The sequence below is a fragment of the Hyperoodon ampullatus genome, assembly GCF_949752795.1.
Source record: "Hyperoodon ampullatus genome assembly, chromosome: 4".
In the NCBI taxonomy this organism is placed as follows: Eukaryota; Metazoa; Chordata; class Mammalia; order Artiodactyla; family Ziphiidae; genus Hyperoodon; species Hyperoodon ampullatus.
The window spans coordinates 30,835,354-30,896,508 of record NC_136917.1 but is presented as its reverse complement, the minus strand read 5'-3'; the positions used below and the strand labels follow the sequence as shown (position 1 = coordinate 30,896,508).

The 61,155-nt window shown below is 56.6% G+C and overlaps 5 protein-coding genes across 15 annotated transcripts; 2 read left to right on the top strand and 3 right to left on the bottom strand.

Moving 5' to 3' along the window:
• Positions 1–12,287: 12,287 nt before the first annotated feature.
• STXBP2 (syntaxin binding protein 2) lies at positions 12,288–20,563 on the bottom strand (the record flags this gene model as incomplete). 3 transcript variants are annotated; one of them, XM_079702884.1, is made up of 19 exons in its annotated part: positions 12,288–12,439; positions 12,761–12,918; positions 13,035–13,120; positions 13,865–13,960; positions 14,776–14,885; positions 15,373–15,511; positions 15,955–16,035; positions 16,132–16,197; positions 16,295–16,352; positions 16,640–16,747; positions 16,839–16,969; positions 17,057–17,141; positions 17,313–17,461; positions 17,869–17,972; positions 18,059–18,176; positions 18,264–18,340; positions 18,841–18,922; positions 19,201–19,250; positions 20,527–20,563. In XM_079702884.1, the coding sequence occupies 19 exons, from the start codon at positions 20,561–20,563 to the stop codon at positions 12,354–12,356; spliced, it is 1,821 nt and encodes a 606-aa protein (XP_079559010.1). In that variant the 3' UTR covers positions 12,288–12,353. The 3 variants fall into 3 exon arrangements, with proteins under 3 accessions (XP_079559010.1, XP_079559011.1, XP_079559012.1); XM_079702885.1 differs by having other exon boundaries at positions 18,059–18,137; XM_079702886.1 differs by having other exon boundaries at positions 18,059–18,128.
• A 5,340-nt stretch (positions 20,564–25,903) lies between these two features.
• Positions 25,904–27,097, top strand: PCP2 (Purkinje cell protein 2; the record flags this gene model as incomplete). 2 transcript variants are annotated; one of them, XM_079703988.1, is made up of 3 exons in its annotated part: positions 25,904–26,012; positions 26,257–26,381; positions 26,978–27,097. In XM_079703988.1, exons 1-3 carry the CDS (start codon positions 25,958–25,960, stop codon positions 27,095–27,097), a joined length of 300 nt encoding a protein of 99 aa, XP_079560114.1. In that variant the 5' UTR covers positions 25,904–25,957. The 2 variants fall into 2 exon arrangements, with proteins under 2 accessions (XP_079560114.1, XP_079560113.1); XM_079703987.1 differs by having other exon boundaries at positions 25,904–26,018.
• A 63-nt stretch (positions 27,098–27,160) lies between these two features.
• Positions 27,161–28,700, bottom strand: PET100 (PET100 cytochrome c oxidase chaperone). The gene is made up of 4 exons (XM_079702615.1): positions 28,616–28,700; positions 27,801–27,887; positions 27,617–27,649; positions 27,161–27,311 (listed from the first exon to the last, which is right to left on the bottom strand). The coding sequence occupies exons 1-4, from the start codon at positions 28,640–28,642 to the stop codon at positions 27,228–27,230; spliced, it is 231 nt and encodes a 76-aa protein (XP_079558741.1). The 5' UTR covers positions 28,643–28,700; the 3' UTR covers positions 27,161–27,227.
• Positions 28,701–28,948: 248 nt separating this feature from the next.
• Positions 28,949–38,445, top strand: XAB2 (XPA binding protein 2; the record flags this gene model as incomplete). The annotated part of the gene is made up of 19 exons (XM_079703186.1): positions 28,949–28,999; positions 30,107–30,255; positions 30,557–30,680; positions 30,914–31,111; positions 31,993–32,127; positions 32,207–32,371; positions 33,673–33,817; positions 34,291–34,442; positions 34,529–34,648; positions 34,774–34,905; positions 35,011–35,142; positions 35,246–35,359; positions 36,606–36,768; positions 36,871–37,061; positions 37,282–37,404; positions 37,489–37,660; positions 37,873–38,002; positions 38,135–38,238; positions 38,333–38,445. 19 exons carry the CDS (start codon positions 28,949–28,951, stop codon positions 38,392–38,394), a joined length of 2,562 nt encoding a protein of 853 aa, XP_079559312.1. The 3' UTR covers positions 38,395–38,445.
• A 1,204-nt stretch (positions 38,446–39,649) lies between these two features.
• CAMSAP3 (calmodulin regulated spectrin associated protein family member 3) lies at positions 39,650–54,481 on the bottom strand (the record flags this gene model as incomplete). Of its 8 annotated transcripts, none has more annotated exons than XM_079703026.1 (19): positions 39,650–40,208; positions 40,297–40,415; positions 40,494–40,606; positions 40,966–41,065; positions 41,422–41,729; positions 41,824–41,963; positions 43,127–44,558; positions 44,644–44,713; positions 44,999–45,072; positions 45,223–45,277; positions 45,358–45,451; positions 45,537–45,676; positions 46,273–46,411; positions 46,675–46,722; positions 47,585–47,617; positions 47,794–47,889; positions 47,973–48,095; positions 48,395–48,648; positions 54,334–54,481. In XM_079703026.1, the coding sequence occupies 19 exons, from the start codon at positions 54,479–54,481 to the stop codon at positions 39,903–39,905; spliced, it is 3,792 nt and encodes a 1,263-aa protein (XP_079559152.1). In that variant the 3' UTR covers positions 39,650–39,902. The 8 variants fall into 8 exon arrangements, with proteins under 8 accessions (XP_079559152.1, XP_079559156.1, XP_079559154.1 ...); XM_079703030.1 differs by having other exon boundaries at positions 43,127–43,349; XM_079703028.1 differs by lacking the exon at positions 46,675–46,722.
• Between the last annotated feature and the right edge of the window lie 6,674 nt (positions 54,482–61,155).

The following is a 61,155-nucleotide window of genomic DNA, read 5'->3' as shown; positions in this document are numbered from 1 at the left end:
CTCTCTCTTTAAGGCCTCCGAGTGTGGGGCTTCCTGTCTTGGCTAAGACCCCTGGCATCCTGGGCCTCCCTTCCCACATCCGGGGCTAAAAGGAAGCCCCCAGGGTAGAGTCCAGGGACCTAGTGGTGCCACAGCCTCTCCTTCAAGAGCCTTCCCTTCCCACATCCAGGCTGGGACTGGTCCAGAGGGTAGAACCTGGGGGATAATTCCAGGAACCATAGTCAACGGGGCAGGGAGAGATACAGGAGCTTGCACGGAGGGGAGGGGGCACACAAACGTGACCAAAATAATGTCCTTGTTTGAGAACTGCATGCCATGTTCATTCCCAAAAAGCTATCACCATAGAAGAGATAGATAAAATCATGGTTTATTCCTTCGATAGAATAATCGACAACTGAAGTGTGCAAACTACGGCCCATGGGCCAGATCTAGCCCGCCATCTTTTTTTTTTTTTTTTTTTGTGGCCACACTGAGCATCATGCAGGATCTTAGTTCCCCAACCAGGGATCGAACACCCATGCCCCCTGCAGTGGAAGCACGGAGTCTTAACCACTGGACCGCCAGGGAAGTCCTGCCTACCATCTATTTTTGTATGACTCATGAGCTAAGAATGTTTTTCACATTGTTTGGGTTTGTTTTGTTTCCAATATGGATGGATTTTTTTTTTAATTGTGGTAAAACACATGTAAAATAAAATGTACCATTTTAACCATTTTCAAGTGTAAATTCAGCAGCATTAAGGCAGTGTGACCACCGAGGCAGACACTGGAATGCTGTGGCCACAAGCCAAGGAATGCCAGAAGCCACCAGAAGCTGGAAGAAGCAAAGAACCGACTTTTCCCTAGTCTTTAGAGGGAGTATGGCTTGATTTCAGCCATACAGTGTTGTGTAATCATCACCCCTGTCCATTTCCAGAACTTTCTTTTTATCATCCTAAACTGAAACCTTACCTATTAAACACTAAGTCCCACTTCCTCTTTTTGAAGCCCCTGGTAATCTCTAATCTAGTTTCTATTTCTATGAATTTGCCTATTCATATAGCAAATAAGTGGAATCATACAATATTTATCAGTTTGTGCCTGCCTTATTTCACCGAGCATAACATTTTAAGATTCATCCATGTTGTAGCATGGATCAGAACCTCATTCCTTTTTAAGGCTAATATTCAATTTTATGTCCATACCGCATTTCGTGTATCATCTGTTGATGGACAGTTGGGTTGTTCCCACCTTTTGGCTATTGTGAAGGATGCTGCTATGAACCTAGGGGTGGCACAGGATAAAGACACAGACGTAGAGATGGAGTTGAGGACACAGGGAGGGGGAAGAGTAAGCTGGGGCGAAGTGAGAGAGTAACATTGACATATATATTCACTACCAACTGTAAAATAGATAGCTAGTGGGAAGCAGCTGCAGAGCACAGGGAGATCAGCTCACTGCTTTGCGACCACCTAGAGGGGTGGGATAAGGAGGGTGGGAGGGAGACGCAAGAGGGAGGGGATATGGGGATATACGTATGCATATAGCTGATTCACTTTGTTATACAGCAGAAACTAACACAACACTGTAAAGCAATTATACTCCAATAAATATGTTAAAACTTTTTTAAAAAATAGCTTTTGAAGGATGCAAAAGAAGTGGGCAGCTCTAACTACAGGCAGGGTGAAAAGCAGAGAGAATGTGTGGAACCCCCTGGGGCTCCCCAGGGACTCAGTTTGAAAACCCTTAGTTCAGTAGCAGGAAAGAGTTATATATGGCCTGATAAAGAAATGTTCACATATTGAGGTCTGGGGAAGTCATTCTGGCTTATACATGAGTTAACGTGAATTTTGTGCTAGCTAAAACAGCCTGCTTGTGGCCTATGAAAACTACATTGTGCATCTGCTTTAATTATTAAAGAAAAGGGCACACTGACGAGAAGTCAAGAATGTCCGTGTTCAAAATAAAGATTAAAGCCCCTCTTCCTGGGATGCCAGGGCTGGTCCTCCTTTGATGATAAGACTCCCTTCCAGGTGCCAAGGTCATACTGACTTGCTGTGTACATGTTGGTCTGTTTTTCTGAAACCTTGAAGGAGTGTGTCCCTGACTTGTTTGATGTTCTTTGTTCTTAGAAGATATAAAACTGTGCTGAAGACCCTGCTTCTCTGGAGCAGTTTCTCAGAGTTTTCCTCTGAGAAGCTGTCTTCTGGGCTATAGTCCTCAGTTTGGCTAAAATAAAACTCTTTCTATTGCTATTATTGATTGTTTATTGATTATTGTCATCGATAGCCCCTTAATTCTCTTTAAAAAATCCCTTTATTCTCCCTGATTTCTACCAGCAAAACTGAGCTCTAGTGACCTTTTACATCTAATACTACTTAATACAATTCTAGAACCAGGTCTTTAAAAAGTACAATAGGGCAATCACATACCTACAATTTTTAAAAATCAATCTTATTGAGGTATAATTTCCATATAATAAAATGCATCTATCTTAAGTGTTCAGTTGGATACATTTTGACAAGTCTATATACCTGCATACTGCATGAATGTTCTGTTTTTCCCAAGTATTGCTTTTAAAAAAATCAGGTATAATTTACATACGGCAAAATTCGCCCTTTTTACTGAGTTCTATGAGTTTTGACAAATGCATACAGTTGTGTAACCACTGCCACCAAATACTTATAATTTAAATTATAATTGAAAAAAAAAAGAAGTTTCCCAAAGATCTGAAGGAAAACTGTCCTGAAGTCACAGAGAAGGAGATTTTTCTACCCATACAACTGGTTTTCCTGTGCACTGCAGATCTTGTGAATATTCATAAGTGTTACCAGCTTGTTCTCACCTCTGTTAATATACATCTGTCCTTGAACTAATTTTGAACAAAGAGGCCTGTATCACTCAGAGGACTGGAAACTGTTACCACTTCTTGTGAAACTGACTTCTAGAGGCAACCTATGCTTCTGATTGGTTGCCTTGCTACATAACTTGGCCTAGTGATGATGTCGTAATGACAGGTAGCTCTGCCAATCATTGACACCTGCTTCCTGTCCCACAAGAATGACAGAAAATAAAAGTAAAAGCCTTGACAATTATTAGAGAAATGCTATCAAAACCACAATGAGGTGCCACCTCACACTGCTCAGAATGGCCATCATTAAAAAGTACAAACAATAAATACCATATATATATATCTGAACACTGTATCACTGTGTTGTACACCTGAAGCTAACATGACATTGTAAATCAACTGTACTTCAATAATAAAAAACATAATAAAATTTAAAAAATTTTAAAAACTGTTGGTGGGATGTAAATTGATACAGCCACTATGGAGGAAAGTATGGAGGTTTCTTAAAAAACTACCATATGACCAAGCAATCCCACTACTGGGCATATACCCTGAGAAAACCATAATTCAAAAAGAGTCATGTACCACAATGTTCATTGCAGCTCTATTTACAATAGCCAGGACATGGAAGCAACCTAAGTGTCCATCGACAGATGAATGGATGAAGAAGATGTAGCACATATATACAGTGGAATATTACTCAGCCATAAAAAGAAACGAAATTGAGTTATTTGTAGTTAGGTGGGTGGAACTAGAGTCTGTCATACAGAGTGAAGTAAGTCAGAAACAGAAAAACAAGTACCGCATGCTAACACATATATATGGAATCTAAAAAAAAAAAGGTTCTGAAGAACCTAGGGGCAGGACAGGAATAAAGACGCAGACGTAGAGAATGGACTTGAGGACACGGGGAGTGGGAAGGGTAAGCTGGGACGAAATGAGAGAGTGGCATGGACATATATACACTACCAAATGTAAACTGGATAGCTGGTGGGAAGCAGCCACATAGCATAGGGAGATCAACTTGGTGCTTTGTGACCACCTAGAGGGGTGGGATAAGGAGGGTGCGAGGGAGACGCAAGAAGGAGGAGATATGGGGATATATGTATATGTATAGCTGATTCACTTTGCTATAAAGCAGAAACTAACACACCATTGTAAAGCAATTATACTCCAATAAAGATGTTAAAAAAAATTTAAAGAAAAGGGGAATAGTGTGGAGGTGGGAGGGAGAGTCTGACCACAGCTTCCTGACAGCCTCCACCTCGTGCCCCATGTCACAGATGGGAAAACTGATGTTGGGTGAGGTTGAGTCACTCCCGAAGGGGAGATTTCAGATCCAGATTTGTTGGATGCCGAAGTCCTTATTTATTTATTTATTTATTTATTTGGCCGCAGCTCTTGGCTTGTAGGATCTTACTTCCCGGACCAGGGATTGATCCTGGGCCCCCAGCAGTAAAAGCACTGAGTCCTAACCACTGGACCACCAGGGAAGTTCCTCAAAGTCCTTACTTTTAACCAAGGCATTTTTCCACCTGTACCATGAGGTGGGGGGTACATGGAGTAGGCAGGGTGTGGGGGGAGAACACATGGAGGGTAAAGTAAGGGGCAGGTAGGAACAGTTTCCTAGAACCCCTTCTGACCAGCCCAGCTCTTGGGGCCCTGCCCACCCAGGATGAGCTGTCTCCCCAGCCCCTTCCTGTGGTACCTGCCCACTCTCCCCTGCCCAGCATATCCAAGCAACAAGAACAGATGCCAAGGAGCTTCAGAGATGCTCTGGTGGTGATGCCATGGAGGCTGCAGCCCCCTTCCTGGGAGTCCCAGCTCAGCCACTGACTAGCTGCATGACTTTGAGCAAGTGGCTAAAGCACCTCTGGGCCTCAGTTTCCCCATCTGTAAAATGGGATTATTCTCAGTGATTACCTCACGGGGCCTGGGTGACAATTAAGTGAGTACTCCCACCCCCGCAGCTTTATTAAGACACAGCTGACATATAACACTGTGTACGTTTAAGGTGTATTACGTGACGATCTGATACATGTGTTATGTTGAAACATGATTACCACATAAGGTTAGATAACATCTCCATCACCTCATATAAGTACCTCTTTGCGTGTGTGGTGAGAACACTGAAGATCTACTCTCTTATCAACTTTCCAGTACACAATACAGTGTTACCTGTAATCACCATGCTGTCCGTTAGGTCCCCAGAATTCATTCATCATCTAACTGAAATTTTGTCTCCTTTGACAAACATCTCCCCATTTCCCCCACCTCCCAGGCCCTGGTCACCACCATTCTGTTCTCTGCTTCTATAGCTCAGCTTTTTTAGATTTCACATATAAATCTTAAAAACAAAAAACGATAAAACAAACCAAACTCACAGAAACAGAGATTGGCAGTTGCCAGGGGCTGGGAGGTCGGAGAAATGGGTGAAGGTGGTCGAAAGGTACAAACTTCCAGTTATAAGAGGAATAAATTCTGGGGGTGTAATGTACAACATAATGACGATGGTTAACAATACTGTATATTGTGTATTGAAAAGTTGCTGAGAGAGGAGAATTTAAAAGTTCTCACCACACGCACACGGCAACCATGTGAGGGGATGGATCTACTATCTAACTTCATTGTGGTTGTCATTTTGTAATGTATTGTCGACGAAAATAATAAACTATAATAGGAATAGAAAAGAGGGGATTTTTTGTTTTTGTTTTTTTTTTGGGCCGCGCCACAAGGCTTGTGGGATCTTAGTTCCCCGACCAGAGATCAAACCCGGGCCCACAGTAGTGAAAGCGCCAAGTCTTAACCACTGGACTACTAGGGAAGTCCCAGAAAAGAGTTTTATTTGAGCCAAACTGAGGACTATAGCCTGGAAGATGGCCTCTCTGATAACTCTGAGGAACTGCCCCAGAGACGCATGGTTTTCAGCGCAGTTTTATATCTTGTCAGAACAAAGAACATCAAACAAATCATGGAGACACTCCTTCAAGGTTTCAAAAAAAAAAAAAAAAAAAACAGATCAGCATGTACACAGCGAGTCGGTATGACCTCGGCGCCTGGGAAGGGAGTCTTATCATCAAAGGAGGACCAGCATTGGCATCCCAGGAAGGGAGGCATTTAATCTTGATTTTGAACATGGACATTCTTTTTTTTTTTTTGTGGTACGCGGGCCTCTCACTGTTGTGGCCTCTCCCATTGCGGAGCACAGGCTCCGGACACTCAGGCTCAGCGGCCATGGCTCACAGGCCTAGCCGCTCCACGGCATGTGGGATCTTCCTGGACCGGGGCACGAACCCGTGTCCCCTGCATCGGCAGGCAGACTCTCAACCACTGCGCCACCAGGGAAGCCTGAACATGGACATTCTTGACTTCTGGTCATTGTGCCCTTTTCTTTAATAATTAAAGCAGATGTACAATGTAGTTTTCATAGGCGACAAACAGGCTGTTAGCATAAAATTCAAGTTAACTCATGTATAAGCCAGAATGACTTTCCCTATATCTCAATGTGAACATTTCTTTGATCAGTATATATGTATTAAATCACTACGTTGTACACCTTAAGCTTATCTCAATGAAGCTGGGGGAAAACCAGATTCCACATTTAAGTATTTGTCTGTCTCCATCTGACTTATTTCATCCAGCAAGTACTTTATGTAAATCTATGTAGACGATACAGAATGAGGCACGGTATGTAGTGGATGCTTCAAACGTCGCTTTTTTTGGGGAGGGGGATCAATATTTTCCCAGAATTTCCCCAGCCACAGACAGGGATCAAGGCTCTGAGTGGTCACTCAATGTGGAGGGGCCACCAGCCAGGACTTCCTCTTCCTGTCCTGTCCCCTCAATACCTCAGCCCTGGGGACCCCATCTCAGCCCAACAGGAACAGAACTTTGACACTTTCAGGGCTATTTCCTCACCTCCAGGAGTCTTTTCACAATATTCTTGGCAGTAGCTGTTGGTTAACTTGTGTTTTCAGATTTTGAGCAACTTTACAGAAAAAAAAAAGGAGGGGAAGCTTGCCTTGCTTCCTTGACATCTGGGGTTCCCTGGGGCCACTCAGCCCCTCCCCCAGAGGCCTCAGGCAATTCTTGCTTTGCTAGGCTCCTGGGGATTTCACCATCCCACCTCCACCCCTCTCTGCCCAGCCGGCAGCTCCACCATGTCTGGGACCCTCATTTTTTCGTTCTTTTTTAAAGCAGCTTTATTGAAGTATAATTTACATACCACATTCATCCATTTCAATTGTACAACTCAATGATCTGTAGTAAGTTTCACAGGGTTGCACAGCCATTACCACAATCCAATTCTGGAAATTTTCTATCGCCCCTGAAAGGAATCTTGTGCTCCTTTGCAGTCACTCTCTATTCCCACCCCCACCCCTAGGCAACCACTTTCTGTCTGTGAATTTGCTTATTCTGGACATTTCCTATAAATGGAATCGTACACCATGTGGTCTTTTGCATCAAGCTTTTTTACTTAGCATAGTGTTTTGAGGTTCATTAATGTCATAACATGTATTTTGGTCCTTGACTGAGCTGCATTCCATCGCCTGGATGTACCACACTGATTTCCATTCACCGGTTGATGGGCATTTGGATTGTTTCCACCTTTTGGCTATTATGAATAATGCCATGAACATTCCTGGACACGTCTTTGTGTGGATGTATATTTTCCTATCTCTTGGGTGAGTTCTTTTTAATGCAGGGTCAGTTTCCATTGTCTAAATGTACCATAAAGTATTTAAACTTTTATTTTTTTAGTTTTTTTCTAAAAACTGAAGTACAGGGCTTCCTTGGTGGTGCAGTGGTTGAGAGTCCGCCTGCCGATGCAGGGGACACGGGTTCGTGCCCTGGTCCGGGAAGATCCCACATGCCGCGGAGCGGCTGGGCCCGTGAGCCATGGCCACTGAGCCTGCGCGTCCAGAGCCTGTGCTCCGCAACGGGAGAGGCCACAACAGTGAGAGGCCCATGTACCGCAAAAAAAAACAAAAAAAAAAAAACTGAAGTAGAGTTGATTTACAATGCTGTGTTAGTTTCAAGTGTACAGCAAAGTGATTCAGTTATACACACACATATATATACATATATATTCTTTTTCAGATTCTTTTCCATTATAGGTTATTACAAGATACTGAGTATAGTTCCCTGTGCTATACAGTACGTCCTTGCTGTTTACCTATTTTATATATAGTCGTGTGTCTATGTTAATTCCAAACTCCTGGGAATTCCCTGGTGGTTCAGTGGTTAGGACTCAGCACTTTCATTGCCGTGGGTCCGGGGTTCCATCCCTGGTAGGGGAACAAAGATCTGCACAGTGCAGAAAAAAAAAAAAATCAAAAAAACCCCCAGAAATCCAAACTCCTAATTTATCTCCCCCGCTCACTTTTATTTTTTAGAGCAAATTCAAGACCACAAACCTTTCCCTCCTGTTAACTTGGATGAGATATTGCTCTAGAAGAGCCCCCTGCCCTGCACAGCACGGGCTGAGAACTCTCCCTGGTATGATGTGTCCCCATGTCCCCATGTCCCCACAACCAAGAGCATCAGTGCTCACCCCAGGGGTGCCCTCCTGACCTTCCGAAGCCCTGATGCTGACCTGAGGAATCCTTTTTTCTCACTTTGTGGAGTCCTCCTTCTTGGCACATCCTGAGAACCACCGCCCAGCCGGAGCCAGACCGTCTTACAGTATTAAATAATAATGATGTATTATTATATTAATACTATACTATCGTGGTATATATTAATATATTATTATTGTGCCAGTCAGTGGTTCCTGGATGTTGCCTCTAAGCTTATACCATGACCACCGGTGACTCTGGGGTCTGTTCCCACCCCAGGCCTCCCCTATGAGCTCATGTGTCCAGCTGCTTCCCGGGGATTCAGCGATCTAATCCACACCCACAGTAACACGTAACAAAACGCGCTAGGTTGTAACTTTCCATACGAACCAACTTCAGTAGTTGCTGAGAGTCCTTTCAAGAAGGATCCCAGCTGATTCCAGTGGGAGGAATGACAAGTTTGAAAATAATCTTCAAGAGATATTGGCAATAAATAAATAGATAAAATTTTAAAGTACAGAAAAAAAAATTGGGGAATTCCCTGGCAGTCCCGTGGTTAGGACTCCGCGCTTTCACTGCGGTGGCCTGGGTTCAATCCCTCGTTGGGGGACTAAGATGCCACAAGCCTCGCAGCGTCGGGGAAAAAAATAATAACATTAAATTTAAAAAAAGGGGGGGAGAGATCGGAAGGAATCCATGGCTGCTAAAACCTTTATGTGGAGAGTTGTTGGAAACCAGGGACACCTCCCGCCCGCCCCCAACCCACCGACCAATCGTAGGGGAAATGACATCATGGAGCTCCTGACGTGAGGCTTCACAGGACGCAGAGAGAGGGTGGATTTTACCCTCACACGAGGGTTTTGAGAATTCTGTGTAATGCATGTGGAGGGTTTGGCAGGATGCCTGGGACGTGGTCAGGGCCTGACACTACCGGCTGCTGTGGCCCATTTTCGGGGGCGGGGATGGGGGTGGTCCGTGAATATTTGTAGAATCAAAATGTCCCGAGGTGGGAGACTTCACAACATCATCTACGTACAAATAAGGGCCAGAGGCCGAGGCGATTTAAGCAACAGGGTTTCGCTGGCGCTGAGACGAGTAACTTTTATTATGAGTTATTGAGTAACTCATGACCTACTCCCTCTCCCCCGCCCCCGCCTTCTCTAATTAGGGTCACCCAAGCTCGGGTTACATACGCTAAAGATCAAAGCAGCTGGCAAATTCAGCCACAGCGCCCCCTGGCGCTCGGAGCGCTGATCTACCTAAGCGGGTCCCGGAGGAAAACCGCGGCTTCCCAAGGAGGAGCGTTTAAAAGTTAAACTTTTTTAAAAATTAATTAATTGATTGATTTTTGGCTGCGTTGGGTCTTCTTTGCTGCGCGTGGGGGCGTGGCAGCTACTCTTCGTTGCGGTGCGCGGGCTTCTCATTGCGGTGGTTTCTCTTGTTGCGGAGCACCGGCTCTAGGCGTGTGGGCTCAGTAGTTGTGGCTCACGGGCTTAATTGCTCCGTGGCAGGTGGGATCTTCCCCCACCACGGATCGAACCCGTGTCCCCTGCATTGACAGGCGGATTCTTAACCACTGTGCCACCAGGGAAGTCCCTAAAAGTTAAACTTTTAAAACCATCTCCCTCCCACTCCGTCTCCCAGTCGAAAGGCTTCCCTGCCAAAGCCGTGGCGGGTGGGGGGGGGTGGCATCCAGGGCCGGCCGTCTCAGTGGTCTGAGATGACCCACTTTCTCCCCTGCACCTCATCTACTCGACAGACTTGCACGTCCATCTTTCTGCCCTATTACGCGTTTCGCATAAATCTTAGTAGAATTGCTGAATCGCAGGGGTTTTTGCTTCTCCAAGGCCCTACCTACAAAACTGTCCGTGCGATTTTTCTGGGAAGAGTGTCTTTAGATTTCTCTGAATTCTCAAAAGGATAGGTGACCTCAAAATCAGGGCCAAGTCTTCCGTGGGCAGGGAAGGAGGGCCTCAATTGTCCTGTGTCCGCCCACGCCCCCCTGGTCCCAGTCTTGGAGGGGCCACAACTCCAGAGGTGACAGGATGGAAATGAGTAGCGCTCCACTGGGGGGCGCTATACCCAATTTACCCGCCCACCAGGGTCCCCTCCCCAGGCACTCATCCCAGCTGAGCCCCATCGCCAACATTAGACTTGGGGCCCCCACCTGACCCTGCTCAGATGCTTTCTGTAGTTTCCTATCACCCCAGCAGGGGCCAAATCCTCACTCAGGCCCCAGGTGGCTCTCAGACCTTGTCGTCCCTCAAGACCTTTCCCTCTGGCTCCATTCCGCTCTCTTGCCTTTGCCTTCACTGTGCCCTCCCCTCCCTTCCCAGACTCCTCTTCACTTTCATTCTCTTAAGTGCCACCTCGTCCAGGAAGCCTTCCCAGGCTGCCCCTGACTGAGTGGATTATCGTGTTCTTGGGGCTCCCACAGCCACCTGTGCCACAGACTGCCGGCCTGGCTGTGTGTCTGTGCCCCAGAGAGAAGGGCCTTCATCTATCTTATTCAGGCTGTGAGATTCACATCTCACTTTAGCTGAGTGTTATGGGCGGAACTGTGTCCCCAGAAAATTCATATGCTGAAATCCTAACCCCCCTGCTTCAGAATGTGACTGTATTTGGAGACAAGATTTTTAAAAGATAATTAAGTCAAAATGAGGTCATTAGTGTAGACTTTAAGCCAATATGACTGGTATCCTTATAAGAAGAGAAGATTAGGGGCTTCCCTGGTGGCGCAGTGGTTGAGAATCTGCCTGCCAATGCAGGGGACACGGGTTTGAGCCCTGGTCCAGGAAGATCCCACATGCCGCCGAGCAACTAAGCCCGTGCACCACAACTACTGAAGCCCATGCGACACAACTAGTGAAGCCCGTGCACCACAACTACTGAAGCCTGCACGCCTAGAGCCCATGATCCACCACAAGAGAAGCCACCGCAATGAGAAGCCCACACACCTCAACGACGGGTAGCCCCCGCTCGCTGCAACTAGAGAAAGCACGCGTGCAGCAATGAAGACCCAATACAGCCAAAAATAAAATTAAATAAATAAATTTTCAAAAAAGAAGAAGAGATTAGGACACAGACACACACAGAGGGAAGAGCATGTGAGGACACAGGGAGAAGACGGCCATCTACAAGCCAAGGAAAGAGGCCTTAGAAGAAATGAACCCCACCAACACCTTGATCTTGGACTCCGGGTCTCCAGAACTGTGAGAGAATAATCTCTGTTGTGCAGGTCACCCGGAATGTGGCACTTTGTTATGGCAGTCTTAGCAAACTAACACACCCAGTGAAGGGTCTGATAAGTCCTGCAGTTAGGAGCCCCTGTGAACAGCCTGGAGAAAGTGGGGGCGGGGAGGAGGATAAGCAGGGAGAGTTCTAACTCTCTGGGGTGGGAACTGGGCATCGTTTGCTGTGATCCTGTCCTCACACAAATGCAGATTCTGATCCTAGGAGCCTGAGAAGACCCCTGGCCTTGTGTGGCCCCAGGCCCCACTGAGACAGTTCCTGAAGGGCTGGGGGTGCTGGGATACAGGGCCTGTTCTGCTTGTTAATACTACTACTGATGGTCCCATCGGAGCAGCCGAGATAACCCTAGTACCAGTAGAGGAGCAGCTGCTGTCATTTTCCCGTGCCATCAGCTTTCGGCGCCATTTCACCTCCTCTGCAAAGCCACTGCCGTCATTGGCCCCCCATGTTTTTGGAAGGGGGACCCAAGAAGTTGGCCAAAACCTAGAAGCTAGTAGATCTTGGAGCCAATATTCAAATTAGGGCTTGGGATGCCCTCTGGAAGGACAACAGAGTGGGGTGGGGCCTGAGGCACAGGTCAGGGAATGGGACCCAAGGGTGGCAGTCCCCGTCTAGCTCCCATGGAAGGAAAGTGAGGTGGGTGCAAGCTGGCAGAAAGATGGGAGTTTATTTCTCTGAAAAGGGCGGGGGGCAGGGCAGGCGGGGGCAGGAGGGTCAGGGCAGGGAAATGTCCTCCAGCTTCTGGTCCAGCGTCTTGAGGTCATCCAGGAAGCGGGTCGGGGTGAGGATGTGTGAGGAGCCTGGGTAGGAGGATGGGGCTGGGGGAGCGGCCTCGGCCCCTGACACCCCCCAGGTGGGGTGCTCGGGAAACCAGGCCCTGACCCTAAGGGCTCAGAAGGCTCACCCCTCGGAAAGAGAGGGGTCCACTCCTAGGTGACCCGTTCCCTGGGAAGCCAAGCCCTAGCCCCTCAGGTATCCGGTATCCTCTCACCCAGGCCCTGCGGAGGCTCTAGGCTTTGGGGACCCAAAAGGCACGCAGCTGTCAGTCCCCCAGGGACCCACACACAGGGGCAGGCTCCCGGCCTCACCCCAGCCCAGGGGCCCCAGTCCTGGCCACTCACCAATAAGTACCTCCCACTTGCCATCAGTGGCCCTGGTCACCTCATAGGCGGCCCGCATCTCTGACATCGCCACACCGCCCATGATGTAGATGATAAGCCGGGGCCCTGCCCGTGCCTCCACGCCCGTCTTGTTCTTGTGCCAGTGGCCAAAGCGGGCGCTGTCCGGGGGAGACAGGGAAAGGTCAGTCTCAACAGCAGACCACCACCCCTATACCCAAGCCTCACCTCCCACAGGCCTGGGCACAGCTGGGGCGGGGGTATCCCTGGGCCTCACCTGACGGCAGCCTGGGAGCTGGGCGTGGGCGCAGGGTCAGACACAAAGGGCCACAGCTTCCGGTCCAGCCGGTCCTCCACGGCATCCTGGGGCCAGAGGAGGAGGCTGAAGAGAGGGGCCCGGGCGACAGGGCCCAGGGTCTGGAGCCCCCTCCATAGGGTGTGTACATGGGCCAAGATCCTGGCAGACAGGAGCCACCATCTGTGTCTCCAGCCCCTTGGCGACCCAGGACCCTGGGCCCCGAGCTTCTTAAGGACCCTGCTCCTCCTCAGCCCCTCAGGGACCCAGGAGTGTGGACCCACAGACCCTTGGGAACCCAGGATTCTGAGCTCCCTGCCCCTCAGGTACCCAGGAGTCTCAGCATCGAGTCCATGGGGATACGGGGGCCAAGGTCACTGGCCTCCAAGCAGGCGGAGGTGCCAGGACTCCACACAGACGGCAGGAAGCCAGGAAGCCAGGTCCCTGGCCTGGTCCTTTGTGTTGCTGCTGCTTTTGGTTCCCAGAATGGGCAGGGACTGGCATGGGGAGGACAAAGGGGGACCCAGGGGGCTTTCTGGGGGGCAGGAGCGAATAGAGGGGGACAGAGGAGGGGACCAGCAGGTGGAGAGGAAATGAAGCTCCCCTATGAGGGACCTCTGACACCCCACTTCCTCCAGTGTGGGCTTGGGATGCCCCCATGACAGCGCAAATTGGATGCCACAGGGATGCCCATAATGAAGGATTTTCCCCTTAAGCCTGGGGGCTTAGGACAGTGAGCAGGAAGAGGGCTGAGCACTGCCTGGATAGGGGCGGGGGGTGGGGGTCAGGCCCCAACCCCCCAGCAGCGGTACCTCCATCACATCCTTGATGATCGGGGTCCAGCGGGACAGCTGATAGGTGGGCTCCGAGCGCTCCCTCCGCTCCAGCCGGCTTGCGGTCCCACAGCCCTAAAGGCGGGGCGGGCCGGGCCGGGGTCAGTGGGGGAATCAGGGAGAAGGAGGCGGGTCATAAATGGGGCTGGGGGCTTGTCGGACTTGGGAAGGTTGCAGACAAAGATGGAGAAAGGGAACAGAGAACCAGAGAGAAAGATAGAAGGAGGGAGGGAGACAGAGACAGACACAGAGAGAGCGAGGAAGGGAAAATGAGAGAGAGGGAGGAAGAAATAGAGACGCAGTGAGACAAAGATGCGACAAAGAGAAAGATCAGGGCTAAGAGAGAAAGATGGAGACAGATGTGGGAGGACGCAGAAACAAGGGAACTGAGAGGTGGCGGACAGGGCGACAGACGGGCGCCTGGGAGAGAGACGGAGGACCAACTGGCGAGGCGAGAACATGAGAGATGCGCGTGGCCAGAGGCGGAGGCAGTGTCAGGGGAAGCGGGATGTGTGGAGATCAGAGCACAGGAAGCTGCCATGTGTGTCCCGCCCAGGTTGGTGGCCCTCAGACCTCTGGGAGCCCAGGGTCAACTGTGTGCCCCATGCTGATGACCCGGCTATCCGCGCCCGGGACTCGGATAGCATGGACTGGGGCTCTGACTATGCCTCGCCCGCCCTGTTTCTCCTATGACCGCCGAGGCTGGGGACAGCCCTGGTGCCCCCCGGTCCCCAGACCCCACTCGAGCCTCCAACACATCATGCCCTGCGTATCCCTGCCCTGGTGAGGTGCCCTCCGCCCCCAGTCACTGCCCTCTGACTCAGTGCCTGCTCCCCAGGCAGCCCCACCCCCATATCCGCCTCCCCCTCCCAGTCTCTGACCCAGCATACCCCGGGGTTGGTGACAGTGCCCCCCAGCTGCTCCAGGTTCTGGATGAGGCTGCTGTGCGCCTGCACGTTGGCGTGCTGGATCAGCTTGGCTAGGTTCTCCTCGCTCACACCTGGAGGAGGCCGATGGGTGGGCTGACGTGGATGGGATGCTCACGGGGTCGGGGGGGAGGGGAGGGTGGGGGGACAGAGGTGGCCATGCACGCTTCTGGGTTGAGGGGCTTGCGGTGGGGTGAGGAGGTGCCAGAACCATGACAGGAGCAGCCTACAGTTCAGAGGCCCTCGGGACCAGGGGAGCCACCCAGGCTGGTGCGGGGGGGGCTCCTGATGTTAGAATTCTGGATGTGAATCCCAGAGGGGGTAGTAGACTGGGGGATCCTCTGGAATCAGTTGAGGGGACCAAATTTGGAGACGTCATAGATTTGCAGCCTCTCCATGCCAACGGAGGCCAATGGAGGGAGGCCCAGGGTCCAGAGTGGTATCTGTGGGGTTTGGGGGCATCCCGAGGACAGGGCAACTGTGGGGTTTAGAGAGTCCCAGGATCACTGGCGACTGCAGTGAGTGGCAGTACACCAGGGCCACCCCTTGCCCCCTACCCACCATTCCGTAGAAGAATGTAGAGCAACAGAACCCGGATCTTGTCGTAGGCTGGCACTGCAGTGTCCAGAAGCACCGGCACGATCAGCTTCATGGCGTCCTTGATCTTCTCGCCCTCTGCGTCAGAGCCCATGGCTAAGTCCTGTGGGGCATGGGGGTCAGCCACTCTGCGGGGGCACGGGGCAGGGCAGGGCCATCCCAGGGGCCTCGGCAAGACCTTTGGGCTTCATTTCATCCGACCACCAGGTCTCTGAAGGTTCTACACGTGTTCGCAGAGACCCCACCCCTCGCACAGGCCCATCCTCTTCACAGGCTCCACCCCCTCGCAGCCCCAGCCTCTTCCTCACGGGCCCCACCCCTCACACAGGCCACACCTCTCCGTAGGCCCCGCCCCTTACCCTGGTCCTACCTTTCCATGGGCCTGGCACCCCCACAAGCCATACTCTACTCCAGAAAACGCCCCTCCACAGGCCCCGCCTCCCTCGCAGGCCCCGCCCCCATAGACCCCGCCTCCTCCACAGACCCCGCCCCCACACGCCCAGCCTCCCCTCCACAGACCCCACCCCTGCCCCAAGCTCACCCCACCTGCTCCACACTGCACAGCTTCTCCACACAGCCCTTGAAGTGCTTCATGCAGTCATCGGCTAAATGCAGGTGTGTAGAATACTGAGGGGCAGGGGTGGGAATTGGGGTAACAGAGGCTGAGCCAGGGTGGAGAGGGGGTGGCAGTTGGAGGGGGGTGGGTTCCCAGCCCCCGCTCACCTTGTTCAGCTCCTTCTGGTACTGTGGCATCTTTTTCAGGATGTGGGACAGGTCTTTGATGTTGGCCTGGGGACAGGGAGGAGCGTGAGCCAGGCCCTGCCTACCAGAGGCCAGGGATCCATCTTGGGGGGGCGTGGCGTTCCTCCCAAGCTGCCCACTCTACCTTGTCTGTGGTCAGCCTCTTGCTCTCACAGAATGTCTTCAGGAGCTCCGTGACCTTCCTGGCAGTGACAGTGGGCAGGGGGGAGGGTGGGGACCGGTGCCAAGACCGTAGTTTGACAGCAGAATGGGGGGGGCATCGCATGGCCAGGGGATGGGAGACCGGAGACACAGGCCACGTGCGAGCCCACACTGGGGCCGCACCGGGGAGGCCAGCGGAGGGGTGTGGCTCGTGGAGGGGCACTCACCCAGAGCGGGAGGCCACGTACCCGGTCCACAAAGGGGTGGGAGGGGGTAGGGACCACGCGCGGAAGGGCCCACAGCCCCGGCGCCCACCACGTGCCCGTACTTGGACACATCTGCGATGTGCATGTGCCGCAGGTCCACCCACAGGTCATCGTCCTCGTCCAGCAGCACGGCCTTCTCCCGGGCCTCGCTGAGCCCCGTGGTTTCATACCTGGGGGAGCGGGAGACATGAGGGTCGGGAGCACTGGCTGAGGACCCAGGTCCGCAGTGATGGCAGATGGCGAGTCCCGGGGTCCACCCACCTGTACGTGTCCTGCTCGATGTCCAGCAGGTCATAGGCCATGGCCTGGAAGGTGAGCTCATGCAACAGTGGGGACACGGGGTCGGCCGCCCGGTCCATGATGAGTAGCTGTGAGCGACTTTTCTCAGGGCCCTGGGGTGGAGGGGGTGGGCAGGGATGAGGACATTGACCCTGACCCTGGCTGGGCCCACCCCCCACCTCCCCAGAAAGCCCCCTCACCTCGCCCAGACTGGGAGTGTCTGCCTTGAAGGCGTTCAGCTTGGCTAGGACGGCGTGGGCCAGCTGGGCCGTGTCCTCTGGGCCCCTGGGGGTGGGGTGGGCAGATGTAGTGGGGGGCTCAGGGTATGGGGTTGGGGAGGGCCAGGCGCAGACTGGGGGTCGGGGATGGGGTTAGGGACCAGGGTGAGGACTGGGGCTGGGGTTGGAAACAGGATGGGGTCAAGGTCGGAGGGTGGCATCCAGGTGGGGTCCCCACTTGTGGTAGCGGATGGCCGGGTACTCTTGCAGTGTGGCGCACAGGGTGGCGATCTGCTGGGCCAACGCTTCGAGCTGCCGTGCCCGCTCGCCGGCCCGGAAGGGGCAGTAGAGATTGTAGGTGCTGTGCGGGGCATCCAAGGAGAACACCTGGGAGGGCACAGAGCCGCCGCTGGAGGTGTACCCCTGGCCAACTCCAGCAGCCGCCATCTGCCACTCCCTGGGGCTTCCTCTGGTCTCTGGAGCCTGCTCTGCCATCTAGGAGGCAGGCCTGGGGCAGCCCCCAACTCCTGTCTAGAGGAGGAGGTGGAGAAATACCTCAGCCCCCTCCAACTTGGATGGGACGACGCTGAGGTGAGCTCTATGCTGCCCCCTGCCGTTGCCCAGTGGGACAGTACTCCGGGTGCCACAGCGCTACGAGCTCATTCCGCCCGGTGTTGGCTCCTTTGCTTTCTGATTCAGTGTCCCCTTTACTTGTCTCGGTGCCTGTTTCTGAGGGAACCTGGGACGTTTGGTGACAGACCCCCACCCCTTCCCAGGACTAGGCTGGGCTGTACCTGAGCCTCGTATGGGAGGAAGGCAAGATGGATCTCTTTCAGCGTCTTCACCACCTTCGCCAGCCGGGAGCGGCCCAGCTCACAGAACAGGGGCTCGGGGCAGGCTGGGGTGGGCAAGAGGGGGCATCAGGCCAGGGCAGCCCACACACCCCCTCGCCCTGACCCCCACCCCACTGCTGTCCTCACTCACTGTCGGTGAAGAAGACGTGTGCCGCTTTGTAGGTGAAGGTCGGGGTCCCCTGGAAGTCTGCGATCAGGGCCTGCACCGACTGAAGAATGCGGATCACTCTCCAGGCCTGGCCCCTAGACTGACCATCCCCTGCCCCAGCCTCCAGCCAGCTGCCTGTCCCCCATACACTGCAGACATGCGCGCACACACCCGCTCACATAGGCACCTTCTCCGTGGGGCTCAGCAGATAAATGGCCTCCAGACTGGGGATGGGTTCTCGCCGTTTGTTGATGTCCTCCACAACTAGCAGGAACAGAGGAAGGGGCACATGTGGATGGCAGTGGGGCCAGGGCACATGGGGAGTCTCTGACTCAGGGAGCGGGACACTTGGGAAGGAGGGTCAGATCCTGGGGTGAAGCAGGGGGACTGCACTCCCTAAGGGTCCGAAGCAGGAGATGCACACCCATGGGTCACACGGCTAAGAGCTACATGGGCAGGGTCCTGCACATTGGGGGGGTCACATAGTCATACCCCTTGGGGATCGCCTGTAGAAAGTCATCCATTCTGGACATCATGCACTGAGAGTCCTACATGGGGTTCCACACACAGGGGCTGCACAGCCAGGGAGGCTGACCCCTTAGGGATCACAGCCAGGGAGCCCTGCATGGGCAGTCTGCCTATCATGGGCGCCCAAATCAGGGCTGTCTGTGCAGTAAGCTGCATATTTGGGAGTTCTGGAGAATTTGAGGGGATCCCACCCTCAGGTCCCATCTGGGCAGCATGGGGAGGGTGTGTCCACTCACTGGTGATGCCCTCAGCCAGGATGTCTGACATCTTGCAGCAGGACGACAAGATGCGCATACTCGGGTGGTCCATGATGAGCACCTGTCCAGATGGATGGACAGATGGACCGGTGGACAGACAAGAGGGCGGGAGAGGCTGAAGCTGTCCCTGAGGAGGGGCTGGGGCAGTGGGCAGGCCTGACAGCTTCAAGAGCTGGTTGAACACGAGGACCCAGGACCCCATCCCCAACCCACCCCATCCCAGACTGGCCCACCTGACCCCGCCTCTTTGGACTAGCAACCTCCTTAAGGAGTTAGAGGGAGTCCCACATTCAGGGCCCCCCACATGGGTTTGGACAAGGCATTCGGTCTCACCCCTACCTTCCACTCCCCATCCTTCTTGACGCTCCGAATGACTCCGCTCAAAATTTCTGCAGGGAAGTGAGGGGCAGGCTCAGGATGCCAGGTCCTCTGGCCCCACCGTGCCCCCAAACCTTCTGGGTCCCGGGCTGGACCTCCATCTGAACTCACATTTACTCCTCCCCACCCCCGTCCTGTGAGGTAGCTCCTATAAATTGGGGCAATTTATAGACAGGGCCACTGAGGTTCAGAGAAGAGAAGTAAGTTGCATAAGCACCCTCAGCACTTAAGTGGCGAGTGCCTGAGGCATAAGTAGCCACTGGATAACTATGCTTTAGATAAACGAATAACTGGAAAGCCAAGACTCACATAACAGGTCTACCTGCCTCCAGAGCTGGGCTCTCAGCCTCCCTATCTGCTACTCAAGTACTCCTGGCCTGTATATTTCAGCCACACCCTCATTCCACCTCCATCAGTTTCCCCTGGACCAGAACACAGGACCCCTGGATCCCTGGTCTGAGGCATGCCTGGCTGTGGTCATCCCATTACCCAACATCCAGCCTCAGTTTCCTCATCTGTAAAATGGAATCAGCGATTCTCCTGTCTCCCCATTAACTCCTATGTAGGAGGCACCTTTTTCAGTTGGGGTTTTGGGGGTTTGAGCCACACTGGGTCCTGCCTAGTGGAGGGAGTAGATAGGCAGCCCCGCCCAGCAAGAGTGTCGTGTCCACAGTTATCATGACGGCCAGGGCGGAAGGAGCCGCTGAGGCCGGAACTACCGGAGGTGGGGGAGGGGGCGACCTCCACCCCTCCCCCAAGAACCCAGCCTGCGGGGCCTGGATGCCTGGGTCCTCACGCTGCATGGGGCTCTTAGCGACCGGGCAAGGAGGAATGCGTCCCCCATCCATGGACCTGGATAGGGGCCCGGACGCGTCCCCTGAGCACTCTCACCACCTGGGGTCGCTGACCAGCGCACCCAGGCCCGGCCCCCGTCCGCACCAGGGGCCCCAAGAGTCCAGCTCGCCGGACTTTGCCTGGCTCAGAGATCCGGGAGTCTGGATGTCCAGCTGTGCCCTCCCCTCGCTGGCACCCTAGGGGGCCCAGGAGTCCCTGCCCAGCGCCTGTCTACGCCACCCTTAGTCTGATTCCTTTGGGTCCCCGGCGTTCTGTCTCCCAACTTTGTTCCGCTCCCTCAAGGGAGAGACGGGACATCCAGCTGAGGCTAAGTCTCCGTCCTCCCCCTCGAGCGTCAGGTGCTCGACGCCCAGCCAGGCCCCCAGCTCCCCGCTGCTTGGGACCCAGAGTCCGTGCGCACCCGGCCCCCCGCCCCCAGGGGGCGGCACTCACTTTCCCCCACCACCGCCTTCAGCCCCGAGGGCGCCATCTTCCCCTAGGGGCGCCGCCGCTTCCGGGTCTGTCCCAAGGTGGGGGCGTGGCCCTGAGCGTCATCCACGTGGACTCCGCCCCGCGGGGCCTGGCTCCCGCCCCCTGCGCACCTGGCCCCGCCCCGCCGTCGGTTTTCAGAGAGGAAGATGGGTTCCGTGTGGCGCCGACCCGCGAATGAGTCCACGCAGACGCGCACCAAGTCACCGGACGACGCACTCACAGACGTGAGCTCAGACACACTTCCCTAGCTTGTGTGCAGCGAGAAAGTGGGATCACAAGGCAGTAATAACCTCTTCATCTTCCTCAGGCACAGCTCCACCCTGCCCGAAGTTTCTCTCTGAAAGATACTGTGTGCCCACCCGGAGCCGCGGGGCCACAAACCCGTGACCCACTTATCTAATGTACCCGAGTTTAGCAGCAGCAGCGGGCTTAGGCAACACTTGATAAACTGGGGAGGAGGCCTGGAGGGATGGTTGAAGCTAAGCCTGCACCTACTGTGTGCTAAGGACCCGTGCCAGGTTCTCAGTCGATCCTGCCAGAGACCCTGACGGGAGATGCGGGATAGACAATGAAACAGCGGCTCGGCCGGACCCTTGTCCAAGGCCACGTGATGAGTAGGCCTATTGCAATCTGAAACACGAGTCTGTCCCGGGAGGTATGCTGGTCATGGCCTTGCTGATACGCACGTGGATTCAGTGGCGTGCTCAACCGCTTGCATACTCTCTCTCTCTCTCACACACACACACACACACACACACCTCAATTCAAGCTCGACTAGAAATTTCAGGGCCTGCCCCTGCTGTGCACCAGCAAAGGGCTGACACCTTGTCATGCAAAGGGCCCAGTCCAGCAGCACCTCATCCTTTAAATGAGGATTTAAAATGTGACACACGTGTGTGAATGCAGAGTCCTAAGCTGGTTCAGTCCCGAACCCATGCTTTTATTTGGCCATGTTTCTTAAGAGTCGGCCAGGTGCCAGGTCCTCTGCCACTTTCATGGGACAGGCATGGGACTGACCACAGTGAATAAGACAAGAAAGCCTGCCAAGCAGCACTTAAAGTTGAATGGAGGAGGAGGGGATAGAAAATAATCGGTTCTGCCTTAAGGAAATAAACAGTGACCTGATAACAAGTGCCACGGTGGGGGGTGTTTTATTGAGGGTGGTGCCAGAGGGGTACCCTATGGGTGTGGCCTTTAGGCTTAACCCTGAATGACATCAGGGAGCAACCATGCAGAGAGAAGGGAGGGATGAGCTCAGAGGAGTGGCTGGAGTGAGGTGAGGTTGGAGGGGCCACGGAGGCCAGACCTCTGTGGGACGTGGTAGGACTAACCCGATTTGCCTTGGATTGAGCGGTTCACAGGACCCAGGACTTTCAGTGCTAAAACTGCGACAGTCCTGGGCAAACCAGGATGGCTGTTCTCTCTGTGTAGGAGTTTGGGGGTTTCTTTCCTTTTTCCTTTTCTTTCTTTCTCTTTCTCTTTCTTGCTCACCTTCTCTTTCTCTCTCCCCCTCCCTCCCATCCTCGCCTTTTCCTTTTCTTTCATAGTTTTATTGCAATATAATTCACATACCATACAATTTGATCACCGAGAGCATACAATTTAATGGCTTTTAGCATATTCACAGTTATGTATCCATCACCAGTCAATTGTTTTTTAAAATTTATTTTATTGACATATAGTTGATATACAATGTTAATTTCTGCTGTACAGCAAAGTGATTCTGAGAGTATACGTATATGTGTATATATATATTTTTTAAAAAATTATTTATTTTTGGCTGTGTTGGGTCTTCCTTACTGCACGCAGGCTTTCTCTAGTTGCGGCGAGTGGGGGGCTAATCTTCATTGCCGTGCACGGACTTCTCATTGTGGTGGCCTCTTGTTGCAGAGCAGGGCTCTGGGCGTGCTGGTTTCAGTAGTTGTGGCACATGGGCTCGGTAGTTGTGGCTCATGGGCTCAGTAGCTGTGGCTCACGGGCTTAGTTGCCCCATGGAACGTGGGATCTTCCTGGAGCAGGGCTCAAACCCGTGTCCCCTGCATTGGCAGGCAGATTCTTTTTTTTTTTTTTTGCGGTACGTGGGCCTCTCACTGTTGCGGCCTCTCCCGTTGCGGAGCACAGGCTCCGGACGCGCAGGCTCAGTGGCCATGGCTCACAGGCCCAGCTGCTCCGCAGCATGTGGGATCTTCCTGGACCGGGGCACGAACCTGCGTCCCCTGCATCGGCAGGCAGACTCTCAACCACTGCGTCACCAGGGAAGCCCTGGCAGGCGGATTCTTAACCACTGCGCCACCAGGGGAGTCCCTATGTATGTATTCTTTTCCATTATGGTTTATCACAGGATATTGAATATAGTTCCTTGTGCCGTGCAGTAGGACTTTGTCGTTTATCCATTCTATGTATAATAGTTTGCATCTGCTAATCCCAAACTCCCAATCCATCCCCCATTTCCACCCCCCACTTTGGCAACCACAAGTCTGTTCTCTATGTCTGTGAGTCCATTTTTGTTTTGTAGATAAGTTCATTTGTGTCATATTTTAGATTCCACATATAAATGATATCATATGGTATTTGTCTTTCTCTTTCTGACTTACTTCACTTAGTATGATAATCTCTAGGTCCATCCATGTTGCTGCAAACGGCATTCTTTTGTTCTTTTTCATGACTAATATTCCATTGTATATATTTATCACATCTTCTTTATCCATTCCTCTGTCAACGGATATTTAGATTGCTTCCATGTCTTGACTATTGTAAACAATGCTGCAATGAACACTGGGTATATCTTTTCATGTATCTTTTCAAATTATAGTTTTGTCTGGGTATATGCCCAGGAGTGGGATTGCTGGATCATAATGTAGTTCTATTTTTAGTTTTTTGAGGAAACTCCACACTGTTTTCCATAGTGGCTGCACCAATTTACATCCCTACCAATGGTGTAGGAGGGTTCCCCTTTCTCCACACCCTCACTAGCATTTGTTACTTGTAGATTTTTAAATGATGGCCGGCATAACCAGTCAAGTTTAGAACATTCCCATGATCCCAAGGTGCTCGGGTTTTCTCCTGAGGACAATGGGGGCCAAGAGAGAGAGTTCTGAGCAGGGGAAGGAGGGGACCCTTGCAGCTCCTGGGAGGAAGGTTGGATTGCAGGGGCAAAGGAGGGAGCTGGGAGACCCTGAGGAAGCTGGGACCACCTCTAGCTTCTCAGCCTGTCCCCTGGTGGTGAGGCTCTGTAGGGTCTGCCACCTCTCATTATACTCAGTGAGGATGACCAAGGTCTTCTGCTGTTATGGGCTCAAGGCTGCTCACGGAACAAAAAAGTGTGTTGAAGTCCTAACCCCCAGAACCTTAGAACGTGCCCTTATTTGGAAATAGGGTTTCTGCAGGTGCAATTAGTAAAGATGAGGTCGTGCTGCAGGAGGATGAATCCCTAAAGCAACGTGACTGGTGTCCATGTCTTATGACAGCCATGTGAAGGACACAAGGGGGACATCTTTGACAACAGAGGCAGAGACTGAAGTCCTGCTGCTACAAGCCAAGGGACACCAAGGACTGCCGGCAGCCACAAGAACCCAGTGAGAGGCAAGGAAAGACCCTCTCTTCCATGCTACAGTATAGCCTTGCCAACACCTCGATTCTGTACTTCCGGCCTCCAGAACCATATGACAATAAACGTCTGTTGCTCTAAGCTACCCAGTTTGGGACACTTGCTTAAGGCAGACTGGGAAACTAGTATGTCCGGGGAGGAGCAGGACATCACGTTGGCATCCAGGTCTTGGGGCCATGGAGAGGGTGTGAATGGGGGCTCCGGATGGTGGAGGGCTGCCTGGGGAGGAGGACCAAGCTTTTCATTTGAGCAGAGGTGATGAGAGCGTGGCCCACGTATTCCGAGAAGAAACTTTAACTGGTTTCCAGAAAGGCATCCTGGGGATGGGGTGGGGTGCAGATGGGATCCTCCCAGCAGCATCCTCTCCTGGGGCACTGAGGGAGAGCCATAGCTGCTCAGCGGAGGGGGCAGGGGCTTTCCTCCCCAGGAGTCTAGCCTCCAGTCCCTAGGCCGGGCTGGGGGGAAAGATCAGAGGAGACAGACCAACCTGGCATTGGCGGTGGGGAGACAGGAGCTACCAGACCTTCCTGTTTTGGGAGTAGGGGGTGGGCAACCAGACCAGGGGACAGTGAGTAGAGGAAGGGTGGCCAGGAGACAGAGGCCAGCCGGCGGTGCCTCAGGGGTCCTCGGGCCCAGCTTCCCCTCCTCCCACCACCTGCGGATGGCAACTGCCTTTCTGGCAGATATCGGTGGGCAAGCTGGGTAGCTTCAGACCTCACCTCAGCTGCCCTATGGCCCTGTCCTCTCCCTATGGGACCCAGCCAGCCCAAGCTCCCCACTGTGGGGGCGCTGCTTTGGCCAACTGCTGCACCCCACCTGAGAGTCCTTGGGGCCCAGCGAGTCCTGCTGGGCCAACAATGTCCGAACCCAGGTCACCCTGCCTCCTACCCCCCAAGGCAGCCCCAGCCTCACGCTGCAAAAACAATTATCTGGATCATCTTTATGGGGCTTAAGCTTGGGTGGGAGCAGATGGGGCGTGAGCTGGGGATTTGGGGCTGGGTATCCACTCCCCGCCACGTCCCAGTCTCTTAAAAAGCCTTCTCTGGCACGGGGCCAGGGCAGAGGCCAGTGGAGAGGTGGACAGGACCCAGGTGAGGGGAGCAGGGACAATGATGGACCAGGAAGAGAAGGATGGGGGCTTGGCCTCCTGCGACAAGGTGAGCAGGCCCCACCGCCCCCCCACACCGCCAACTCAAGGACCCGTGAATGACGAGGCTAATTAGTTTGTAGGGCACCTAATTAGCAACTGAGTCTCCTGGGACCCCCGACCCAGTTGCCGCCCAAGAAGGTGCTAGTGGGCGGGAGGGTCCGAGTGCCTAACCCAGCCCCAGGGCAGAGGTCAGGGCTCTTAGTGCTGACCCCCTGTGAGGTGAGGGATGCTGGGATTTAGGAGCTGTCAGGGGGACGTTCCCCTGGCTCGTGTCCCAGCCCCCGGGCCACCCCGCAGTCAGGCCCCAATCTAGGACGGTGGCCCTCTCCCTTGGGGCAGCACCACGTGACATGGCACTGCTGGTGGAGCCCCTGGGGCGGGGGCCGGGATTGAGAAGGAGACTCATGTCTCATTTGGAGCAGCTCTGCAGAGCAGCACATCGGCGGGCACCATGGTGAGAGCCACAGAAGGGGCAGGGCAGGCCCGGGGGTCGGGGGGAAGCTGGCCGGCCAGGAGGGGAGTTGAGGGTTCCTCCAGCTGAAGGGCCGGCCGGACTGAGTGTGTCTGTCCCCCAGGCGGGCTCCCCAGACCAGGAGGGCTTCTTCAATCTGCTGAGCCACGTGCAGGGCGGCCGGATGGAGGAGCAGCGCTGCTCACTGCAGGCGGGGCCGGGCCCAGCCTCCGAGGGCCGTGAGAGTGGGCAGGGAGGTGTGCGGAAGTGGGCGTGATGGGGGGGCGTGAATGGGGCAAGTGGCCATCTGGGGGACCAGTGGGCAAGGGTCTGAGAAAGTGAGCAGGCAAGTGGGGACAGAGATGCCTGTGGGTTGGGGGCAGATGTGAGCATGCTTCCTGGAGAATGTAAGTGGGGATGGAGGGATGGGTTGGGGGCCTCCAGCTGGGCTGAGTTCTTCCCCACGGCCTCTGCTTCATGCAGAGAGTGGCCCTGCACCCGAGATGGACAGTCTCATGGACATGCTGGCCAGTACCCAGGGCCGCCGCATGGATGACCAGCGTGTGACAGTCAGCGCCTTGCCTGGCTTCCAGCCTTTGGGCCCCAAGGTAGGTGATATTCTGCCAGGGCTGAGGAGAGACCAGCCACACTGATCCCTCTAACCCTGCCTCCCACCCCCACCCCTAGTCACCATCTGCCCCTGGGGACGAGCGCCTGGTAGGAGCGCCCACCCTGCGCACTTGCCAGTCACAAGACCCCGGCCAATCCAATACCCCAGTTCAGAGGTAGGACAAAGGCCCAGACGGGGCTGGGAAGAGATCAAGGTCATGCAGGGGGCGTGTTAAAGTCAGAGCTGTGGCCAGAACTTGTGGCTCCTGCTCCCAAGTCTGAGAACTTCAAGGAGGCGAGAGAGACCTGGGAAGACACCTTGAGGGTGGAGAGCACGCAAGATCATGCCCAGGACACATCCAGACACCCATGTGTCCATGTCACACGTACTCACCCACAGCTTGGCTTCTGATCAAGATCCCAGGGACGTCCCCAAGACCCACCAGCTCCCAAATACCACCCTAAATGTTGAGTAACTGAGGAGTGGAGAAGCTCAGGGATGGTGGGGGCAGATGGGGGGAGGTGGGACTCTGGTTGCCACCTGCACTGGCCAGCACTGCCCTTGGCCCTCTGGCTGACCCCTCTGCATCCACAGGATGGAGTACAGAAACGAGCCGGGACCCTCAGCCCCCAACCCCTCCTCACCCCTCAGGACCCAACTGCACTCAGCTTCCGTCGAAACAGCAGCCCCCAGCCCCAGACACAAGCCCCGTGAGGGCCTGAGGCGTCCTGGGCCCCACTTGGCCCCCAAAAGCAGACAATAAAACACTTCCACAAGCAACGAAGAACCGTGTATGTGTGTCATTCTGTGAGCGGAGAGGCAGGGATTCAGGCACTTGGAGGCCTCAGGACCTCTGCTGGGCAGCACGAAGGAGCTTTTCCTCCCGCTGCTTCCGTATCCTTTCTTTGAATTCTTCTAGCTCTCGGCGCTGGGTAAGGGAGTGAGATGGAAAGGAAGGAGGGGCGTACACACCTCAGGGCCTGGACCTCTTTCTCAGCACCCCTCCCCTTAATCCCCCAGACCACCACTTCACAGTTCAGTGACTACACTGGAAGCCTGTGCCAATTATAACCCAAGTCCAAGTGGGGTGAGCTTCAACCTTCAGGGAGAGGGCGGTAAGGAAATCACGTGTCCCTCCACTCTCGGTTCCCTGCCCATGACTGAGGGTCCCATCATGGCCACAGGAACCCACACTCTTCCTTCCTCTGGTGGGAGGACAAGGAGGTTGCTTACCTTGTCTTCCTTCTCAGGGGGCCACAGCTCCCTCTGTAGGGACAAAGTCACAGCTGGATACACAAGCCAGGAGCCTCCAGAGCCCTACACCCAGGGCAGGGTTGGCTCAGGGGAGGCAGACACTGGTCCCCATCAGGTTGGTGCCCCATACCCTCCCCCACCCCCGGAATGAACCTGTGCCCACCTTGCGCTGTATGACATAGTCCTCAAACCACTCGGCCTGATTGGCAATCCAGAACATAGCCACAGGGAAAGTGAGGTAGATGGTCATCTGGAAGGGCAGGGGCGAGATAAGAAGAGCCAGGAGTCACCTCCACCACCCCAAAACTGTGCAGAGTCTGCTTAGAGCCTGGAGGACCATCCCCTGACAGAGACCAGTGGTGCTTCCCCAGCGCCCCCAGAACCCCAAAACTCCCATCAAGGGTACAGAAGCCACACACCTTAAAGTCTAGCCTCCATAATCCAAGAGTCCCTTCCAAAAGCCCCCTCCGAGTCCGGGAGACTCCCTCTCAAAGAAAGACACACACACACACACACACACACACACACACACACACACAGTCGCCCCAGGAACAGAAAAGCTCGTACTACAGTAAAGGTATCTCTTTGAGACATCATTATCCCACCCCCAGTTAGATCCCGGAGCACACCCAGACCCAGGCCTCATTCTTCAGATTCTACTCCCCTAACTCTAGGAGTATGCCTACGAGAAAGACGCACACCCACTATGACCCCGAGAGCTCCCGCAGAACCTGAAGCCTTCCTTCTTAGAGCCCCCTCCACAGATCACCCTTCTCAGAAGGCTTTCCTCACACCAGCCCTCCCAGAGCCCCGAACCCTGTGCCCCCTTCTCTGGGGTTCCAAACGTAAAGGTCCCTCTCAAATCTCAGGAGCTTTCGCTCCAGGGCCACCTCTCTCAGAGGTCCCCCTTTTCAGAGCCTCCTCCTCAACCAGGAAGACCCCGCGGCCAGACCTGCAACCGCTCCGTTGCTCACTGACCCGAAACACCTCCAGCTTCACCCCCATCTCGCTCTTCTCAGGCTTCAAAGCCGCTTCCGCCCAAAGCCAACCATCCAGCAAGACAGCAGCTCACTGGGAGTCCGAGGGTTCCACTGCTGAACCTGATTGGTCCGATGAGCATCGTTAAACGTCATATTCGGGCGCTTCTTCTCTGCTTCCGGTAGCTGGACGTCTACGTGAAAGTCAACAACGCAGGGCGCGCAATCGGGAAAGGTTCAACCAATAGGAAGTGGGCCTGGTCCGAGGGGGCGGGCCTTCAGCAGGAGACATCATTATAACGCGACTCTTGCGCGTACCTGGAGTGCCAGGAAAATGGTGGTGATGGCGCGCCTCTCGAGGCCCGAGCGGCCGGATCTTGTCTTCGTGAGTCCGCGGCGGGCCCGGGGGTGGCCTGCCTGGGGGCACTGGGGCTTAGATACCTCAGGAGATTCGGACCTGGCAGCCCGGGGGGTCTAGGCCAAAGTTATGCCGGTCTGAGGGCAGGAGGACCCTTACGGGCCAGAGACCGGATCATGATGTACGGACCAGGCTGGTCAGAAGCAAAGGTCTGGTGCTAGAGCCCAGGTGACCTGAGCAAAGAGCAGGTGGTTGACGTTAAGGGCCTGGCGTCCCGGGCCTGGGGCGGAAATGGGAGTGGGCGAGAAGGGAGACTCGCGTAGCTCAATCTTGAGAGGCCTGGTGTTTGAAGTAAAGGCATGACGACCAGTCCACGTTTCTGGTTTCAGTGGTAAAATCTTGGTGTCTTGGGTAACGGTCTAGGTTTGGTCCTGAGCGTTATAGTTTTTGGGATAAGGGCATGGTGTCTGGACCGGGAGAACCCTGGAATCAGAAGTAAAGACCGGGTGATGTGGAGCTGATCAGACGATGGCCCGTGGAGTCCTGAAGAGTCAAAGGCTTGGTGTTTGAAGTAGAAGCCTGGCATCTTCACTAGATTCTTGGTGTCTCGAGTTAAAGGCTAGGCATCTTGTACATACCTTTTTTTCTGAGATAAGGGTCTAGCTTCCAAGTTCTGGGGCAGAGTTGAGCTAGACTCTGGCTAGTGGGGGCCTGAGGTGCCAGACGTCTCGTGTCTGAGAAGAGGCATGTTGTGAGGAGGTGACACTTGACGTCTAGGGCAGAGGCCTGGCGTCGGACCAGGGTCTTGGTGGCAAAAGAGTGTGGTGATCTGGGCCAGAAAGTGGATAGCTTGATTAGGAAGGCCAAAAGAGTGATGTCTGGCTGACAGTCTCATATATCTGGCCTAGAACGCTATGACCAAGGAGTCTGATGGTCTGGGTCAGATTGTAGGCAGTAGTATTATTCTGAAGGGTCTGGACCAGATTCCTGGTATCTGGGTGTCTGGTGACTGGGCTCCCGATGGTGGGGAGTGGGATCTGGGACCTGGAAGGGGTCTGGAGTTTGGAGTGGAGTGGTGCTGCACACAGGCTCTGAGAACAGGTCTGTCTTCTCCCCGTACCCCGGCCCTGGCAGGAGGAGGAGGACCTCCCCTATGAGGAGGAAATCATGCGGAACCAGTTCTCCGTCAAATGCTGGCTCCGCTACATTGAGTTTAAGCAGGGTGCCCCGAAGCCCAGACTTAATCAGCTGTATGAGCGGGCGCTGAAGCTGCTGCCCTGCAGGTGAGATTGGTTGCAGCTGCCCTACCTGCCCCAGCTCCACACCCACCCCACCTTATCCAATCACCCCAGAACTTGCTAGTAGGTCCCACGTGACTATGTGTTGTGTCGCCGAATATACATCCCCTGATCAGTGAGCACACCTTCCCTGACGTCCCCGCCATCCCCCCTTCGCAGAGACTTGTCACCCCTCCCTGGGCCCCTTCTCTAAGTACTTGTCTCGTGGGGCAGAGTGAAGGGTCCCGAGGTCCATAAAGCTGACCAATCACTGTCTGCCCCTCCCCTCTCCCCCCACCCCCCCCAGCTACAAACTCTGGTACCGCTACCTGAAGGCACGCCGGGCACAGGTGAAGCATCGCTGTGTGACCGACCCTGCCTATGAGGATGTCAACAACTGCCACGAGAGAGCCTTTGTGTTCATGCACAAGGTGGGGAGGGGGCCTGGCTGGGCCAGGGGATGAGTGGGGAGGTGGGGCTCAGAGTCCACGGAGGTGGACAGAGCAGGGGCTTGGAGTCCTGTGGCCTCTGTGCACTCAGGGTTGATCGAGACTTGGTTCCAGGGGGACGGGAGTTCCGGGTCCTGCTGCAGTGGACATCTGGTGTCTTTATGGCCTGGTGGTGGTGCTGGCAGCTCAGACCCTGCCTCTCCCCACACCTCCAGATGCCCCGGCTGTGGCTAGATTACTGCCAGTTCCTGATGGACCAGGGACGCGTCACACACACACGCCGCACTTTCGACCGTGCCCTCCGAGCGTTGCCCATCACACAGCACTCTCGTATTTGGCCCTTGTACCTGCGCTTCCTGCGCTCACACCCCCTGCCTGAGACCGCCGTGCGGGGCTACCGGCGCTTCCTCAAGGTAAGCCCCTCAGAGGGCGAGATGGGGCCAGGCTCAGGCAGGTGGGCCAGTTCCCCCAGGTCAAGGCTTTACAGAAACCGGCTCATTGGGACACTGTCTGCCCTAACAGACAGAATATGGAAACATGTCAGGTATTAAGACAGGTGTCGGGGACAGTGTGGCTAAGACAGTTGCTGCCTCCATGGAGCTTTCAGTCTAACTTTGCAGACAGATACATATTACTTGACTGCATAAATCAAAGTAAAACTGCAACCATGGGAGGGCAGGGAATAGGAGATAAATGACTAGGGAAACAAATAACAGCCAGGGCTGAGAGTCGAGGTGCAAATAGTGGGGAAGCATTGTGCAGTTTTCCTGAACTTATAATGTCTCTTATGTGTCGTGAAATGCTTAGCATAGTGCTGTTAAGGGGCTTGTGATGAAAGCAAGTCTTGGCCTGTGCAGGCTGGACCACTGATGTCTAAGCTAGACCAGTCAGGACTGAGACTGGACCAGTGAGGTCCAGGCTGGACCAGTTAGGACTGAGACTGGACCAGTGAGGTCCAGGCTGGACCAGTCAGGACTGAGACTGGAGCAGCTGGGACCCAGGCTGGACCAGTCAGGGCTGGGGGTGGACCAGTGAGGCTCAGGCTGGAACAGTCAGGGCCCAGGCTGGACTAGTGAGGGCTGAGGCTGGACCAGTCAGGGCCCAGAGTGGACCAATCAGGGCTGGGGGTGGACCAGTGAGGCCCAGGCTGGACAGGTGTAGCTGTGACTGGGTGTGCAGGGCGAGCTCTTGTCCGGGCAGTGGTGGGTGGCTGACAGAAAACCCAGAGTGGGAGGGGGCACAGTGGCATGGCCCTGTGGCCCCACTGACAGCTGGCGGGTGGGTGGGTGCCCAGCTGAGCCCCGAGAGTGCCGAGGAGTACATCGAGTACCTCAAGTCGAGCGACCGGCTGGACGAGGCCGCACAGCGCCTGGCCACCGTGGTGAACGACGAGCGCTTCGTGTCCAAGGCCGGCAAGTCCAACTACCAGGTGGGCCCCAGGGTGACGGCTGGGCGGGAGGGCTCACCCTCTCAGGGACAAGGCTGACGCTCCTTCCCGTGCCTTGCAGCTGTGGCACGAGCTCTGCGACCTCATCTCCCAGAACCCAGACAAGGTGCAGTCTCTCAGCGTGGATGCCATCATCCGCGGGGGCCTCACCCGCTTCACCGACCAACTGGGCAAGCTCTGGTGCTCGCTGGCCGACTACTACATCCGCAGTGGTCACTTCGAGAAGGTGCTTGAGCATGCGGGGCTCCGGGAGCGGGGCGGGGTCTCCCTCCAGCACATAGTATTGGGGGATGCCTGAGGACACGCGTGTGAGCAGAAGACGTGCACATGGACCGCTTGGGCACACGTGTGCGTGTGTGCGCCGCGCACATTTGCCTTTCTGAAGGTGGGGAGAGGCAGGCATCACGGCCCTGCCGGCAAGTGCACCCACCTCAGGCCAGCCAGACCTGGATCTCTCTGCTCTGGCCTTGGACCTGCTTCAGCTTGGGTGTCCTCATTTGCAAAATGAGAGTGACAGTCATTTCCTTGCCTACTGGGGCTCAGGCACCGAGCGGGTGTCCGGTGTGAGGGTCCCTCCCGAGGTGTTGGTGTTTCTGTCCGTGTCCACGTTGGCTGTTCTCCTCATTGGGCCATGGAGTGGCGAGCTTGGAGCTGGGGAGGGGGCGGGGTGTGGAGCTCTGAGAGGTCCCCAGAGGGGCTGGCTTGGGACTGGCTGGTTGGGGGGGCCGGGGGGAGCAGAGTGGGAGGGAGGAGCTGCAGTTGGGGCTCAGAGGGGGTGGTGAAGGACTAAGGAAAGGGGATCCCTGCAGGCTGAGGAGGGGCCGGCTGTGTCCTGCGGCAGGGAGCCGCCAGCCAGCCAGCCGTGAGCAGGACATAGGCCTGACCAGGTGTGTGTCTTACAGAGACCCTTCAGGCTGACACTTTGAGCGGAACGCACTGGCCGAGGCTGGCAGCAGGAGACCGGCCAGGAGGCTGCTGGAGCCAGCAGCCAGGCAGAGGCAGAGGGGCAGGATCAGCCAGGGACAGGGGTGGAGCGACGGGCCCGCCCTCGGTGGGGATGCGCCTCGCCCATGCCAGCACTTTCCTTTCATGCTGCCCTCGGGGGTTGGTGGGAGGGTGACGGGGAGAATGTGAGCTGCAGGAGGGGGGTCGGGCAGGCGTGAGGGGTACTTTGTAGCAACGATTGAGCACTCCGTGGCAGGCTGAGGTTAGGGTCCCTGCAGGGTGGCTGGTCACCTACTGGGTCTCACTGGGGCCAGACCCTTTATGCGTCTCACTCGAGCCCCGCAGTGACTCTGCGTGAGGGGCTGTCACTGTCGGTTTACTGCTGAGGAGCTGAGGCCCCCGGCTCACTCTGGCAGAGGAGGGGAGGGGAGCTCCAACCATGGCTGTGCGCTGACGGAGCTGGGCAGGCCCGGGGAAGGCCCTGCGGGGGTTCCGATTTGGGACTGGTGCTGCCGGATGCCCTGTGTGCACATGGTGGGCACACGTGCCTCTCTGCTACCAGCACTTTCCCCATCCTCACAGGCTCGGGACGTGTACGAGGAGGCCATCCGGACCGTGATGACGGTGCGGGACTTCACCCAGGTGTTCGACAGCTATGCCCAGTTCGAGGAGAGCATGATCGCGGCGAAGATGGAGACGGCCTCGGAGCTGGGGCGGGAGGAGGAGGGTGAGCAGCAGGGGTGGACCGCAGGGCTTGGAGGTGTCCCGACTGGCTGGGTCAGGGGAGATGTGGGTCTTGGAGTCAGAGGCCAGCAGGGAGGGAGTCTGAATGGGCAGTGCGGGTGGGATCTCAGCGGGTAGCCAGGTCTGGGAACACATCTCAGTGGGCCTTGGGCCGGCCACTGGTGGGAAGGGAGAGCTGGGTGGACAGCAGGGGTGGGGAGGGGGGCCTGGGCCAGAGCTTGGCAGGGAAGAAGGGCTGGGGGGAATGGTGGGGATTGGAGGGGGTTCCAGAGTAGCCTGGCCCTGGGGCAAGTGTGAGGTCAGGGTGGCCCTGGGGCAGCTCAGGGAAGGAGTGCCCAGATGGACAGTGGCGGGGAGCTGGGGGCTGAAGGGAGAGAGAGCTGAGAGACGGAGGTGGCCAGGGGGCCACGTGCTGAGGCCTCCCCCGCTGCTCCCGGCTTTTCCCACGGGTCCCAGATGACGTGGACCTGGAGCTGCGCCTGGCTCGCTTTGAGCAGCTCATCAGCCGGCGGCCCCTGCTCCTCAACAGCGTCCTGCTGCGCCAGAACCCGCACCACGTGCACGAGTGGCACAAGCGCGTGGCCCTGCACGAGGGTCGCCCGAGGGAGGTATGTGGCGGCCCCGCCCCCCGTCCCCAGGCCCCGCCCTCCCTGACCAGGGCCCCGCCCAGCCTGACCCAACCCTTCCTGCCCAGATCATTAACACGTACACGGAGGCTGTGCAGACGGTGGACCCCTTCAAGGCCACCGGCAAGCCCCACACCCTGTGGGTTGCGTTCGCCAAGTTTTACGAGGACAACGGGCAGCTGGATGACGTGAGTGTTGTGTCGCCTGTGCGTGTCGCCTGTGCGTGTTGCTTGTACGAGTACTTACAGGTCCTCCTCCCCGCGCCCACAGGCGGGCGGGCGGGGTCTCAGCCTGGCCTCTGCCCGCCCCACAGGCCCGCGTCATCCTGGAGAAAGCCACCAAGGTGAGCTTCAAGCAGGTGGACGACCTGGCCAGCGTGTGGTGCGAGTGTGGCGAGCTGGAGCTCCGGCACGAGAACTACGACCAGGCCTTGCGGCTGCTGCGAGTAAACAGAAGCCTGGGTTGGGGGTGGGGGTGGGGGAGCCTCAGGGTGTGTGATCTGGTCCTGGACACACCCCCGGCTTTCCTCCTGCTGGTGCTGCCCATGCAGAAGGCGACGGCGCTGCCCGCCCGCCGTGCCGAGTACTTCGACGGCTCGGAGCCTGTGCAGAACCGCGTATACAAGTCTCTGAAGGTGTGGTCAATGCTGGCCGACCTGGAGGAGAGCCTCGGCACCTTCCAGGTGAGCTGCCAGGATGGGATGGGGGCGTGGGATGGGACACGCCCTGCAGGGGGCCGCTGGCTCCACCCCTGGGACACGCTCTGACCGGCCCCCTGCCCAACAGTCCACCAAAGCCGTCTATGACCGCATCCTGGACCTGCGCATCGCCACGCCCCAGATCGTCATCAACTATGCCATGTTCCTGGAGGAGCACAAGTACTTTGAAGAGAGCTTCAAGGTGAGGGGGCCCCGGATGGCACTGTCCCCACCCGGGCTGCCGTCACCGCCGATTGGGAGTCTTAAACAACAGAGGTGTGCTTTCTCAGTCCTGAAGGTCGGAAGCCCGAGATCAAGGTGTCGGCAGGGCTGGTGTCCTCGGAGGCCCCTCTCCTTGGCTTGTAGAGGCTGCCTTCTCACTGTGTCTTCACATGGACACCTTTCTGTGTGTTTCTGGTGTCCCTCCTGTGCCCAGATCTGCTTTTGTGAGGCTGTCAGTTGTATTGGAATGAAATTTACCCTAATGATCTCTCTTTTTTTTTAAAATTTATTTATTTTTGGCCGCGTTGGGTCTTTGTTGCTCCACGCGAGCTTTCTCTAGTTGTGGCGAGTGGGGGCTGCTCTTCGTTGTGGTGCGCGGGCTTCTCATTGCGCTGGCTTCTCGTTGCGGAGCACGGGCTCTAGGTGCACGGGCTTCAGTAGTTGTGGCGCACGGGCTTCAGTAGTTGTGGCGCATGGGCTTAGCTGCCCTGTGGCATGTGGGATCTTCCTGGAAGGGCTCAAACCTGTGTCCCCTGTTTTGGCAGGCAGATTCTTAACCACTGTGCCACCAGGGAAGTCCTCTCAGTTTAACTTAGTTGCTTCTTTAAAGATCTTATCTCAGGACACAGTCTCGTTCTGAGGTACGGGGAGTTAGGATTTCAACTTGAATTTGGGGGGACACAGGTCAGCCTGTCACAGGCACGGAGTTCTGCCTGTGTGTGCGGGGGTGTCCCTGCCTTGCTGCTCAGGTGATGGGTTTTAGGCACATGGGGTGTTTTCCATGTGCATGTGTACATGTGGCGGGGCTTTGCCCCACTGTCTGAGGTTTTGTCGTGTACATGTGGAGACTGCACACATACATGGACGGGGAGGTCATACACGCATGCGAGTGCCCCCTCTGCCTGAGTGGCAGGCCCCGCCCCTCTGCCTGGGTGGTGAACCTTCTTCCAGGACACCGGGCTCCAGTGTCTGCCGAGCTGAGGTTCCACCCTCCTCTTCAGCCATAAAGTCACTGACTGATCTTAGTGAGTCCTAGTCTAGCTCTGTCTTTGGAGTCCTTGCAGTCTGTCCAGGGAGACAGGCAGCGCACAGACCCTCTTGGCTGGGCTTTGATTGCGTGATCACAGGGAGAAGTGGGATGGGGAGAGGTGGGCAGACAAGGGGCCCACTTGCTGAGCCCTAAGGAGTCTCCCCCTGTGGACTCACACGACTCCCCCTTGGGGCAGGCGTACGAGCGCGGCATCTCGCTGTTCAAGTGGCCCAACGTGTCCGACATCTGGAGTACCTACCTGACCAAGTTCATTGCCCGCTACGGGGGCCAGAAGCTGGAGCGGGCACGGGACCTGTTTGAGCAGGCGCTGGATGGCTGCCCTCCCAAATACGCAAAGAGTGAGGAGGGCCAGGCGGGCTCGGTGGGGGGGGTTGGAGGGGGCATCACGGGCCCAGCCACTGACCTCTGACACCTCCACCCACCGCTGCATCCTGTCACAGCCCTGTACCTGTTGTACGCGCAGCTGGAGGAGGAATGGGGCTTGGCCCGGCACGCCATGGCCGTGTACGAGCGTGCCACCAGGGCCGTGGAGCCCGCCCAGCAATACGACATGTTCAACATCTACATCAAGCGGGCGGCCGAGATCTATGGGGTCACCCACACCCGCAGCATCTATCAGAAGGCCATCGAGGTGCCCGCCACAGGGGGTGGGGTGGGGAGCTGGGGGTAGGGAGGGGGAAGAAGGGGTCCTGTAGGCAGGGTATCCGAGCGAGCCTGCGCGTGGCGTCTGTGGGGAGGCCCACCTGCCCAGGGGCCAGCCTGGTGTGCTGGGAACCACCGGGGCTCCCCCAGAGGGGCGGCCCCCTCCGCCTCACATCCCACCCTCCCTGATCCCTCCCGACCCCGCCCAGGTGCTGTCAGACGAGCACGCCCGGGAGATGTGCCTGCGGTTCGCGGACATGGAGTGCAAGCTCGGGGAGATCGACCGCGCCCGGGCCATCTACAGCTTCTGCTCGCAGATCTGTGACCCCCGGGTAGGGATGAGTCCCGGGCCTGTGGGTGTGGGAGTCTGCGGCTGAGCCAGCCGGCTCACATCCCCCGGCCCCACCCCTCTGCAGACGACCGGGGCCTTCTGGCAGACGTGGAAGGACTTCGAGGTCCGGCACGGCAACGAGGACACCATCCGGGAGATGCTGCGGATCCGCCGCAGCGTGCAGGCCACGTACAACACTCAGGTCAACTTCATGGCCTCCCAGATGCTCAAGGTGTCGGGCAGCGCCACGGGCACTGGTGAGCAGCTGCGGCCCAGTGGTGGTCTCCCGGGTCTGGGAGCATCAGGGTCTCCTCTTCCTCCCCTGCCTCAGGCTGGGAGCTCCTCGAGGGCCGGGGCCTCAGGCCCAGGTCGGGGGGTGCCCAGCAGCACCCAGACCAAGGCAGGCACCTAAGGCCGTGGTCGAGGACAGCCTGCCCACGGTATCTGACCCCCACGCTTCCCCCCGCAGTGTCTGACCTGGCCCCCGGGCAGAGTGGCATGGACGACATGAAGCTGCTGGAACAGCGGGCCGAGCAGCTGGCGGCTGAGGCTGAGCAGGACCAGCCCTCGCGGGCCCAGAGCAAGATCCTGTTTGTGAGGTGAGGGCGGGGCGGTGGAGCTGGGGCTGGGAGGGAGCCAGCTCTGCAGGAGGGGAGGGGCAGGGAGGTTGGGGGGCTGCCGGGCCCAGCTGAGCAGTGTGGCCCCCTCCCCCGGCCGCCTGCCTTCCCCAGGAGTGACGCCTCCCGGGAGGAGCTGGCCGAGCTGGCCCAGCAGGCCAACCCAGAGGAGATTGAGCTGGGCGAGGACGAGGACGAGATGGACCTGGAGCCCAACGGTAAGAGGCCGGCTGGCCAGGCGGGCTGGTGGGCGGAGGCGGGGGCGGGACCCCCTCCTGGAAGGTGACCGAGTCCTCCTCGCCTCACCCCCAGAGGTGCGTCTGGAGCAGCAGAGCGTGCCGGCCGCGGTGTTCGGGAGCCTGAAGGAAGACTGACTCCCATCCCCTACCCCCTCCACCGCTCCCCCAGTGAAGCTTGTGTTTGTACGTTCTGGTCTGAGCCTCCTTCCTCCCCGACCTCTCCTACTGCCTCGGTGCCCGTGGGGATTGCCAGCTCAGTGCCGCCCTGCCCCCCACCCCACCCCCCAGATTGGCCGGTGTGGGGAGGTGGGGCAGCTGGGCTTCGGGCCAGGGCACACGCTCCACCCTAACCCCGCAGAGCCAGTTCTGGGCTCTGAGAGGCCAGTCTCTCTGCTGCCTGAGGCCCTGAGCCTGGAGGGGGCCCCTGTTCCCCTCCCTCTCAGCAGGTAGAGATACTCAGCCTCCCCACCACCAACCCTTTTTCCCTGGGTGAGGGCACCCCCCTCCCCTTGGGAAGAGACTGGGCTGAGAGCTCCGGAGGCAGGCGGGCCCCAACCAGCTCTGTGATCTTAGCAAGGCGCTTCTCTCCCTGGACAGCTGCCAGGAGCCAGACCTCAGCCATGGGCCGTGGCCTAGGTGCGGTCCTTAGTCCTAAGCTCCGGGAAGCCATTAGCGGGCTCTAAGCTAGGAAAGGATTTTAAGCATTTGAGGACTTAATCAGATTTGTGCCCTGAACAGGCCAGGCAGGCTGCTGTGGGGACCAGCCTGTGGCAGGACGTGACTGGGGGCGCAGTCACGGGGACAGAGAGAGGCGAGCGAGCCAGAGAGGCCCTCGGGAGGTGAATGTGCGGGATCCGGTGGCGTTGGAGAGGCTGAGCTGCAGGGAGACCCGAGCTCCGCCCGCTCGAGCTTGTGATGTAGCTCCTCCACCTGAGACGTCCAGCGGCCGTGCCAAGGTGGCAACCAGACCCTTGGACGTGGAGCTCAGAGGAGAGAAACAGGAACCCCCGGCCAGAGGTGGTCACGGAGCCTAGAAACGTAGGCAGGCAGCTGGAGGAGAGATCACGTTTAGCCGTTGGCCAAGGACCAAATGCCAGGAGGGGCCCATAATAGCAGCCACGCTGAGGAGAAAAGTGAAGTGAGCGGGGGCGGGGAGGGCTGGCCAGAGGCCTCAGGTGCCCAGGAAGTCAGTTAAGAGGCAGCTGGGAAGCGGCCACGGGGCCCTGGGGGCCAGGTCATGTCGAGGGGGGCAGAGGAGAGGCTGGAGCAGGTTCAAGAGGGAACGGGAGGCAGGGAACAGCCGGCAAGTGTGGGAAACCGTCTCGGGCAGAGATGTCACCGGGCACCCCAGCCAGCCTCGGGGAGGCGCCAGCAGTCGAGCTCTCTTTAAATTACTTTATTCGAGAAGGTGGGGAGGACAGACGGGGGACTGAGCTGAGCCCTGAGTCCCTGAACCTCCCAGCTCAGCCCCCACAGCAGGACAGGACCAAAGTAAGGGGGTGGGGACTCCAGCCCCACCCAGGCGAGGTCACAGGGGGACAGCCAGGACCTGGGCATACCGATGGCCTGTCCCCTGGGCTGTCCCCCAGGAGGGCGGTGGCCAGAGCACGTGGGGCCCGGCCTGCGGACCACCCGGGATGGGGCTATTTGGGGGTGCTGCTGCCCTTCTTGGGAGTGGTGGGCTTCTTGCTCTGCCAGAGGTGCCCCTGGATGGTGAAGGCATCCACACTCATGGACATGGTCTTGGCGGGGATCTGGGTGAAGCGCTTTCGGTCCGAGTTGTACTTGTAGATGCCCTCCACCATGGCGGGCGTCACCGTCCGGGGGCCGTAGCCTGTCAGCCGCGACAGCTCCTCCGTCTCCCCGGACAGCGTGTACAGGGCCCGGAACTGGCAGCTTGAGTCGCGGAAGAGGATCAGGAAGTGGTTGGCCTTGCTCTTCTCGATCTCCTGGGTGGGGGGTGGAAGCAGTTAGCCAGGCCAGCAGGGCCCCTGCAACCCACCCGCCACCAGTCCCCCAGCCCCGGCCCGGGCCCACCTCAAGAATGCGGTTCTTCTGCGGCTCGTTCACCTTGCCCGCCAGGCAGCAGTGTGACAGTGCGTTGTGGATGATGAACTTGTTGGACTTGGCGCTCGGCTCCTTGTACAGCCGCGGGCCTAGGGGGCGGGGCGGTCAGCAGGGACGACTGGGGGCGCCGGTGGGGCCAGGTGCTCACCCCGCAAAGTCCCACCTACCCGTGTACTCGGGCACTGAGGCCGGGGAGGAGGCGTTGCTGCCGTTCTCCCACTCACGTTCTCGGCTGCCAGGCAGGCGGCTTGGGGACATGAGGCTGGATGGAGATGGAGCCCTGCGGGGGGAGGGGTGGGGTGGGGTGCGGTCAGCAGTGGACGAAGCCTCCTAATCAGTGTGCGGTGGGACCTGGGAAGGGCGAGCCCAGGACACAGCCGAGCAGGCAGGACGCATCCACTGACAGTATCTGGGCTCCCAAGTGGAGCAGGGCCCTCTTCCGGCCCCGGACACGTTGAACACGGGAACAGAGAGGCACGACCTCGGGTCCTGTCTCTCAGGTGTGCAGCCTTGCATCTTTGGTGGCAGATGCACACCCTCGTGCCACCTCACCCTCCTAAGGCGCGCTCTCTCCCTCCCTCCCTCTCTCCTCTGAGGCCACCTGGAACACAAACGCTTGCCCGCCCAGGCTAAACTCACCGAGACGTGGGCCTCTTCACGCCGAGGTTATTGGGGGCCTCGTTGGCCACGGTGGACAGAGACAGGGTGGACTGGGAGTAGACTTTGCTGAGCCGAGAGCCTGGGAGCAGAGGGTGTCGGGTCAGGCCCCACCCGAAGTCCCCTTACCTCCACATATGCCCAGGGGACCTTAGTTGGCTGGCTGGGGAGGGAATGTGCGGTCAGTCCTGTCCAAGACCCTCGCCCTGCGCAGCCTCGCTGGACAATGACCTCCCCACCTCACCCCACCACGCCAGGCTGTGGGAAGTGGCCCGTCACCTGTTAAGCTGTGGAGAGAACCCCAGGCCAGCTCTGCCCACGGCTCTTACCCAGCTGCAGCCCCACATCCTTGTGGAAGCCTTGACCCCTGTGAGCCCACGCTTCGGCCCTGCGGACGTACCGTGCACCGCCCGCCCCACATACCCACGGGGGCCTCACCCAGCAGGCCGCGGGCTGGGCTCCGCGCCAGGGCCGAGTCATCACAGCAACCAGAGCGTGGCCGGGGGGCCCTCCGACCGCCCCGGCCTGGCCCCCCGCTCCCCGTCGCCCGGGGCCGCAGCACCTTGTCAAGGTCATCCATCAGCTTCAGCTGGGCCCGGCGTTCATACTCGAGCCGCGTGAAGTCCCCCCGCCGGGGGCCCACCTCCTCCTCGGCTGGGGCCCGGGCGGCAGGGGCTGCGGTTGAGGCAGGGGCCGCAGGAGTTGCGGGGGCCAGCGGCCCGGGGGCTGCTTCCTCCTGGGCCAGCCTGGGCAGGTTGAGGGGATCGAAGCCATCAGGTTGTGGGGACGCCAATGGCAGGAGGCTCCCCAGGAGGCTCCCCAGGCTGGGCCCAGCCTCACCTCGCAGCCTCCTCCCGCCGCTGCTCCTTCTCGGCCTCCTGCCACTGTTTCCGCCGCCGTGCGTCCTCCACCCGCCGCTGCTGACGCTCCAGCAGGCTGGCCCTCTTCTGGGCCATCTCGTCCTCGTGCTTGTCTTCATCCTGGGGGCAGGCACCAAATGTAGCTGGCTGTCCCTCCCCTGGTTTGGCTGGAGTCTGATCTTGTGTCGACCCAGCCGCTCGCCTGTCCTTGAGTGTTTTGTAATTGGTCTGAAGGCACTTGGTGGGCACCTGCTGTGCGCACAGCCCCATGCTGGGTTCTGGGCACACCAAGCGCTTAACCCAGCGAGGAAGGCAATCAGGTATCACACCAACACTGGTGGACACCAGCAGAGGCTGCTGTCAGTCTACACTGTGGGGAGGGACCTATCCTGGCCTGGGGACACCGAGAGGGGCCTCCCAGAGGAAGCAGCCTCGAATGATGATGAGGACTGAACTGGGTGGGGGTGAGCGGTGAGGAGAGCATTCTGGGCAGCGCGAATAGCAAGTGCAAAGGCTCTGAGGCCAGAACAAGCCTAGCAGGTGTGGAACAGCAGGGAGGCCAGTGTGGCTGGGATGCAGAGCTGGGGAGGATGCCATAGGATGAGGTCAGGGGCGAGCACAGCCTGCGGCCATGGGAAAGACTTTTATTCTAAGAGCAAAGAGGACCTACAGAAGGGTTTTAAATAAGGGGGTGACAAGGTCCAATTTACATTTTAAATAAATTTTGCTGACTGCTCAGTTGAAAATGGCCAGGGATTGGTGTATGGTGAGGGGTGGGCAGTGGAGACCAATCAGGACGTGACTGCAGGTGTCCAGGTAAGAGGTGGTGGCCCAGGCTGGGGATGCCAACAGGAAGAAGAGTGATTGGATATGGAAGAGTTCAGGAAGGGAAGCCAGTAGGGGATGAAGGAGGGAGGGGATACCACAGAGGACCCGAGCCCCATCTGTCTAATACTCCTGTCCATCTGTCCGTCACCCACCCATCCATCCATCCACCCAGCCCTGTCCAACTGTCTACTACCTGCTCTCCCTCTGTCTATCCACCCACCCCATCTATGTGTCCATCTGGACATACACACCTTGTCTGTCTGCCAGCTGCCACCTGGCTAACCACCCATCCACCTCTGTTCCCCCCGAGCTCTGTTTGTCCATCCATTGGGAAAGCCCTATCCATGCGATCAACTGTCTACCCATCCGCCTGTCTACCCACCCGCCCACCCATCCCTGACCATCCATCCATCTACCCACCTGGCCCCTCCCCCACCTGCTCAGGTAACTCTAACCTTATAGAAGAATCCCAGCCCGGTCCGGGGCTCTCCCTCTGAAGATGCCTCATCTTCTAAGGAATCCTCAGCACCAGGGGGGCTCCCATCTCCCTCATCCTCAGCCATGGGCTCTTCCAGGCTGCTCAGCGGGATCTCGACGAGGCCAGGCCGGGCCGCGGGCTCCTCGGGAGGCGGCCTCTCCGCCAGAAGGATAGAGGAGCGCGTCTGCATGGGCACCTGGCTCGGCGAGAACTTGCGCAGGTGGGGGAGGCTGTCCACATCGTGGGGAGGTGTGAGCACCCTCGTCAGGGGCGCTAGCCGTAGCTCCGCTGGCCGCGCGTGCTTCGGGCTCCGGGGTGTGGGGCTGGGGCCAGGCCCGGGGCTGCGCCGGGCAGCTGGAGCGCGCCGGGCGGGGCTGGGGGACGCGGCTTTGGGGCCCGTCGTGGGACCAGGGATGACCCACGCTGCGGGAGGCGGGGCAGGCCCGGAGGGCTCTGGCGGGGCCAGGAGCCGCTGCTGCTGGTCCGTGAGCCTCTGCATGTCCCGTTGCAGCGAGTTCAGCGCTGCACTCAGCTTGCTGACCGCCCGGTTATAGTCCCCCAGCCCTTCGGGGGGCACCGGGCCCAGTTCCGGCGAGAAGGTCACTGCCTTCGGCCGTGGCGATGGCTCACCCTGGCCCTCGCCTGCCGGCCGCTCCCCACCAGGGGCCAGGCCTGCCTCCACCTCTGCTTCCCCGCCGGCCTCCCGCGGCTGCACCTGCAGGAATGCGCTCTTGCCCAGTCGCTGGCGGTGCTTGGCAAAGATGGCCTCGATACGTCGCTTCTGAGCCTCTATGGCCCGGCGTTTCTCCTCTAGTCGGGCTCCAAGCTCACTCATCTCTGAGCTCAGGGCCTCTGGTGCCACTGGGGTGGCTGCCGGGGACCCTGCCTCAGCCTCGGCCTTCACCAGCTGCTTCTTGCGTTCAGCAAAGCTGGTCATCTTTACTTCAGAGTTGTTGGCCACTGGGGACGAAGCCGCCGCCTTCGGGGAGCCCTCAGACAGGGCTGGCGGTTTCGATACCTCCCCCGCTGGGCAGGGACACGGTTTTGAGAGGCCCTCGGGGAGGGGCGAGTAGGTGGGTGCTTTGGTGGGCCCGTCGGGTGGGTAGGGGGAAGCCAGTGGCAGTTTGGAGGACCCCTCGGGAGAGTGGAGGTAGAAGCTGCCGTCGGCAGCCCCATCCGGGAGCAGCCGGGGCTCGGCACTGTGGATGATCTGCAGGGCCTCCTCGATGGTAGGCAGGTCGCCAGTCTCCGGGGCTGGTTGGGTGGGGGTCCGGGCTGGCACAGAGCGCGGGGGACCCAGGCTGTCTGAGCTGACGGAGCGGAGTAGGACGGGGTCTCCCATGACAACATCCACATCGCTGTCCAGGCCAAAGGGAGTGCTGAACGACACGGCCTGGGAAAGGGGACGGCTGGGCGGCCGGAGGGAGGGGTCAGCCCCTGGGACAAGCCTGTGCCCCACCCGCTCCACTGCCCGGGCCCTTGCGACGCGCTCACCTGAGCTGACGGTTCCAGGCTTTGCCGAGGGCCTCCACGTGGGACATGGACGGGGAGGACTTCAGTGAGCCTGGGGAGGGGCAGTCAGTGGTCACTCAGTGCTCACTCTGGGGGCCACTGGGGACCCTCCACGGGTTGTCAGTGGGTGAGTCACTGATGGGTCATTATGTGGGTGGTGTCACTACGGGGTCCTGTTGAGCCACTGGGGAGGTCACTGGGGGGACAATGAGTGTCACCAAGGAGTCACTCGGGTGCCAGAGGGACCCAATGGAGGGATCTAGAGGGACAACATGAGGTCAGCTGGGGTGGTCTTTGGATGGGGGCCTCCAGTGAGAAGCCATCTCCCTGCCCTCACCTGTGGATCCTCGGAGTGGGGACTGGGGGCCGCCGGGTGACAGGAGTGGATGGCGGAAGTTGAAGACAGGAGAACTGCCAAGAGATGCGCATCAGCCAAGGGGCCTCCTCTCCCCCTCCCTCGCCCCTCCCGGGAGTAGAGACCAGATCATCTCCCTTCCCCGTCCCCGCAGGAGGAGGAGCCCATTGTGGCTGTGTAGTCTCAACCCAACAGGGGAGTGGTACCTGCTGCCGCTGTTGTTCTGAGATGGGGAGGCCTCCGTGGCCCTGTGGGAGGCGGCTGCAGCACAGAGCGCAGGGTCAGGCAGGGCTTGGCCTCCCCCGCCCCCATGCCCCCCCGGACCCAGGGTCGGGCCTCACCGTGACCATCAGGCAGATCCTTGGCCTGCACGAAGTCGGGTTTCAGCACCTCAAAGCACATGAACAACTCCGCTAGCAGCACCATCAGGTTGATCTGGAGGTGGAAAGCAGGGTCAGCCAACCAGGCGCATGGCCCCCGACACCCACCCTCTGCCCACAAGGCCCCGAGATGGCCTTACCTTGAGGGGCGGTGGGACATAAAGCAGGTCCTCGAGAGAGAGCGGGCAGCCCCGAGGAAGGCGGGAGGCGCAGAAATCCTGCACCAGCTGGAGGTTGTACAGGCTGTCCGCCACAGACATGGGGTCCTTGAGGCACACCTCTGTAAGGACAGGATGCCTGCGTCCCCAGCTCTAAGGGAAGGAGGATGGGGCCCCGGGGAAGCGGGGGCCCAGCAGCCAACATGCACGGAGCACCTCTGACGAGCCAGGCTAGGCCCCCTTCACAAGGTGTGTACCGTGACAGGCTGTTCCTCAGGCCTTTGCATCTGCTGTTCCCACCCCCTGGAGTGCTAGTCCCCCAAGAACTCAGAAAGCTTATCCTGACTACCCAGTGCCCTTCAGAGCACCTAGCATCTGGAACATTCCTCTCGATGAACTTATTGTCTTTCTCTCCCAACTAGGATGTGAGCCGCCTGAGGTCAGGAACGTGTCTGTATTGTTCTGGCTGGATCTCTGGCACCTAAAACAGGATCTGGCAGTTTGTACTCTATCAGTATTTGCTGCAGGAGTGAATTGTATAAAGCACAGAGAGGTTTAGACACTTGTGCAAGGTCACACAGCTCATTACGGGAAGAGAGAGGTTCAAACCCAGGTCTGCCAATTCTGGGAGCTGCACTTATAATCGCTGCACTACTCTGGGGACAGACGCCAATGCCTGGGTGCCAGGATGGGGTCTGGCTCAGGCACATTCACTCACCCTCGAGTCGCAAGAGCTGGGGACAATAGCAGTGGATCGTGGCGGCCAGCGCAGCCCCACTTGCCAGGTCCTGGAGGCTGGTCACGGTCGGAAAGCAGGGGGCACGTCGGGCCACGGCGCGGTCCTTGCGATATCGGATCTGTGGGTGGGAGCCGGGTCAGGTCAGAGGTCAAGCTGGCCCCCTCCGAGGTCAGCAGTCATGCAGGCTGGGTGGGGAGGCCTGGGGTTTCCGCCACGAGGGGGCGTGAAGCCGGGGGTCCCAGAGCCAGAGTGGTGGGGGGGCCAGCCTGGAGCAGGGGAAGGGCAGCAGCAAGAGGCAGAGGAGGTGTCTGCGAGCAGCCAGGCCAGCAGCGGGGGCTGGGGACAGGGACTCCTGGGACCCTGGGGTGGGGGATACGTTACCATGGGGGGTTTGCTCCCCGACTCCTTCAAACAGAAGGCAATTGCGTGCTGGGGGGAGAGGAGCAGCTGTCAGCGGGGCGGGAGGGGTGCTGACTTGCTGGGCCCCCAAGCACACCTCCGGCGGGGGAGGAGACAGCCCTGACCCCTGTCCTGAGCCCTGGCCATCCAGCTCCCTGACTGCGCCCTGGCCGGCTTTGGGGACCCCAGCTCCTCCCAGCCAGGAGGGACCCCACAGAGCAGCCACCCATGCAGGGAATCCTCTCCCCCCAACAAAAGACCCAGGTCCCAGCTGGGGGAGGGGATGCAGAGGAAGCAGGAAGGCAGGAGAGGAACCCCCAACCCAGGCCCTAGTGTTGGGGGAAGGAGACCCTGAAGTGAGCAAAGGCAGGGACTTCAGCCCAAAACCTCCCCCCGCCACCTGTAGTGGTCACTTTCCCCTTGTACTTCAGGGATGGACACCCCACTGCCCCCAAAACTGAGACCAGGGAGCTGTCCTTAGGGAAGCTGGAGTCTCAGTTAGGAAGGTTCTTCTACCCTCTTTGGGTTTGAGGATCTTTCTCTTGGCTAGAGGGGTCTTCTCCATGTGCCCTGCCTGTTGGGGTCAGGATCCATGTGTCTGATGGGCTGGGGTCCTCCCTCTCCCCACCTTGGCTCAAGTGGACAAGCCTCTTGATTACTGGGAGGTGAGTCATGTACCGGGGAGAAGTCTGTCCTTTCAGGAACAGCAGAGATTCCCCCCTTCCCTTGGTTCCCAAAGGGTTTCTCTCTGTCCCCCCAGGGCTGGGGTCCTACTTCCTTTGCTCATATCTGGGGAGAGACAGGAGAGGGAGCAGGACAGGCAGGCAGAAACGGACACACAGACAGCGACAAGCAGGGCAGGCAGACGGGGCAGAGAGACAGCCCCACTTACAGGAACCAGCTTCCAGTACCAGCGTGTGGGACACTGATGCCAGAGAGGCAGAGAGGAGAGTGGCAGGGGCGGGAGAGGGCAGAGAGAGAGAGAGTCACCTCCAGCCCCCCCAGTGCAGGAATGGCCTCGAGGCACAGCTCCAACCTGCCCACCCAGCCCTCGAGGGGCCGCCCTTCCTTCCTCCCTTCCATCCATCGCCCCAGGCTCACCGAAGCCTGCGCTGGGGCCACCCCATCGGCAGGGGCCGCGGGAGATGCTCTCTGGGCAGCTTCCTGCTCCGTCTTCTCCTGCAGCCGCCGGATGGTCTGGGGAGCAGGGAGAGGTCAGTGCTCCAGTCACTGGGTGATCCTGGCCTCCGCCAGCCCACCTTAGCCCAAGCCCCACCTACCGTGTCCACCCAGAAAAGGAGCTTGTGCTCCAAGCTGGCCAGGGCCAAGGGACCAGGCAGTGTCTTTGTCCACTCAAAGGCGAAGGCAACCATGAGGGCATCAATGACAGCTAGGTGGGCTCCCTATGGAGGCAAGAGCTGAAGGGTGAGACCAGAGCGCCTCCCAGGGAGAAGAAAGAGGAAGAACCTGGAGGTGGGAGGGGCTCGAAGTGGGAGGGGCTTGGGAGGCAGTCCAAGCTTTGAGGTCACAAACTAGGCCTTAGGGATCTGGTGGGCCGGGTAGGCAAGTCCTCAGGAGCCAGAGTGAGCGCCTTTTGGGAGGCGCCAGGCTTGGTAGGAGGAGCCTCGCCTGGTGGGAGCAGCCATGAGGGGAGGAGCCAGGTCTGGTGGGCGGGACCTAACGAGGTAGGGGCGTGGCCTACCATGAGGATAGGCTGGTGCCTCAGGTCGGCCTCCTGCACCGGGCGCTCGGGCAGCGCGGGCACCATGCCCTTCCGCGCCAGCAGGGCCAGTAGCGCAGAGGGGTTGGGGGGCGTCTCGAGCTGCGGCAGCGCCTGGCGCCAGGCCCGGCAGTAGAGCTCAGCCGAGAGCAGCAGCCGCGTCACCGGGGGCTTCACGTGCTCCTGCGCATACTGGTCGGTGTAGAAGGGCTCCCACAGCTCCGAGGGCACATGCTCTGCCGGGGCGAGGAGGGGGGAGTGGATCATGGCGGGTCAGGGCCACCGGACATAACCCCTCCGCATACATACAATTACATGGACCCAATTAAAGGGGGGGGGGGTCGTTGCGGGTCTGGACCAGGGAGGATGGCACCGGGACGGGAAAATAGGGCACCTGGGCTGAGACACGAGGCGCAGGTGTGGGAGAGTTTGCCAGAGGAAGGGGTGACGGTGTTCCAGGTAGGGGGTCTGCATACAAAGGCGAGGAGGTGGGAGAGAGCACGTGCCAGGGGAGATGGCAGGCTCTTGGACCCGGAGGAGAGGGGGCGGAGGCCAGATGGGCGGGGTCTTGTAGCCACCCCTCTCGCCCTCACCTAAGGACTGCAGGACAATGTGACTTAATCGATCTCCCTGGGTGCCCTACACCACCCCACCGGACTCGCTTTGCCTTAAGACAACCCTAGGAAGAAGCAGCCAGGGCACACGTGGTAACTCCGCTTTACAGATGAGGAAACCTAGGCACCAAGAAGGCCACACAGCTCTGGACTGGGATTCAAACCCAGGCCTTAAGCAGGGGGTGGGATGAGCTGTGAAGTGGGGGGCTGGCTGGCAGGGCATGCAATGGGGGAGGGGGACAGACTGCAAACACTTTGTGGGGGGGGGGGGTGAATGGCCTGAACTTGGTGACTGAAGGGGAGGAGGGGAGAGGCACCCAGGGCCCCATTGGGAGTGAGGGGGAAGAGAGACAGAGGGAGGCGGAAGGCAAGAGAAAGAGGGTGGTGGCTGAGATGGGGGTACAGGAGGGGCTGGAGCTTAGAGGCAGCCACAAAAACCCTGAAAGAGAGGGGCAGGGTAGGAAGAGGCTTGAGGAAGCCGCATGTGGAGGGAGGAGGGGTGGCAGAGCCCCAACCAAGTGGGACCCAAGGGTGGGGAGGAGAAAGATCAGAATAAGCCGCCAGGAAGATCTGGGAGGTAGACAGGAGGCAACCGAGGCCAACGCGGTTGGATGTGCCCTTATGGGTCTTCCAGGGAGGCCCCAACTCATCCCAATCAGAGCTGCTGCTTTGTATACTGGGCTTCTGCGTGTTTGAAAGGATGGGAGGGGGCAGGATTCTATTGCTTAAAAACATTTGAACGTGTCGTACCAGGCCTTCCTCAGGTGCCTGAATTCACAGCGATGCTCTCCAGAGGCCCCTACCCTCACCTACAAGGACCCAGGCACCCTGGCTTTCAGCCCCTCCCTGCCCCCCCCACTCTTTCCCCACCCCCTAAACTCACACTTGACCTTCCTACTTAATACCCAAACCCTGTGTAGAGTTGGGCCATCTCTCTGCCCCTTGAACGAAGAGTTCTCCAGACCTAGAGATTATCATATTATGTGAAGTCAGTCAAGGACAAATATCATATGATATTCACTTATATGTGGAATCTAAAAGAAATGATACAAATGAACTTATTTACAAAACAGAAATAGACCCACAGACATAGAAAACAAACTTAGGGTTACCAAAAATGATGGGCGGGGGAGATAAATTAGGAGTTTGGGTTAACATATACACACCACCATATATAAAACAGGTAAACAAAAAGGACCTACTGTATAGCACAGGGAACTATACTCATTATCTTGTAATAACCTATACTGGAAAAGAATCTGAAAAAGAATATATATATGTATAACTGAATCACTTTGCTGTACCCTTGAAACTAACACATTGTAAATTAACTACACTTCAATTAAAAAAAAAAAAAAAAGAGTTCTCCAGGTTTTCTTTCCTTCCAGCCTTCCCCTGTCCCAACCTCCCTGATCTGCCCTTGCCCTCCTAGCTCCTGGCCTCCCCAAGGTCAGCAGTGGCCTTCCAACGCCCGCTATCTTGCCTGGGCTCTCTGCCGAGTACCTCCTTCTTCGGGAAAACTTCCTCCCCCTGGCATCTTTTTCTCTCTCTCCCACCACTCAAGCCAGGCCACCTCCTGACATGCCTCTTTGATGCTGGGCTCCCAACAGCTCTGTCTGAGCAGCCCTGTCAACGGACGTCCCCCGCTACTATGATGGCTTTCATGGCCATCTGAGCACTGCCACCTGCTGCAGCCCAGGCAGCGCCCATCATGCTCAGCGTCTTACTCCAAACGTGCTCCCTCTCTCTGTCCCCATCACAGTGAGAGATCACCATCTCTCCTTCTCTCTCCCCGCTCAACATCCAATCAGTCATCTGGTTTCAGCTCCTGGCATCCCCTGAAGCCAAACCCTCCTCCCCCTCTCTCCAGCGCCCGGTTGCTTCCTGCTCCCATCAGCAAAATTAAAGTTTCTTTCCTGCAGGGCTTGTCAGGGCCTTGAAGATGACAACTTGAGCTAGAGCTACCGATAGCTAATGTTTATCATGTCCTTACTTTACACCAGTCTGTCTCCACCTCGGCACCATTGGCATTTGGGGCTGGATGATTTTGTGTTTAGTGGGGCTGAGGCGTGGGGAACTGGGGCAGGGGGTGCTGTGCTGTGCATTGTTAAGATGTTTAGCAGAATCCCTGGTCTTGCCTCACTGGATGCCAAGAGCACTGTCCTCTCAAGTAGCAACAGCCAGAAATGTCTGCAGACACTGCCAAATGTCCCTTAAGTGACAAACTCATCTTTGGTTGAGAACCACCGCTCTATACTATATATAAAGTGTTCTATTGAGCATTTACTGTAGAGCAGTCCTGTCTGATAGGAATAGAATGTGAGCCACACAGGAAGTTTAAAATTTCCTAGTCGCTACATTAAAAAAGTAGCAGGGCTTCCCTGGTGGCGCAGTGGTTGAGAGTCCGCCTGACCATGCAGGGGACACGGGTTCGTGCCCCGGTCCGGGAAGATCCCACATGCCGCGGAGCGGCTGGGCCCGTGAGCCGTGGCCGCTGGGCCTGCGCGTCCGGAGCCTGTGCTCCGCAACGGGAGAGGCCACAGCAGTGAGAGGCCCGCGTACCACAAAAAAAAAAAAAAAAAAAAAGTAGCAACAAGTAACATTAACTTAGTAATATATTTCACCCAATATATATATCCACAATATTATCACGTCAACACGTCATCAATATAAAAACATTATTAACGAGATATTTCACTTTTTTTTTTTTTTTTTTTTTGGTACGAAGTCTTCCAAAGCCACTGTGTATTTTACATTTACAGCACAATTCAGACCGGCCACACGCTGCTCGTGGCTACCACCCTGGACAGCACAGCTAAAGCGCAGCTAGCCCTTGGACCACCATCGCCTCCTTGTGTGCATTTGCTCATTGCATTATTCCGAGACTTATTTTTATCTGTTGTACAGATAAGAAAACCGAGGCCCAGAAAGCTAAGATGACTTGGCCAAGATCACAGAGCTAGTAAAGGGCAGAGCCAATGGGACCCTAGTTCCCTAAGCATCACCTGGGTTCTGGCGGCCTAAGGGACTGCATGTGGTGTTTCCCAAACTTGCATAAAGATGCCACCCTTCCTTATCTCTGAGCTTGAGTTCTGTGGAGCCCACTAGCCTGCATTCCTGCCCAGCCTCTTCACGCCGGTACCCTGGGGCCATCAGAACTACCCCTTCCCCCAGCCGTTATTCCCCCGGGGCAACTGCATATCTGATCTCATCTGGTCAGTCCCCAAACACCTTCCATGGCTCCCCAGGGCCCTCAGATTCCCCATCCATGGCCTGAGAGGCCCTCATCACTTGCACCAGACTCCCTCATCTCCCTGGCCACTCCTGGCCACCACTGGGACCTGTACAGTCTTCTCGGAGAACTCACTGTTGGTCTCGTCCCCCTGGCAAACTCCTACACATCCTTCAAGGTTCAAATGCCCCCTCCTCTTGGGAGCCTTCCTTTCTCCTCCCCTCCCTGGAAGATTCCAGGGATTTCCTCCCCCAGCCTGCTCGCTGGAAGGCCCGCAGCACGCCTCGACATTAACTGGACTTCACTCTACACTCTTCACTCTTTATCACTCTAAGCAGCAATGATCTGGTTTCAAGTCTCATCCCCCTCTCTCCATCCTGAGCACCCAGCACTGGCCTGGCACCCAACAGGCATCAGTAAAGAGTCCCAGAGTTCATGAACCAAGCAGGGCTCTGCTCCCCACTTCCCGTTCAGAGCCTGGGGTCCCACCTTCCTCAGTCCCCCTCTGTTTAGAGAACGTGGGTGGGGGGCAGATTCAACGTGACCTTCGGGGAGGATGTCACACAACACAGGGGAGCTGGGTCAGTGAGAACAGAACCGGGTGAGTCAGGGCGTCCCCCAGGGACCTGACTTTTCTTTCTGGGAAATGGAACAGTAATTTCTCTGCTGTCCCTGGCCAGATGATGAATAATATTATCATTAATAAAAATACCACTGGTCACGGTAGCAGGAATAGCAACATCCACTTAGTGTGTACTGTGCGCCAGAAACAGAATAATCCAGTGGTCAGTCTCTCTCACCTTGTGAAAGGAGGAACTGGGACCCCAGTCACCCCAGCACTGCCCTGGCACTTAGTGGGTGCCCCGCAGACATTTGTGAAATGGATAACAAAGTGAACAAATGCCTTCTTTTATAGAGGACTAAACAGAAGCTTAGAGAATTGGGTTAATTCGTTCCCATTCTGGTGGACTGTGGGACTCAAAGCCAGTTCTGATTCCCAAAGTTGAGTCCTCTGTGGCCTCACAACCTGGGATGCGAGGGGCTGGGGCAGACCTGGGTCTCTCCCCGCCAACCATCCCCCCACCCCCCACGCCCTTTCTCAAGCAGATCCCTGTGGGTGGTGAGCCCCACAGTGGGCCCTGCTTGGGAGGGTGCAGAGAAAGAGACTGGGAGAAAGACAGGCTCAGGCGGAACCAGGAGACTGGACAGCTGTCACCAAGACCCACACCCAGAACAGGTTGATCTGGGAAGGCCACTGAAGGTATGATGGGCTGTGCTCAGCTGGTGCCAAGACCAGTGGGCAGGACCAGTGGGAGGGCAGGGCGTCCCCCCAGAAGGCCCAGACCTTAATTAACTCGTCTTCCCCACGGCCAGGCCCTGACTCTCAGCTCTGGCATGGGGCCATTACTGAGCCTTCCCTGGGCCGCAAATCCTAGGGACCCATTCGCATCCTCCCCGGTGGGGTGGCCTGAGTTCTTCAAACACGTGAACCGGGGGGAGGAAGTGGGAGAAGCCCTGCACCTGGGCCCCCACCCCCGGCGATCTTGGATAAGCCATTTCCCTTCTGCTGGGCTCGGCCTCCTCCTAAGCAAAATGGGGCAATAAGTCACAGCTGCCAGCCGCCGGCCGGGGCCGTGGAGGCGAAACAGGGGCTTCCCGCTCCCCTCACCGCCCGCAGAGCAGGCAGGGCCAACGCGGGGTGTGCGTCCGGGCTGGACGGGGGCGGGGGTCCTCGCGGGCGCACGATGTGAGTGTGTAAAGGGGGGGAGGGCAGCCAGGCGAGGCCCACAGTAGGAGACAACACTCGGCCCGCAGACCCTGCCCGGGTCACCTGGGGGCCGGGACGCCCGGGTCCCGGCGCGGAGCTGGGCCGCCGGCCCCACCCCCACCGCGCTCCCGCAGCCGGCCGGGCAAAGTCCACCGCCTGGGCCGAGCAGGAAGCCCAGAGGCCCGGCGCGCAGGGGCCCGGGCCCGGGGACCCCCGGCGACCGGCGCTATTGTTCCCACGGCCCCGGCCTCCCCGGCGCGGCGCCCCGCCCCCCGCACCTGCCGAGCCCTCTCCCCCGGCCTGGTACCTGCGCCCCCGAACGCGGCCCGCAGCACCCACGCCAGGCTGGCCGCCGCCTTGGCCCGCGAGAAATCGTACTGGTCCAGCGATTTGATCTCGGGTACAAGGAAGGTCCTCCGCAGCGGCCCGGGCCCGGGGGGCGCCGCCTCCACCATGGCGGCGCCGGGGCTGCGGGCACCGGCTCCGCGCTCGCTCGCTCGGGCTGAGCTGGGCTGGGCTGCGCCGCGCTAGCACCCGGGCCGGGCCCGCCGTCACCACCACCGTCACCGCCGCGGCCGCAGGCGAGCCAGGTGCGGCCGCTCGCGCTCGCGACGCTGCGTCGGCCCCGCCCCGGGGCGGAGCCCAGGTGCGCCCCGCCCCCGGGCCTGGCCCCCGACCCTGTCCCCTCGTCTCTCCCGGCCCCTCGCCGCCGCAGGGTGGGGCGGGCCCAGACTGCGGTGGTGGCGGGGGAGGCTGCGGAGGAGTGTGTGTGCGCGCGCGCGCCTGTGTGCGCGCGCGCGCTGGGGAGGACGAGGGACCCTCTGCTTGCGGGTGCGTGTGCCTGCCCAAGTGTGTTTCCTTAGCTGTGAGCGTGAGCTTGTCATTCCCGGCCTGGAGGCAGCGCGCGCGTGTGTGCACCTGTTTCTCATTGTGTCTTGTGAGCGTCCAAGAACGTGTGTCTCTATTCGTATCAGTGTGTGGATCTCTGGACGTGTTTGGGTGGTGAAAGGAGGGTGTTGAGTGTGTTTGAGGGTGTCTGCGTGTCCGTATCTGTGCGAATGTGACAACGTGCGCGTTTGTGTGTCCTTGTTTTTCATGTGTGTTGTGTGTACAAGGATCTGTGCTGTGTAGGTGTTGGTGTCCTGAGGATTCAGGAGTGTGTGTGTATTTGTGTTTTGTCAGTGCATTTGTGAGTTTGCCTATTTGTGAGCATCTAAATGTACTCTTTTGTGTCAGGGTGTGATGAATGTCAGTGAAGGAGTATGTGCGACAAATGGAGAGTGTGTGTAATTATGCAGGAGTGTGACTGCTTGTATATGTGAGTGTGGTTGAATGGCTGTTACTGGGTATATTTGCAAATGTCTGTGTGTGCATTTGTGGTATCAACAGAATTTTTTGAGGGCCGGGCTCCAGTTGTGTGTAAATGAGGGTGATGTATTTGTATCTAAGTGCATTTGTATATGAGTTTATGAGTATGATTGTGTGCACACGGGTGTGTGTATGGGGGTAGCAATTGTGGAATGTGTTTTGCTCATATATGTGTATTTACATGTGAGTGTATTTGTGGGTGACTGTGTTTGGGTATATGGTGTGAGCTAAGGTGGTGTGACAGGGTGTGTAAACAGTGGAAGTGGGTATAATTGTGGAAGAATGTCCATTTCTGGATGCATTTATGAGAGTGCAAGTGTGCCTATTTCTCTAGGAACTGCATATTTGTGTGAGCAAATCTATGTGTGGTATGACCTTGATTGTGTACGTCAGTATGAGAGGTATGTGTGTGAGAGAGAATATATTTGTGTGTGTGTGAACGCAGATATTTGTGTACATGATGCAACTGTGTGGATGTTACCTGGTATACTTGTAAATGTCTGAGCCTCTATTTGTGGATATTCAATATTTGCTTGTGTGTTCCATGGTGTTTTTTTGTCAAGATATCTACTGTGTGCCTCTTAACTGTGTGTAATTGTGAATGCACAAGTGTTTGTGAGTGTAGGTCTTTGTGTATGTCCCGATGTGTATACCTGAGTGTAGTTTCATGTGTATAATAAGTGTACGTATGTGTTTGGGTTTATATGTTATCTGTTTATTTGTTGACATGTATCGCTGAGTGTATTTTGTGTATTTGTGTGTGTGCAGCTGGTGTTTACATCTATGTGGATTTGTGAATATTTGCACGGATCTGTGAGTGTGAGTTTGACGAGGTGCACATGTATGAGTGTGTGTATCTGGTTTCTGAATGTAAACTGAGTATCTGAATGTATCTCTTTATGTGTAAGTGCATTTATGGGTGCCTGGTTGTGAACATATGGCTGTAGTGTGTGAGTAGGTGTACATGTGTAAGGAGTTGTGTTTTGAATGGCTTTGTGGGTGTGTAAGGGTATTTGTGTGCATCTAGATGCACTTGTTTGTCATATATAAGTGAGACCAGGTGGGTGAATTTTTACAACTACGGCGGGGGTTTCAATCTATACACACACACACAAAACAGTGTTTTCTTGACTGTATAAAATTCTATGAGATGAGGGCTTCCCTGGTGGCGCAGTGGTTAAGAATCTGCTTGCCAATGCAGGGCACACGGGTTCGAGCCCTGGTCCAGGAAGATCCCACATGCCATGAAGCAATCAAGCCTGCGAGCCACAACTACTGAATCCCACGCGCCTAGAGCCCGTGCTCTGCAACAAGAGAAGCCACCGCAATGAGAAGCCTGTGCACCGCAACAAAGAGCAGCCCCCGCTCGCCACAACTAGAGAAAGCCCACGCGCAGCAACGAAAACCCAATGCAGCCAAAAATAAATAAATAATTTAAGAAAGAAAGTAAATGAAAAAAAATTTTTTTTATGAGATGAGAAATCACTACAGCAAGTCAGGCTCCTGAGTGCCTCCCCCGCCACCCATGGTGGTCCCTGAGCCCCAGCCTTTGTAGAAATTCCCCATCCCCCTAACATGCATTGCACAGGCGTGTTTGAGGCGTGGGTGTCATGGTGCGGGGCAGTGGGTGGGTGTGCCTGAAGGAGGGGAGCTGGGGCGTGGGCCCTCCTGTCTGGATGTGCCCGTGCAGGAGCAGGTGTGGGCGCACACACCACGGGGCCAGTGTAGATGTGTTTGAGCGCACGTGTGGGAATGTGCGTTGTGTGTGTGCCCTGGCCCGTGTCCCAGCGCCCCCCGCGAAAGACCTGGAAAGTCCTTTTCGCACTGGGCTTCTGTGTCCCCATCTGCGGCTCTGTCGGGGGATCTGGGGCTCAGGGCATGGGGAGGCGACCTGGCGGGGAAGGGCATGACTTCGTGCTCATCCCCTCCTGGGAGCCTGGCGTGTCCTGCCGGAGCACACGTGTGTTTGCTTTCCCTGGGGAGATTCTCGTGACCTTTGTGGACCCCAAGGGCAAACATGGGTGAAGACGGTGCCTGCCGCTTGCTGGCACACTCTGCTGGGGGACGCGCTGTGAGCACGCAGGCAAAGGTTTTCCCGCCTTGGGAGGCGCCCTGCAGGCCCTCAGGCCTCCTCGGAGGCGAGAGCCATGGGGGCTTCCGGCGGCGTCAGAGCAGGAGCCGGGGGGCCTCCTGGAGCCCAGCCCCACACCGGCCGGACTGGAATGCCTTGCTGGGCTGGACCGCCCCACCCACGCCTGCTGGAATCGACGTCCCACCTCTCCCCGGGGGCCTGTTCCTGGGGCCCAGGCTGCTCCGGACACACTGGCTCCCCTGTGTGCACCGGGTGGCCCCCTCCCCGCCGTCCCCTTTCGTCCTCCTGGCATCTTTGCTTCCAGCCTCCTCGCTCACCCGGGGCCTGGCTCTCAAGCCTCCTAACTCATTCGATGGGCCCTGGTTTTATTAAGCTGGGGGTGGGGATGACTTAGAGGCTTTATAGGTCAAGTGTTCAGGACTAGGTTTAGGGAACTGTATGAACCCCAAAAAAGTCACCTGCAAAATTCTGCACATGTGTGCACTTCACGGATCATGCTAACAGGTAACAATTTTCGAGAATATTATATGCCCAGCACAATCTCATCTAATCCTCACCACCCCTCAGCATAGTGAGTATTATACCCATTTTATAGACAGAAGAACTGAAGCCAAGAGCCCGGAAGTCACATGGCAAGGAGAATGGAAGGAGGCTTTGAGCCCAAGTCACCTGGATCCAAGTTCCACCAGCTGAAACTTCCATCCCGAGGCTGGCACACCTTCTCTAAATATCTATGACCTTCAGATGGGGTTGGGTGAGGCCTGTAGTTGTGGGGATCTCAGAGCAGAGAAGGAGGGTTGGGATCCCCTCTCTGTGCCTCTAGCCCAAAGCAAGCTGTGGTGATGGGATTCAGGTATGGCCACTGTTTCTGTCCTCCTCACCCTGACAGTGTCGCATGGTGGCCCCTCTGAAGGTTGGCCAGAGTAGAGGGAGATTATTATCAGACCCCCAGGGACCTCAGGGAAACATTTCTAAAATATTTCAAAATAATGTTTTTAAAAACCAAAACACTATTGTGCATGCCCAGGGGTGTCCCTGTCCTCATGACACTCCCATTTAGAGGCAATAAACAAATACATCAAAGACATCATTTCAGAAAGGGACAAACTATTGGGATCGTAACAAAACAAAGCGAGTGTACTGGAGATAACCAGGGCGGGGCTGCTTTAGTTTGGAACAAGGAGGCTTCTTTGAGGAGAGGGAGATGGGCAGAGACAGGAATGATGACCTGGAACAGTTGGAGGGAGAGCATTCCAGGCAGAGAGAGCTGCCAGGGCAAAGGCTCTGGGGCAGGCACAAGCTTGGTGCTCGGATGGGTCATTGTAGCTGGGTTGAGTGAAGGACATAGAGGAAGATGCTGGAAGGTTTTGGAGTGCTTCTCAAATTCTTGCCAGTGCAGACCAATTTTTTTCCCCAATCCCTAAAATGCAATAAAAATGAATTTCAATAGGAAAATAAGATTGAAAAAGACATGCATGGGACTTCCCTGGTGGTCCAGTAATTAGGACTCCACGCTTCCACTGCAGAGGGCATGTGTTCAATCCCTGGTTGGGGAACTAAGATCCCGCAAGCCGCGCGGTGAGGCCAAATAAGAAAAAGACATGCATAGTGCCAGAAACCAAGGAACAGCTGACAAGGATCAAGGATGGGGGTATATTGTGGGTCCACAAGAGCCAACTGAAAGAGTTACCGATAGCCAAAGCCAGAGCCATGTGAACAAAAAAATTAATACAGTATTGGATTATAATTCCAGGAATAAAATAAATGTCCATGAGTTTGCACTGATACAAAGAAATGATCGAATACATTAACAAATGAAGGACAGGTATGGAAGGTTTCCAGACAATTTATGGAGGTGCTTCACCCTGAGGGATGGTTAGAACTGCACACAGTGATTTCCTTCCAAAAGAAACAGTGAGTAAAGAGGGCGGGATGTGGGGGGAAGAATAACTTTTCAGTGGAGAAAACTGCCAAACACACTACATCACCTGGCTGGGTGATTAAGGTCAACACCAAAGTCATAATTAGGTTGAGAATATGTACTCTTGAGATGTTGTGATGAAAATGGCACTTTACCTCTGTGATCTTTCTCCCCTCAAACCCATAACCCTAGTCTAAACATGAGGGAAATATCAAAAAAAAATTCCAGTTGAGAGATATCCTCCTGTATACCTGACCATAACCCTCAAAACTCTCAAGGTCATCAAAGACAAGGGAAGCTCAAGAAACTGTTCCAGCCAAGAGAAACCTAAGGAGACGTGTCAACTAAATGTCACGTGCGATCCTGGACCAGAAAGAGGACATTCGGGGAAAATCGAAGGAATATGAATAACGTGTGAACTTTAGTTAATAATAATGTATTAATATTGGTTCACTAGTCCCAGACTAGTGTAAGATGTTACTAATAGGGGAAACTGTATGTGTGTGTGTTGGGGGAGAGACTATATGGAAACTGTACTATTTGCTCAATTTTTCTGTAAATTTAAATTTGTTCTAGAAAAGTCTATTAATTAAAAAAAGAATTTACATGGAAAAGAAATCTGAAAAAGAATATACATATATACACACATGAAACTAACACAACATTGTAAATTAAATATACTTCAATTTAAAAAATGGTTAAAGGGGACTTCCCTGGAGGTCCAGTGGTTAAGACTTCACCTTCCAATGCAGGGGGTGAGGGTTTAATCCCTGGTCGGGGAGCTAAGATCCCACATGGCTCATGGCCAAAAAACCAAAACATAAAACAGAAGCAATATTGTAACAAAATTCAGTAAAGACTTGTAAAAAAAATGGTCCACATAAAAAAATCTTAAAAACATAAAAAATGGTTAAAAAAAGGAATTTATAAAACATGCAAATCACAAGCCCAATAGTCCATAAATGACGAGATCAAGTTACTAGAAAGTTTCTAAACGCTTATTATTTTCTGTACTCTCTTATCTGGATGGGTAATCAGCTGGATGGGACCAGCACTGGTCTGTGGATTGATCTGAGTGGTTCTAGGACAGTGTTTCTCACCCTCGGCTCTATTGACATTTCAGGACAGATCATTCTTTGCTGTGGGAAGCTATGCTGTGCATTGTAGGATGTTTAGCAGCATCCCTGACCTCTACACACTAGATGCCAGTAGCAGCCACCCTCCAATTATGACAACCAGAAATGTCTCCAGACATTGTCAAATGTCCCCGGCAGCCTGAATTAATCACTCTCCCATTGAAAACCATGCAGGTGTGCAGGTGATGAGGTCAAATCTGGAAACTTAGTCCAGAAAGATGTAGGCATGTCTGCGAGACTCAAGGCTGCCTTTGAGGGGCTTGGGATCTCCAAAACAATCCTACCCGTGCCAGGTGGACCACAGAAGCGTGCATGGCTTAGGAGGCCAATCCTAGGGTGTGGATTTGGGACTAGAGAGAAAGCAAGGATTCACAATGTGTTTAAGAGAAAGAATTGGGGAATTCCCTGGCGGTCCAGTGGTTAGGACTTGGTGCTTTCACTGCCGAGGGCCCGGGTTCAATCCCTAGTCGGGAACTAAGATCCTGCATGCGGCCAGGCCAAAAAAAAAAAAAAAGAGAGAGAGAATTGACAGGACTTGCTGATTGATTGGTGGCGGGGGGGTGCGGGGAGTTTTGGAAGATGCCCAGATCTCTCTCTTTCACAACTGGGTAG

Excerpts from the sequence above, each read along its gene's own strand:
- PET100 (XM_079702615.1), bottom strand. The coding sequence starts at position 28,642 with ATGGGGGTGAAGCTGGAGGTGTTTCGG. Across the intron at positions 27,888-28,615 it reads TGAAGCTGGAGGTGTTTCGG|ATGACCATCTACCTCACTTT; the intron begins GTCAGTGAGCAA and ends CTGCCCTTCCAG. Across the intron at positions 27,312-27,616 it reads CCCCTGAGAAGGAAGACAAG|CGCCGAGAGCTAGAAGAATT; the intron begins GTAAGCAACCTC and ends TCCCTTACCCAG.